Source organism: Triticum aestivum, chromosome 6A (genome assembly GCF_018294505.1).
Source record: "Triticum aestivum cultivar Chinese Spring chromosome 6A, IWGSC CS RefSeq v2.1, whole genome shotgun sequence".
Classification (NCBI taxonomy): domain Eukaryota; kingdom Viridiplantae; phylum Streptophyta; class Magnoliopsida; order Poales; family Poaceae; genus Triticum; species Triticum aestivum.
Genome location: NC_057809.1, coordinates 133,493,937 through 133,566,025, shown reverse-complemented (window position 1 = coordinate 133,566,025; position 72,089 = coordinate 133,493,937).

The window sequence follows — 72,089 nt, the reverse complement described above, 5'->3', positions numbered from 1 at the left end:
ACTTTGAGAGGAATTCCTTGCGAGGATAAATCCCTAACCACCCAGAGCCAAAGAGTGTTAGGCATCACTTAAGTCTTCTTGTCTGTGTGATCTGAAGACTTATTACACTTGAGGACTGTGAATCCTCCAGCCGGTTAGGCGTCGCGTTCTGAGCATCCAAGAGACATTGTGGATCGCCGGTGAACGAAGTCTGTGAAGGTTTGGGAGTCTACCTTGAAGACTTACCAGAGTGATTGGGCAAGGTCTGTGTGACCTTAGCTCAAGGGGGATACGATGAGGACTGGGTGTCCTGAGCTGCGTGTTCAGGACTGGGTGTCCGGGACTGTGTGTCCTCAGGTTTAAATACCTAGCCGCCCTAACCAGACATACAGTTGTCACAGCAACTGGAACTGGTCCAACAAATCATTGTCTTCAATGAGTCACTGGTTTCATCCTTCCCTTCCCTTTACTTACTGTTGGTCCTTGTGAAGTCATTGTATGATTGCACTATCTTCTATCTTCACTGAGTGACTGCGTGTTCTATTTGGCTTCATAATATCTTCCTACCTGATCCTTACTACATTGCTACTATTAGTCATTGTGCTTTCACTTCATTGAATACTTGACTATGGTTTGCCTAGTGTAGTCTACCTTCCGCTGCATGGTAATAGGTTTATTTCTATCGTTTGTCTTTGAAACTTCCATGTTTTGAAGACTTTCATAAAAATCGCCTATTCACCCCCCCTCTAGTCGATATAACGCACTTTCAAATACAAAACTCAATAGAAAACTCATGAGATCCATTAGTATAAGAAAATAAATCACCACTTTTGGTACTGTTGTGAACTCATTTTTTATTTATATTGGTGTTACTAGCAAAAGTGCATGTGCGTTGCAACGGGAGAAACAAATTATCACCCCTAGCACCCCCATCCATGTTGCCTCTTCTTTTCTTTATCATCATTGTGGGTCATGATGTCCACTACACGTCGAACGTTCCACCTAAACTTGGAACCAATAAAGAATTTCATTGCCTGCATGGATAGATAAGTGAACGGTCGCGTTTGAGATCCCGGTCAAATCTACATAATCGAATGCTTGAGCCTTGTGTTTGTGTGATCCGGATTTTACATCGTGGTAGTTTAGTACTAGTCCATGAAGGACACAAACAACCACCAAATTCAACTTTAGTTGGAAACGATCAACACCTTTTTTGCGGATAACACGATCAGCACCAAAAACTATAGATGTTGCGAGTTTGATTCGCAAAAAAACTATTTTTGCCTCATCTCCTAAACGGGGTGGTGGGTTCGATTTGTTGGGCTGGGTCGCATGGACAGGTTGGGATGGCACTGTTTTTTTATTGGTGGAATGTTGCGCTGGTGAACGGGGTAGGGCCCAAGTGTCCTAGGAAAAACGACTGGGAATAGCCTAGCTCAGTATGAAGAAATGCTATGGACATATGAAATGGGAGGACCAATAATATTATACCTCCATTTATGTAAAAAAATAGTATATATGCCCGTGAGTTGCAATGTTAGAAACAATTGACATAAATTTAGTGAGGATTGTATGCGCAAACATAATGTTCAATGTGTTAAAAATTTGGTGCAAGCTTAGTAAGGATTATAAGTGCAAGAAAAAATGTCAGGTTGTCTGTTGCAACAAAACAAAAAAGTCTTGAATTAGTGAGGATCATGTAGGAAAAGAATGGCACTTCATATTTATTCGTAAGATTAGATATGAATGAGGGCCCATGTCCATCAAAAATTCTGTAATTATCGTATATTTACTTCCCCTCTCTTTCCTTTCTCCTTCCTTCTTTATTTCTCATGCAATTAGTTTCTATTTTATTTCTTTTTCTTTCCTTATATCATCCATGTGACGAATACCATTTGTCGGCCTATTAATTACTCCTGCGATTAGTATGGCGTCCACAAAAATTACCGTCTATTGCCTTCCTTTCTCTTTCCTTTCTCCTTCCTTCTTTATGTGTCATGCAATGTCTATATGCCCGTGAGTTACAATGGTAGAAACAATTGACATAAATTTAGTGAGGACTGCATGCGCAAACATAATGTTCAATGTGTTATAAACTTGGTGCAAGCTTAGTAAGGATAATAAGTGCAAGGAAAAAATGACAGGTTGTCTGTTGCAACGAAAGAAAAAATGGCTTGAATTAGTGAGGATCATGTAGGAAAAGAATGGCACTTCATATTTATTCGTAAGATAAGGTATGAATGAGGGCCCACGTCCTTTAAAAAATCTGTAATTATCGTTCCTTCTTTTTCCTTTCTCCTTCCTTCTTTATTTCTCATGCAATTAGTGTCTATTTTATTTCTTTTTCTTTCCTTGTATCATCCATGTGATGAATCCCATTTGTCGGCTTATTAATTACTCCTACAATTAATTTGGCGTCCACAATAATCTCTTTCCTTTCTCCTTCCTTCTTTATTTCCTTTCTTTCTGGCTTCACATAATTGAAGTCTATTTCCTTCCCCTCTTTCCTTTGTCCTTGCCTTTTTATTTCTCATATGCAATGTCTATTTCCTTCCTCTCTCTCCTATTGCTCTACTCCTCATTTGTTCCGTTAAGGACAAATCTTATTCATGCCATATTCTTTGCTTAATTTCTGAAGCAGCTCCTTGATGCTTGACAACCTAAGGACATATATAAACTAGTAAAAAATTATGTAAAATAGCAAGGTCGGACTATTTATGAAAAACAACCTCAGCCTGCTCCCCTTGTCCGTCCACTAGGCCGCATCAGTCCGCCTGGCCCAGCGCGCCCGTGCTCATTGCCTCAGCCCGTCTACGCCTCATCTTATATTATTAAAAGTCCAGACGACTACATTAGCGCACTCATGGGCCTAGCCGGATTGGTCTGCTATGTCGTCGTACACCCGATAGACCAGGGATCAAATCCCAGCGCCCACCACTTTTTTCCCTTTTTAAATTTAATTCAAACACAAATTCAAACTGAAAGCGTAAAATCATGGGAAGAAGAGTATTGTGACGATGAACCCGATAAAGTCAATCCGTGCTTTATTATTAATTAGGGAAAGATATCAAATTTATTCAAACTTCTGCATGGTTCATACCCCCCAATACTACCCATTAATTCATCAAAATAAGCAAACAACACATAGAAAACAGAATCTGTCAAAAACAAAAAGTCTGTAGCAATCTGTAAATCTCGAATTAGGACAACATAGGCAATTTGCATATTAATCTTCTTCAAAAAGAATAAGTATTTTATCACGCTTCTGTTAAAAACGAAAATTATGGGAAGAAGAGTATTGTGACGATGAACCCGATAAAGTCAATCCGTGCTTTATTATTAATTAGGGAAAGATATCAAATTTATTCAAACTTCTGCATGGTTCATACCCCCCAATACTACCCATTAATTCATCAAAATAAGAAAACAACACATAGAAAACAGAATCTGTCAAAAACAAAAAGTCTGTAGCAATCTGTAAATCTCGAATTAGGACAACATAGGCAATTTGCATATTAATCTTCTTCAAAAAGAATAAGTATTTTATCACGCTTCTGTTAAAAACGAAAATTATTTTACTGGACGCAAAAGTTTTTGTTTTTCAGCAAGATCAAATCAACTATCACCGTAAGCCATACCAAAGGTCTTACTTGGCACAAACACTAATTAAAACATAAAAACATATCTAACGAGAGGCAAGATGAAAAATTTATTGAAAAACAGAACCAAAAAAGCAAGAACAAAAATAAAATTGGGTTGCCTCCCAACAAGCACAATTGTTTAACGCCCTTAGCTAGGCATAATGCAATAGATCTAGGTATTGTCATCTTTGGTATGCAACTCTTAAGTAGCTCTCAAATAGATTCAAATGGAAACTTAATTTTCTTTCTAGAAAAGTGTTCCATTCCCTTCCTTAATGGGAATTGAAATCTAATCTTTCCTTATTTCATATCAATAATTGCACCAATCGTTCTAAGGAAAGGTCTACCAACAATAATAGGATGATGACCCACAAGTATAGGGGATCTATCGTAGTCCTTTAAATAAGTAAGAGTGTCGAACCCAACGAGGAGCAGAAGGAAATGACATGCAGTTTTCAGCAAGGTATTCTCTGCAAGCACTGAAATTATCGGTGACAGATAGTTGTATGATGAGATAATTCATAACGGGGAAAAAGTAAAAAGAGTAAACAAGGTGCAGCAAGGTGGCCCAATCCTTTTTGTACCAAAGGACAATCCTGCACGAACTCTTACATAAAGCAAAGCGCTCCCAAGGACACATGGGAATTACTGTCAAGCTAGTTTTCATCATGCTCATATGATTCGCATTCGTTACTTTGATAATTCGATATGTGGTTGGACCGGTGCTTGTGTAACACCCTCGATGCGGCTATATCTCCCACGTGTCGAAGCACGACTTAGAGGCATAACTGCATTGAAAGCAATGTCGCAAGTGAGGTAATCTTCACACAACCCATGTAATACATAAGGGAAAGAGATACATAGTTGGCTTACAATCGCCACTTCACACAATACATGAATAAAGCATTACATCATCCAAATACAATCAAGGCCCGACTACGGAGCCAAAATAAAAGAAGACTGCCACAAATGCTACACAGATCCCCGATCGTCCTGACTGGGCTCCACTACTGATCAACTAGAACGAAACAACACAAAGGACAATATCTTCATCGAGCTCCTCCTTGAGCTTGGTTGCGTCACCTGCACGGTTCAACGGCACCTGCAAACTGGTTTTGGAAGTATCTGTGAGTCACGGGGACTCAACAATCTCACACCCTCGCGATCAAGACTATTTAAGCTTATGGGTAAGGTAAAGGTATGAGGTGGAGCTACAGCAAGCGACTAGCATATATGGTGGCTAACCTATTCGCAAAAGAGAGCGAGAAGCGAAGGCAAAAGCACGGTCGGACAACTATGATCAAGAAGTGATCCTAGAACAACCTACGTCAAGCATAACTCCAACACCGTGTTCACTTCCCGGACCCCGCCGAGAAGAGACCATCATGGTTACGCACGCGGTTGATGTATTTTAATTAAGGTCAACTTCAGGTTTTCTACAACCGGACATTAACAAATTCCCATGCGTCCATAACCGCAGGCACAGCTTTTGAAAGTTCATAACCCTGCATGGGTGTCCCAACTTAGCCCATCACAAACTCGCATGGTCAACGAAGGATATTCCTTCTAGCGGGAAGACCCGATCAGACTCGGAATCCCGGTTACAAGACATTTCGACAATGGTAAAACAAGACCAGGAAAGCCACCCGAATGTGCCGACAAATCCCGATAGAAGCTGCACATATCTCTTTCTCAGGGCACACCGGATTGTCCAAGGTTCCGGTAGGCCAGCCCAGAGTTGCCCCTGGTGGTCACCCGCAGCTGACAGGTTGGACCAACACTCAGAGGAGCACTGGCCCGGGGTTTAATAAAGATGACCCTTGGGCGGGCCTACCCAAGGGAAAGAAAAAGGCTAGGTGGCAAATGGTAAAACCAATGTTGAGCATTGCTGGAGGAGTTTTATTCAAGGTGAACTGTCAAGGGGTTCCCATTATAACCCAACCGCGTAAGGAACGCAAAATTCGGGAACATAACACCGATATGACGGAAACTAGGGCGGCAAGAGTGGAACAAAACACCAGGCATAAGGCCGAGCCTTCCACCCTTTACCAAGTATATAGATGCATTAATTAGATAAGAGATATTGTGATATCCCAACAAGTAAACATGTTCCAACAAGAACAACATCTCCATGTTCCAACAAGGAACAAACTTCAATCTTCACCTGCAACTAACAACGCTATAAGAGGGGCTGAGCAAAGCGGTAACATAGCCAAACAACGGTTTGCTAGGACAAGATGGGTTAGAGGCTTGGTTCAACAATATGGGAGGCATGATAAGCAAGTGGTAGGTATCACAACATAGGCATAGCAAAAGAGCGAGCAACTAGCAAGCAAAGATAGAAGTGATTTCGAGGGTATGGTCATCTTGCCTGAAATCCCGCAAGGAAGAAGAACGAGTCCATGAAGAAGACAAACGGACGTAGTCAAACGGGTCCTCTCAAACGCGACGTTATTGGAACTAACCCGAGGAAGCAACACCGGAAAGAAACAAACACCATAGTAAATAACCACCATATAATCATGGCATGATGCACAACCAAGTATGATGCATGTCCGGTTTAAAGAAACATGGCATGGCAAAATGCACAAAACAAACCTACAAATTAAGTGGAGCTCAATATGCAACTAGTTGCATATTGATGGAACACCACATGACTTATTTAGTTCTCTCTTGTTTAGGTAGTCAACAATATTAAATGTTGGTTAACATGGCAAGAGGTGAAACATAACAAGACTAAACCACCTAAATAATTTAAATGGGGCCGGATATAATAAACAACAAACCCGGTAAATCCCCATATGCATTTATCAATTTGGTGCAACAACAATTTTAAACATTTAAATGTTATTATCATGATGCGCATGACATGAGCAAGTTTTATGCAATTTCTACGAAAAAGTTGATAAGAACATTATGAAGCATTGGCCACTATGGTGGAAAGAAAGGGGTGCCACTGAGACGAAACAGAAATGATGTCGCGGCAACATTCTGATGATCCGGTAGCTCACGGGGATACCGGTGCAAAAGGAAGTGGTTGTGAGTGTGTCATGCAACAAGATGGGGTGCTCCCGGATACCGGGTTCCCACGGGTAGACGACGGTGTCAAACGAGGGAACAACTAACGTTCATGGGCGGATTACAACAACCCACATGCATCTCATACAACTCTTGCACACGGTCCACGGGTGGTCGTCTCGGGGTTATACCTTCGAAGCGTGCATTATCGGAACGGATCGAGTTCGGCGGTAGGGGTACACGTGTCGAAGGGGAAGTAGTTGTTCATGGGGTCGTCGTGGGAAGTAGCGGTTCACGCGACGGTAGTCGAACTTGACACTCGCGTTACACGGGTGTTCGACGATGGTCGTCGTACATGGTTCGGAGTGGTACTTGCACCTTCGGACTTGACGAATCCGAGGGCTTCGGGGTTCACCGTTGAACTTGACGAAACCCACGGCGACGGAGAGGTACGCGTCGGACGTAGTCGTTCGGGCGGAGAGCGTCGTCGAACTTGGCATTCTTCAGACTTGCTGGCCTCGTCGAAATGAAGGGGTACTTGGTACAATCTGCATAGTCGTGCACTTGTCGTCAAGGGACTTGATGGTCTTGACAAAACGAGGGGATACTCGGCACAACCCTGTTCTTCGGAGGTCGACGGTAGTCAAACTTGACGAATCCGAAGGTGTACTTGGCGAACAACGGTCGTCGTGGTACTCGTCGGTCCACGATGTCGCTCTCGTAGGTCTTGGCGTTTCGTTCGGTACTCGTTCGGGCATCCGTGTGGTCTTGTCGGTGGTGTACTTGGTGAAATTCCACGGAGACGGTCTTGGCAGACAACGAGCAGCGACACGGTGCACCGACGCCGCAACGCAGGCGGGTGCTCGAGCTGGACTTGGCGCCGGTCGTCGTCCTCATGTTCTCGCACAACAAAAACAGGGCCGAAAGGAAAGGCACGGGCAGGAGGACGGTGAAGGATGAAGGGGCCGACATCGGCCTTGGCGCGAAGCAGGGGAGGCCATGGCGTCGGGCAGGGGTTCCCGAGGTGGTGCAGGTGGCCCAAGGCGAGGTGCAGCGGGACAGAGCTCGACGGAGCAAGGTGGTGGAGGTGCTCGACGCGGGCCGACTCGATCCGGTCGGATCCGGCGGCTGGGGGTCGGGGATGAGGCCGGAGATGCGAGGATGAGGCGGGTCGACGGGGCGGCGCTGCTTGCCCTAGCAAAGGAGGTCGAGGCAGGTGCAGCAGAGCAGGGGCTCGCCGGCAGCAGCCATGGTGGACGGTGGCGCTGACGCGCAACCGCGTCGGAGTAGGGGCCCAGCTCAGTCGTGGCGCGGGCGGAGGGAGGAGCTGGCGAACGGGGAGGACGAGGGGATCGGCGCTGGTGGAGGGAGTCGAGCGAGGCGGGCTGCGGGGAGAGATGGGATCGAGGCCCCTGGTGCGATGCGCTGCTCTCCTGGCAGCGCGGGGTGCGAGGAAAAGATCGGGAGGGAGAGGTTACGGCCGGACCTAGGGTGAGGTTAGGTGAGGCCAGGTGGGCTTGCCGCAAATGGGCCGGCCTGGCTGCGGAGATTGGGCGGCCCAGGTGCTAGATAGCCTAGGGATGAGGCAGGGCGCGGCTGGGCCTAGGGATGGACCCTAGAGGCCAGCCTGTTGGGCTCTCTCCTCTCTCTCCCTCAATTTCCTTTAACAGAAAGTAAAGAGAGGAGAAAAATGGAAAAAGAGGGGTTAGAGAAAACATTTGGGCATGCTATTAAATCTCCCGGACTCATAAAAATGAGTTCGTTCTGAGAAAATGCATTTGGCACCGCTTGGAAGGATTGCATTCAAACACTTTTGAGTGTGATTCAAATAAGATTGAATTAACAAAACATTTTTGGAGAGTCCAAAAATGTTCAGAATTTTTGTGGAGATCGGGAAAGCGATGAAAGAGGAAAAAAATATATGGGCAAAGTTTGAGGTCAAGATGTGAGATAACAAAGGCCTGGGGAATTACTTGTAAGTGTGTTTTGGTGATTCCAAATTAATGGAATATTTATAATAGCTCCCTAAATATTAGGAGGATATGTTATAAAGAGAAGTCACTCTTCCCTCGATTTAAATGGATCGAAGATCCACACAATTTATTTAGTTGAGATGCAAAAGATTTATGACATGATGGCATGATGACATGATATGAGATGCATGACACGCAAGCAAAGATAAGGCAACAACAGCGAATAACTGGAGGACACCTGGCACATCAGTCTCAGGGCGCTACAACACTCCACCACTACGAGAGGACCTCGTCCCGAGATCTAGAATGGCACCGGAGGGACAAAACGGAAGAGAAAGAGAAGAGGTAAAACTAAGTTGCTTCTTTGACAAATGAGTGAGACCAAAGAACCTTGAAAAGGTTAAACCATTTCGAGAAAAGAATAAGACGGAGATGAACAAAGTTGAAAACACTCCATTTGAAAAGAGGAACAAGGGAGAACAACTTCGGGCATCACTCCTATTGAAAAGAGATGCAAGACTTGATAAAACGAAAGAGCTTGAGCAAAAGGACACACCACTCCGGTTAAATGGATAAACCAAGAAAAGAACATGATCCTGACAAAATGAAATGATGGGTTGAAGAGAGCAACATCACAATGCCTCCGGAATGAAAGAATAGAAGATAGATAATTGAGATACGAGAATGGAGAAGAAAAAGCCAACTTCTACCGCAAGAGAGCCTGAAAAGGCATCCTTAGGAGAAAGGTCGAACGGAGTTGTTGGAAAACCAACAACGAAAAGGATAAGCTTGATATGGTCTTACGGAATACATCTCAAATTATGAGGTGACAACCTGCCACTCACGGGAAAAAGAATTGGATTGGTAAGAACAAGGAGATGAGAAGCTATCTCACCGGGAGGATAAAAGAAGAAGTTGGATCATTGATAAATACCATAAGAGCGACAATCCTTAAAGGAAAGCTTTATGTGAAAAATAGCCCAAGATAACTCCAATGAAGAGATTGTTGGATTTAAAATATCTCATTCTTAACAACATGTGAATCATGAAACCTGAACTCAAATTATCAAGAATGACATAACACCACCTTAAAAGATAAGAGGGGAAAACAATTGCACTCTGGATTACAAGAAGAAGAATGCTTGAACTCCTCTAAAAAGAATCTTGATGAACACTTCGAGAAGAAATTGAATCCTTGATCAACCATCATGTAAAGCCTCCTTGAAGAACTCCGATAAGAAAAGAATGAACAACCCAAATGAAGGATAAAAGAATAAGGTTGAATCCTTGCAATGATTTAAAAGAACCTCCGTGGTGATGTAATTGCGAGAGCTAGGAACTCCAGGAGAAGAAAAGATAAAACATCTCGAACCAAGAATGTGATATGATGCACCTCCGGAATAAGACATTGAATCACTTGGAAGAAACAAGAATAAGAATTACATTATGCTTATCCTTCATCAATTTAAATTGATGACGAGCAAACGGATTTGGCATATTACTTATTCCCGAAGAAAGGATTAGAATAGATATACCGCAACTTGAGAAGTATTCGATGATCCACCGGTAGGATGACATAACGGATGAATTGATACAAAAATAAAGGAAGCAAAATCTTGAACGAACCACCGTAAGAAAATGAACGAAGTAAAGGGATGAATCACCGGGTAAGAATTGTGAAATGAACGAAGATACTTGAGACAATCTATATACATGAGAACGAAGAGATTACGAGCTGATTAGAGAATCCTAGATTTAAGCACCGGTATGATTTAGAGTATGAGAGCTGAAAGCTGGAATGAATAAACCGAAATGATGGCCTTCAGAGAAACAAACTGTAAAGACTCCTGAATTGCTCCGGATGGGTGAAAGAATTCTCAAAATCGAAAATAATTAAGGGAGGATGGCAACAAGCTCTAATCACGAATCTTGAAGAGAATGGAGTAAGATTTAAAGGAAAAATTGTTCTTCGGTCTTCAAATGTTGAGAATGACGATGAGAGACACCACCATGAATTATTGAGGCACACTGGAATGAAGAATGGAAAAGTTGGGCCAACGATGAAAAGAATTTGAAAGATCTTGGAGAAAGACATTTGACTGATGATAAATCATTCTTACATCAAACTTCGAAAAGAAATTTGAGGATAGCTCTGGGAAAAAAGAGGAGTCAGGTAAAATCCTAGGAAAAGACCTGTGGGTTAGGCCCACTCAAAAGAAACACCGTTGAACGATTTAAGAGAGAAAGCACCGGTAAGATTTAAATGGCTAGAATGAGATAACAACCTTGAAATAGGTTGAACTGATCTTGAAAGACAAGACGAGCCTTCTGAGATATCTTCAGCACTCCCGAACAAATGAATAGCGAGAAGTGAATTATTATGAGGTGCACCGGTATGAGAAGGTATTTGAAACGAGGAAAAAGGGATGTGAGATCAACACTGAAAGCTTGATTTGAATCCACGAGAGAAGAAAACGAGTGAAGAGTGACGAATTTGAAGCTTCGTTAGAATCTTCATGAGAATCACCGGGTAAGAACATGAAGGAAAAGAATGGAGAGACTTGACATGAATAAAAGGATACTTGATTAAGAAATCTGAGTCCTTGAAGAAACAAGGGTGGGCGGGTGGGGAAACAAAGGCAACTTGAAGACGGATGAAGCAAACACCGTAGAGAAAAACTGATAATTGATCTTGCGGATGTTGAAATGAACGAATCCACTTGAAGAGGAACACGCCGGTAGAAAAGGATTGACATGACAATCTCGATTATCAAGAAGGATTAGTATTCACATAGGAACATGAGAACATCGTTTAGAGAAGGTATGGAATCAACATTTGACTTCGAAGCAACTCGAATACCACAACTCAAAACAAAACAAAGGATTAACTTGCAAAATAAGCCGGAACAAACATATGATAGAGATTTCGTCCGAAGTTTTCGTGGTGGGGCCTACACGGGCTCGATCGTACAACACCATCATGTACAAGGCAGTGCACATGACAGACAAAGAGTCCCTGAGGGAGTCCTGGATTAGGGTGTGTTCGGGGTAGCCGGACTATACCTTCAGTCGGACTCCTGGACTATGAAGATACAAGATTGAAGACTTCGTCCCGTGTCCGTATGGGACTTTCCTTGGCGTGGAAGGCAAGCTTGGCGATGCGTATATTCAAGATCTCCTACCATTGTAACCGACTCTGTGTAACCCTAACCCTATCCGGTGTCTATATAAACCAGAGGGTTGTAGTCCGTAGGCAATCAACTCCATACACAACAATCATACCATAGGCTAGCTTCTAGGGTTTAGCCTCCTTGATCTCGTGGTAGATCTACTCTTGTACTACCCATATCATCAATATTAATCAAGCAGGAGTAGGGTATTACCTCCATCGAGAGGGCCCGAACCTGGGTAAAAAACATCGTGTCCCTTGTCTCCTGTTACCATCCGGCCTTGACGCACAGTTCGGGACCCCCTACCCGAGATCCGCCGGTTTTGACTCCAACATTGGTGCTTTCATTGAGAGTTCCTCTATGTCGTCGCCTTTAGGCCCGATGGCTCCTTTGATCATCAACAACGATGCGGTCCAAGGTGAGACTTTGCTCCCCGGACAGATCTTCGTCTTCGGCGGCTTCGCTCTGCGGGCCAATTCGCTGGGCCACCTTGAGCAGATCGAAAGCTATGCCCCTGGCCATCAGGTCAGGTTTGGAAGCCTAAACTACACGGCTGACATCCACGAGGACTTGATCTTCGACGGATTCGAGCCACAGCCAAGCATGTCGCACTGTCTCGATGGGCATGATATAGCTCTGCCGCCGAACAGCGCCTTGGAGGCCGCACACGCATCGGTTCCGACCCCTAACTCGGAGCCTATTGCGCCAATCGAGGATGAACGGTTGGACGTCACCTCAGGGGCTGCGATCTCAGAGGCGATCGAGCCAAACTCCAGCCCCGCACTCCGCATGGCCCGTGACTCCGAGGAGCTGGATTCCTCTCCGAACTCCGAGCCCCCAGCGCCCCTGCCGATCGAATCCGATTGGGCGCCGATAATGGAGTTCACCGCCGCGGACATCTTTCAGCACTCGCCCTTCAGCGACATCCTGAATTCTCTAAAGTCTCTCTCTTTATCAGGAGAGCCCTGGCCGGACTACGGTCAGCAAGGTTGGGATATGGACGATGAAGAAATTCAAAACCCACCCACCACCCACTTCGTAGCCACTGTCGACGACTTAACCGACATGCTTGACTTCGGCTCCGAAGACATCGACGGCTTGGACGACGATGCAGGAGACGAACAAGAACCAGTACTTGTAGGGCGCTGGAAGGCCACCTCGTCATATGACATATATATGGTGGATACTCCAAAAGATGGAGATGGCGATGGAACAGTGGGGGATGATGCCCCCAAGAAACAGCCAAAGCGCCGGCGTCAGCGGCGCCGCTCTAAATCCCGCCAAAGCAAAAACGGTGATTCCGGCACGGGAGATAATACTACCCCGGATAGCGCCGAAGAACACCCACCTCAGCAAGATTCGGCACAGGAAGATGGAGAAGCTAGCCCTCATGAGAGAGCGGCAGACCGAGAGGTTGAGGATGATAACTATACGCCTCCCTCCGAATATGAGGCAAGCCTCGATGACGACGAATTCGTCATACCATCAGACCCCGCCGAACAAGAGCGTTTTAAACGCAGGCTTTTAGCCACGGCAAGCAGCCTCAAGAAAAAAGCAGCAACAGCTTAGAGCTGCCCAAGATTTGCTAGCTGACAGATGGACTGAAGTCCTTGCGGCCGAAGAGTATGAACTCGAACGCCCCTCCAAGAGTTACCCGAAGCGCAGGCAGCTACCCCGATCAGAGGAGGAAGCACCTACATCACCAGCGCATGACATGGCAGACCGGCCACCTCGCGGCCGTGACAGAGAGGCTTCTCGGCCCTCCACCCAAGCCATGCCCCGACGCCGCTCAACTAACGCACGGGAAAATGCGCCCGACCTGCGAGACATACTGGAGGATAAGGCAAGACAAACAAGATCGATCTACGGATCGTGCAGGCGCCCTACGGCATGTGACAATGATCCTCACTCCGGATACAACAAATCCGGCCGGGCCGAACACAGCAGACATAGCTCTTCCGAGCTGCGTCGTGATATAGCCCAGTACAGAGGCGCCGCACACCCGCTATGCTTCACGAATGAAGTAATGGATCATAAAATCCCAGAGGGTTTCAAACCCGTAAACATTGAATCATACGATGGCACAACAGATCTGGCGGTATGGATCGAGGATTATCTCCTTCACATCCACATGGCACGCGGCGATGATCTACACGCCATCAAATACCTCCCGCTCAAACTTAAAGGATCGGCCCGGCATTGGCTTAACAGCTTGCCAGTAGACTCAATCGGTTCTTGGGAAGACCTGGAAGCCGCATTCCTCGACAACTTCCAGGGCACTTACGTGCGACCGCCGGATGCCGACGACTTAAGCCACATAATTCAGCAGCCAGAGGAATCGGCCAGACAATTCTGGACATGGTTCCTAACAAAGAAAAACCAGATAGTCGACTGTCCGGACGCAGAGGCCCTAGCAGCGTTCAAGCATAACATCCGCGACGAGTGGCTTGCCCGGCACCTGGGACAGGAAAAGCCGAAATCCATGGCAGCCCTTACGACACTCATGACCCGCTTTTGCGCGGGAGAAGACAGCTGGCTAGCTCGCAGTAACAACTTATCAAAGAACCCTGGTAATTCAGATACCAAGGACAAAAGTGGCAGGACACGTCGGAATAAGCAAAAATGCCGTGTTAACAGCGACAACAATGAAGACACGGCAGTCAATGCCGGATTCAAAGGCTATAAATCCGGTCAGCGGAAAAAGCCATTCAAAAAGAATACTCAAGGCCCGTCCAGTTTGGACCGAATACTCGATCGCTTGTGCCAGATACATGGCACCCCCGAAAGGCCAACCAATCACACTAACAGGGATTGTTGGGTGTTCAAGCAGGCATGCAAGTTAAGGGCCGAAAACAGAGACAAGGGGCTGCACTGCGACGACGAGGAGCCCAAGCCGCCGAACAACAATGGACAGAAGGGCTTTCCCCCACAAGTGCGGATGGTGAACATGATATACGCAACCCACATTCCCAAGCGGGAGCGGAAGCGTGCGCTACGGGACGTATACGCGATGGAGCCAGTCGCCCCAAAGTTCAACCCATGGTCCTCCTACCCGATCACTTTTGATCGAAGGGACCATCCCACTAGCATCCGTCATGGCGGCTTCGCCGCATTGGTTCTCGACCCAATCATTGACGGATTTCATCTCACAAGAGTCCTCATGGACGGCGGCAGTAGCCTGGACCTGATTTATCAGGATACAGTGCGGAAAATGGGCATAGACCCCTCAAGGATTAAGTCCACAAGAACGACCTTTAAAGGCGTTATACCAGGTGTAGAAGCCAACTGTACAGGCTCAGTAACACTTGACGTGGTCTTCGGATCCCCGGACAATTTCCAAAGCGAAGAGTTAATCTTCGATATAGTCCCGTTTCGCAGTGGCTATCACGCCCTGCTCGAACGAACCGCATTCGCAAAGTTCAATGCGGTGCCGCACTACGCATATCTCAAGCTCAAGATGGCAGGCCCTCGAGGAGTAATTACGGTCAATGGAAACACCGAACGCTCCCTCCGTACGGAGGAGCATACGGCGGCTCTCTCAGCGGAGGTACAAAGTAGCCTTCTCAGGCAATTCTCCAGTCCGGCCATTAAAAAGCCAGACACTGCCAAGCGCGCCCGGAGTAACCCACAGCAGGACCGCCTGGCACACTCTGAGCAAGCGTAGCAATGCGGCCCCAACCCCAGCTTTTGCGACATAGCAAAACCAGTACCTCGCGTACATAACTACGCCCTTGAAATACCATGGGCACAGGGGAAGGGGCACAATAACGGCACGCCCAAAATACGGCTTAAAACATACTAGGGGCTGCCAGATTCTTTTTTTAATTTTTTCTTACTTTCAGGACTCCATACTTCGGACGACCTGTTCGGCAATTCGACTGCTGCACAAACGATGCAAGATCCAGGGAGGCAGACAAGCCATGCCGCATTATGGAACTCCCAGGTGGTCTCTGTTATGAGCGGTATACCTGTTTTGAATACAATTCCGTGGCCTGCCCCTGATCAGGACATGTTAAATAGTCCAATATCTTTTTGCTTATCGCACTACTTGTATCGTTCGGCTTTGATAAATAGCCTCTCTATAAACAATGCATAGCTTTTTGTCTATTTTTTGCATTATCCTCTTTTCATATATATGTTTATTAAATGACATGGTCGCACCCATACACCATGGTACGGCAAACACGCCAGGGGCTTCAGTACCCCTCATTATGGTGTGAGAAGTCCGTACACTTTCACAAGTGCGGCACCCCGAACTTATAGCACTATATGCATCGTCTCCGAATCATGATTTGGGTCAATAGTTGGGTTTGCCCGGCTCCTATGGTTTGGTGCCTTACGTTCCGCTATATCGGCTAAGGTAGCACTAGGAGAACCACTGCGATTGTGCCCCGGTTCATCTGGGTTAAGCACCTCAGTGGAGAAAGCTAAAACTGACTGTCATGATGAGGCGAGAGACCGGTCGCTGTTCAAGAGATTTTTCAAGTCCCTAAAGACTTATGCCGCTTCGAGCGAGGAGCTGGCTTTGTCCGGCCAAGGCGTGGATAGCGCCCCGAACTCGGTCTTCCGAACTAGGGGCTTCGCCGAAATTTAAAATTATAAAGTTCTATGGCTAAGTGAGAGTGTTCAAGCATTATAGTCCGATTGCCTGGTTCGTTGTGCTGAGCGCCTCCCTCGAAGGACCCAACCATGGGAAAAAGAGCGCTCAGGTTTATCCCAAACACCCCAGCACTAGTGGCATGGGGGCAGAAGCCGACGACTGGCCATCTCTCAATTTTTGATAAACGGCCGCAAAGAAAATAATATTTTAAATTCAACAAGCATTGCTTAGCGCATATGAACAAGTTTTCAGCGCACAGGATAAACACGAGCGAGTTCATTCAAAAATTACATCCTTGGTACATTCATCCGCCACAAGGCGGGCACCCGCAAGAACATCCTTATAGTAGTTCTCGGGCTTGCAATGCTCCTTCCTCGGCGGCGGCCCGTCCCTCACAAGCTTTTCACCGTCTAGCTTACCCCAGTGCACCTTTGCACGGGCAAGGGCCCTACGGGCACCTTCGATGCAGACGGAGCGCTTGATGACCTCGAGCCTTGGACAGGCCTCCACCAGCCGCCGCACCAACCCGAAGTAGCTCCCAGGCAGGGCCTCTCCGGGCCACAGCCGAACTATGAAGCCCTTCATGGCCTGTTCGGCCGCCTTGTGGAGCTCGACCAGCTGTTTCAGCTGGTCGCTCAAGGGCACAGGGTGTCCGGCCTCAGCATACTGAGACCAGAACACCTTCTCCGTCGAGCTTCCCTCTTCAGCTCGGTAGAATACGGCGGCGGCGGATAAGCTGCGGGGAAGATCTGCGAATGCCCCTGGAGAGCTCCGGATTCGGGTAAGTAACAAGTAGTTTACTTTTATATTTCTGCTTTGCATAAAGAATGCCTTACCCGCTACAATCTTCTTCATCTCCCCCAACTCCTGGAGGGCCTTTTGGGCTTCGGCCTTGGCAGACTTGGCAGTCTCCAGGGCCGCCGCAAGCTCGGATGCTTGCGTCTTTGACTCAAGCTCCAAACTCTCATGTTTTTTCATGAGAGCCTGAAGCTCTTGCTGCAGCCGACCTGGGCCTCAAGTTTCTCTCGCTCGGTGCGCTCCGCGGCCGCTTTCTTTTCGACCTCGGACAGCGCCTGCTTGAGGGTCGCCACCTCAGTCGTGGCCCCTACAATAAGCAGTACAATCCTGTTATTTTTTGCAATCACGTCTTTTTATAGGCACTTTTTCTGTAAGGTATTTTCTTACCTTCTTTCTCCTCGAGCTGCCGTTTGGCAAAGCCGAGCTCTTGCTCGGTCCGCTCGAGGCCCTGTTTTAGGGCACCCACCTCCGCAGTCAGTGCGGCGGTGGCTAGCAGCGAAGCCTGCATACGCATATTGACTCTTTGTTGTTAGACTCCTGCGAAATTTAATAGATCCTCTATTCGGCTTTTCTTTCCGAACGCCAAACAGAGCATCAGGGGCTACTGTCTATGCGGTTATATTTTTACATATTTTTTACTTACCTCGAAGCCTGTTAGGAGGCTAGCGCAAGCTTCACTCAGTCCGCTCTTGGCGGACTGAACCTTCTGGATCACCGTACTCATAATAGTACGGTGCTCCTCGTCGATGGAGGCGCCGTCAAGCACCTCCAGCAGATTATCCGGCACCTCCGGTTGGACGGAGGCCGCCGGCTCAGAAGGCTTGCTCCTCTTGGAAGGAGTTCACCTACCACGGTCCGGAACTGTTGAAGATTCCGGCGCGGTGTCCGGCACAAAGCCGGACTTGGAGCCCTGGGGGGTCTTGTCCCCTTTACTCTTGGGGTCCGGGAGGTCGCCTTGCGGTTCCTCCAGGACCACCTCCTCCTGCCCCGGAGCTCATTGCGACGCCACTTCGGCATCGTCCGCAGTGCGGGGGGAGACAGCGGGCGGAACTGAGTTCACGTCCAATGAATCCAGGGAGCCGCTCGACGACTCGTTGAGTTCGGCCCGGGGTGGGCTGCATAATTATGTTCGACATTAGGGAAAGCTGTGCAACAAAGGAACATCATGCGTTATTCTGATATCCGAACTTACGATTTCATCGGACGCTTGGCCCTGTTTGGCCACTCCTCTTTGCCCTCTTCGGCGTTGGGGGCGTAGTCCGGCGGAGGGGTCTTCCTTTTTCTAGACCCCTCGGCCTCCCCCGTTGGGGCGGCCTTCCTCTTCTCTCCTCCCTCCGCTGGGGGGAGAGTTTTATTCTTCCTCCTCCTCGTTTTCACGGGAGGAGGGCGTCTCGGACTCATCAGATGACGAGTCCGACACCACCATGTTGCGAGCACTCTTTCGAGTCCCCGTGGTCTTCTTCTTCTTGGCCTTCTTCTCTGGCACCACATAAGGCGCCGGAACCAGCAGCTTCGCTAGTAGAGCTGGGGCTGGGTCTTCGGGCAGCGGAGCCGGACAGTTAATCGGTCCGGATATCACCCGCCAAGCCTGTCAAAGGTAAGGGAGTTTAGATCCCGCATAGAGTCAAACTATGAAAAAACTTAACATCCCGTAAAAGGTGAAAATAGCTTACCTCGCTAGCGTGACGCTGCGAGCTGTATCCGCGGTCCTCGGAAGCGGATGCGGGAGCCTCGGCACCTTTGATTAGCGCCTTCCAGACGTCTTCATACGTCGTGTCGAAGAGCCTGTTAAGGGTTCGGTGCTGTGCCGGGTCGAACTCCCACAGAGTAAAGTCCCGTTGTTGACACGGGAGGATTCGGCGAACGAGCATGACCTGGACTACATTTACAAGCCTGATTGGCTTGTTTACCAGGGACTGGATACATGTCTTCAGTCCGGTCACCTCTTCCTCGTTACCCCATGATAGGCTTGTCTCTTTCCAGGACATGAGCCGCGTGGGGGGTCCGGATCGGAACTCGGGGGCTGTGATCCATTTCGGATCGCGTGGCTCGGTGATGTAAAACCACCCGGCTTGCCACCCCTTTAGGGTCTCTACGAAGGAGCCCTCGAACCACAGGACGTTGGCAATCTTGCCCACCATGGCGCCTTCGCACTCCACCTGGCTGCTGCACACCACCTTGGGCTTGACGTTGAAGGTCTTGAGCCAGAGGCCGAAATGGGGGCGGATGCGGAGGAAAGCCTCGCACACGACGATAAACGCCGAGATGTTGAGGACGAAGTTCGGGGCCAGATCGTGGAAATCCATGCCATAGTAGAACATGAGCCCCCGGACAAATGGGTGGAGTGGGAAACCCAGTCCGCGGAGGAAGTGGGGGAGAAATACTACCCTCTCATGGGGCCTTGGGGTGGGGAGCAGCTGCCCCTCTTCGGGAAGCCGGTGCGCGATGTCCTTGGACAGGTATCCGGCCTTCCTTAGCTTTTTGACTTTGCCCTCCGTGACGGAGGAGACCATCCATTTGCCTCCCGCTCCGGACATTGCTGGAGAAGGTTGAGGTAGGAAGTGCGGGCTTGGGCGCTGGAGCTCGGGTGCACAGGAGATGGATAGGCAAAGGAGGAAGAAGGCGTAGGTAAAAAGGTGGATCCTTGTCCCCTTATATGGGCGGATGCGGTTGTGCGTCCCCACCTGCCTAGTAAAACTCGCTTGCCTCCCAAGCGCCGTGATAAGTGGCGCGGTTGGGTTACCCACGTCCGTATTGATGAGAATCCCGTAAAAGGGGGGTACACGATCTCTGCTTTGACAAGACGTGCCAAGGAAACCGCCTCGCAAAACATGCTGAGGTGGAAAAGTGAAAACGATTCGAGCGAAGGACTTGGCTGTAGTGTGATGACGCACTACGGAATACGTCAACAGATTTGATTTGTGTTAATATTATTCTCTCTATGGCAATATGTGGAAGCTTATTTTGCAGAGCCGGACACTACTCTTGGTGTTTACAATCTTCTATGAAGGACTTGGAGGAGGAACCCGCCTTGCAATGCCGAAGACAATTTGCGCGCCGGACTCGTCGTCATTGAAGCCTGGTTCAGGGGCTACTGAGGGAGTCCTGGATTAGGGGGTGTTCGGGTAGCCGGACTATACCTTCAGCCGGACTCCTGGACTATGAAGATACAAGATTGAAGACTTCGTCCCGTGTCCGTATGGGACTTTCCTTGGCGTGGAAGGCAAGCTTGGCGATGCGTATATTCAAGATCTCCTACCATTGTAACCGACTCTGTGTAACCCTAACCCTATCCTGTGTCTATATAAACCGGAGGGTTGTAGTCCGTAGGCAATCAACTCCATACACAACAATCATACCATAGGCTAGCTTCTAGGGTTTAGCCTCCTTGATCTCGTGGTAGATCTACTCTTGTACTACCCATATCATCAATATTAATCAAGCAGGAGTAGGGTATTACCTCCATCAAGAGGGCCCGAACCTGGGTAAAAAACATCGTGTCCCTTGTCTCCTGTTACCATCCAGCCTTGATGCACAGTTCGGGACCCCCTACCCGAGATCCGCCGGTTTTGACACCGACAGTCCCCGAGTTGGCATAGCCAAGGACTCTTTAAGACACAACGAGACCACTGTAAAACCGACCGTGGATAGGCGGACCACTAGACATCGAACCCCAATTTCATATCATACATCTGTCGGAAAGATATCCTAAGATCTACTTGAATTCCCACTTATAAACTCCCGAAATTTTCCGGTTATGCAATCAGGTGCTAGGGATACAGGGGAAGCATAATATCTCACCCAAATCTAGCAAATCCTACATCAAGTTGTATCCATCCTTCAACACATAACCAAGAAACCTTCGGAAATCGTTTACCTCAACCTTCGAAAAGCATCTGTTATACGAGTTATGGCAATACTCCCGAACTCCTGCCCCAGTACTGGGTGGCGTCGAGGTTATCTCACCAACAACTGCATAAAATAGATTTTCGATGTCGGTGAAACTAATCTCAGGTATTCCAGAACTGCAACGATAAAATTGTGACGACAACACCTCGGAGCTCAACTCCCCGGGACACTGCCACAACCCCTAAATGACAGGAGGCACCAAGAACAATGTTCTCGTCATAAAACCATCAGAACGATTCCAAGATACCCGCGTGATCCAAAAAACGATTTTAGTGAAATTTGAGAAGAGAAGAGTCAAAACTCTACGTCAGGATGCCTCACCAGAGCGACGAGGGGACTGAGGAGTAAAAAGAATTCCTAACTCTCCGATATATATAATCCTAAATGTAGCGACCAGACCTCAAACGGTCTGATCTCTGTGCTCCGGTGTCATCCCTGGATCAGTAATGCTGACACCACATAGTACTTGGAGGATTTATAGCAGAGTAGCAATCACACACTTATTACATTGAGTGTCTCCATAGAGAACTTATTACAATAAATATGGCTTAAGGCCATCTAATAACGATAACAGCGGAAGGCTTGGAAGATAAGTGAGTCCATCAACTCCAACGGCATCACTGAGTATAGAACCACGACCTAAAAACTCCTTAATCGTCGTTTGAAAAGTCTGCAACATTAACGTTGCAGCCCGAAACGGGTCAGCACATGGAATATGCTGGCAATGTAACACATAGAGAGTAATGGAATGAAACAGCTATACTATATGCATATTTGGCTGGTGGAAAGCTCTATGGTTATAGTTTTGCGTAAAGCCAATTTTTCCCTACTTTAAAGGAATAAATTTATTTAACTATCATGGTAGTTGTTAAACATTGAGAATGGTTGACAGCATTCTCAATCCCAATTAAGTATCAACATTAAAACCCAACAATATTAATTTAGAGTAACATGTTGAGATTAACATGAAAATCCAAGTACTAGATACTCAAGATGTCCATAACCGGGGACACAGCTAATCATGATTAGTTTATTACACTCTGCAGAGGTTTGCGCACTTTTCCCCACAAGACTCGATCTCCTCTGTTGGATATCTCGCACTGCACGGTGTTTGAGAAACGGATGACCGAGACATAGTCTTTCAGAAGCGCTAGCACCTTACGATCGGGTAGACCGTACCACCTACATCCCCTACATCTGCTAGTCTACCACTGTAAGAGTTTGCACGACTTAGTCAACTATGCTAGAGCCCATAATAGCTTGTGGCTGCACACGGAAGTTTCTAGCATGAATAATCTCATGATCCCTTTGAGCCTGGGTGGCGGTCCATAAAAAACAGGCAAGTCCTGGAATACCCAGGTGCCTCAATCCACCCAGATGTGTGTTTAAGTTGCCACCTTAGATAAACCATTAATTAACAATCTCACATGTGTCATGGATATTACTCACCCAATCCACGTCTACTAGCATAGCATGGCATACTAAGCAAACGCAGAAGTAACTCCCAAAGGTTTGATAATAACAGGTAATAGGTACTACCTCATCTACTTCCCATCCCACAATTCAATTAGGTCCTAATCATGCAATGTGTGAGGATTGATCTAATGCAATAAAACTGGGTAGTAGGAAAGGTATGATCAAAGTGTTACTTGCCTTGCTGATGATCCGCGAAACCTAACGATTCGAAGTAATAGGCGGCGCACTCCGGGTATTCTATCGCAGACAAACAAACAAGCATACAATAAGTACTCATCTAATGCACGGGTAAAACTCAAATAAGAGATCTAACCAGAAGGTTCAACTTAAGAACTCCGGTTGGCAAAAAGAATCAAATTGAACGAAGCAACGAAAGTCAAACGGCAAAAGAAAACAACTTCGTTCTAGTAATCTGGATCTAGGGTAAATTTTACTGTAGCAAAATCTTGTTTAAGTAGGTTAAACAGATAGAGGGTTTCGAGACGAAACTCTAGGCGCTTGAATCGCCTGATTCCGATAAACGAGCGAAAAGTTATACTAAAACGAAAATCGGATCAGGAATCGCGATCAGAAAAATCGCGGATTTAATCCGAGAAAAAGAAAAACGATGAACGCTCGCTAGAACAAACGGATGGACGAACGCTCGCTATTTAAATAAACCGGAAAAACCGATATATTTAAAAAAACCAAATCTAAAAAAGCCGACAAAAACCGATCTTTTTTTAAAATGATGGCACGGAAGTCGAGGCGGCGGCGAACCTCGGCGGCGAAAACCAGCGGGCGGCGGCGGCTGCGCCGGCGGCGGCGGCGGGTGGCGGCTGGGGTGGGGTCGGGTGGCTGGGCTAGGGTTTCCCCCGGGTGGGCTGCCCCTACTTATATACCCTAGTCGGGCCGGAGTCCTAGTCGAACACGGCTCGTTAGGTCGGTTCGTTTTTTTATATATAATTCCGCTCGGAAGAAAAATAAAAAGAAATACAAAACGGACTCCGAAATTTCCGAAATAAATTTCCATGGGCTTCTAAAATCAAGCCACAGAAGGTGAACATTTATTTGGGACCTAAGTGCAATTTTGAAAAACGCACATTTTTCCTAAATTCAAATAAAACACCGAAAAACTCCGAAATAAAATCTTATTTGATTTTATTATCAAATCCTCATTATTTCTTTACTTTGGGAAAGTCATTTTATTCCCTCTCTCATATTTTTGTAATAGAAATAATTGATGATAAAATAAATAAAATCAAATGATCCTATTCTCAAAATTTGAGAAAACTCAAATATGAAAATAACGAAATCCCCAACTCTCTCCGTGGGTCATTGAGTTGCGTAGAATTTCTAGGATCAACCAAAATGCAAAATAAAATATGATATGCATTGATGATCTAATATATAACATTCCAAATTGAAAATTTGGGATGTTACAAACCTACCCCCCTTAAGATGAATCTCGCCCTCAAGATTCGGGTTGGCTAGAAAATAGGTGAGGATGGTCTTTGAGCAAGTCTTCCTCTCGCTCCCAGGTGGCTTCATCCTCTGTGTGGTGGCTCCACTGAACTTTGCAAAACTTGATAACCTTGTTGCGGGTAACTCGGCTGGCAAATTCGAGGATCTTAACTGGTTCCTCCTCGTAGGTCAAATCGTTATCCAACTGAATTGTTTCCAATGGCACTGTGTCTCTCAAAGGTATGTCAGCCATCTCCGCATGACACTTCTTCAACTGAGAAACGTGGAACACATCATGAACTCCTGACAATCCTTCGGGCAATTCCAACTTGTAGGCCACTTCTCCCATACGTTCCAAAACTCGATATGGTCCTACAAATCGTGCCGCTAACTTCCCTTTAACTCCAAAACGCTTTGTTCCTCGAAGTGGAGATACTCGAAGATAAGCTCTATCTCCAACTTCGTAAATTGTCTCCTTACGTTTAGAATCTGCATAACTCTTCTGTCTGGACTGGGCTACCTTGAGCCTATCGCGAATCAACTTCACCTTCTGTTCAGACTCTTTAATCAAGTCAGGTCCAAACAACTGGCGGTCTCCAACTTCGTCCCACGATAACGGTGTCCTGCACCTCCTTCCGTACAAGGCTTCGAAAGGGGCCATCTTTAAACTGGTTTGGTAACTGTTGTTGTAAGAGAACTCTGCATATGGCAAATTATCGTCCCAACTAGATCCGTAATCTAGCGCACAAGATCTCAGCATATCCTCCAAAATCTGATTGACTCTCTCGGTCTGTCCATCTGTCTATGGATGAAAAGCTATACTGAATTCTAGCCTGGTACCCAAAGTTTCATGCAACTGCTTCCAGAACTTTGAGGTAAACTGGGTTCCTCTATCTGATACGATACTCCTTGGAACTCCATGCAAACATACGATCCTGGTCATGTATATCTTTGCCAACTTAGCACTAGTGTAAGTGGTCTTTACTAGGATGAAATGAGCTACTTTCGTCAATCGATCAACTACAACCCAAATCGAGTCGTAGCTTGAACGAGTCCTGGGCAATCCCGTGATAAAATCCATACCTAACTTATCCCACTTCCATTTGGGTATCGGCAATGGTTGTAACAATCCCGCTGGCTTCTGATGCTCTGCCTTTACTCTCTGACATACATCACAAACTGCTACATACTCCGCAATATCCTTCTTCATTCCGGTCCACCAGAAAATATCCTTCAAATCCAAATACATCTTGGTATTTCCTAGGTGAATTGAATACGGTGAATCGTGTGCCTCTTGCAAAATCAACTTCCTGATCTCCGGGTCATTGGGCACGTAAAAGCGGTCTTCAAACCGTAGGGTGTCGTGCTCATCCTCACGAAATCCTTTAGCTTTTCCTTTGCTCAGTTTCTCCTTTATAGCGGCAATCTCTTTGTCAGCTTTCTGAGCTTCTCTGATTCTATCCATCAAAGTTGACTGAATCTCCAATGCTGCTATGTAGCCTCTCGGAACTATTTCCAAACATAGTTCACGAAGATTTTCTGCTAACTCATTGGGTATTTCTCCCGTCATTAACGTATTGACATGGCTCTTACGGCTTAATGCGTCAGCTACTACATTAGCCTTTCCGGGGTGATAATGCAATTTCATATCATAATCCTTGATAAGCTCCAACCATATCCTTTGTCTAAGATTCAACTCCTTCTGGGTGAAAATGTACTTCAAACTCTTATGATCCGTGTACACCTCACAATGATTTCCAATGAGTAAATGTCTCCATGTTTTCAATGCATGCACTACAGCTGCTAATTCCAAGTCATGTGTGGCATAATTCAACTCATGAGGCTTCAGTTGTCTTGAGGCATATGAAACAACTCTCCCTTCCTTCATAAGCACTGCTCCAAGTCCTCGACGTGAAGCATCGCAATACACCTCATAATCTTTGGTCTGGTCTGGCAAAATCAATACTGGTGAGGTAACTAAGTGTTTCTTCAACTCCTGGAAACTAGCCTCACATTCCTCTGTCCATATGAACTTAGTATCCTTCTTTAACAACTCAGTCATAGGCTTTGGAATCTTTGAGAAATTTTTGATAAATCTCCAGTAGTATCCTGCGAGTCCAAGAAAACTCCGGATCTCTCCAACTGTTGTTGGGGCTTCCCACTTGGTCACGGTATCAACTTTAGTGGGATCAACTGCTATACCTTCTCCAGATATTAACGTGTCTGAGGAATCCTACTTCCTTCACCCAAAACTCACATTTGCTGAACTTGGCATATAATTGATGTTCTCTAAGCTTTCCAAGTACCAAACGCAAATGCTCCTTATGTTCCTCTTCATTCTTCGAGTAAACCAAGATATCATCAATGAATACTACGACGAACTTATCCAAAAACTCCATAAAAACTTTGTTCATCATGTTCATAAAATAGGCAGGTGCGTTAGTCAGACCCAATGACATAACGATATACTCATACAGCCCATACCTGGTGGTAAAAGCTGTCTTCGGAATATCCTGTTCTCGAATCTTCAACTGGTGGTATCCTGATCGCAGATCGATCTTGGAAAATACCTTAGCTCCTTGCAATCGATCAAACAGATCGTTGATCATTGGTAGTGGGTACTTGTTCTTGATCGTTACTTCATTCAATCCTCGATAATCAACAACCATCCTTAACGATCCATCCTTCTTCTCCACTAGTAGTACTGGCGATCCCCAAGGCGAAGAACTTGGGCGAATATATCCCTTATCCAGTAACTCCTTAATCTGCTTCTTAATTTCCACCAAATCCTTTGCTGGCATCCTATATGGTCTCTTTGATATTGGACCTGTGCCTGGAAATAGCTCAATCAAAAACTCAATATCTCTATCCGGTGGCATGCCTGGCAACTCCTCTGGAAATACTTCAGGGAAATCCCTTACCACTGGTACTTCCTCCTGCACAACTCTTGTTAAGCAATTTACTTGAGTCCTCTTTGGCACATGCCGGGATACATACTTGATCCTTCTCCCTTCTGGGGTGGTAAGCAAAATCAACTTACTAGCACATTCAATATTCCCTTCATACTTTGATAACCAATCCATGCCTAATATCACATCCAATCCTTGGGATTCCAATACTATTAGGTCTGAGGGAAAAACATAGTTACCAATCCTTAATGGTAACCGATCACACCATAGACTAGCCACATACTCTGCTCCAAGCGAGGTTACTAATATGGGTGACCTAAGGTCTTGGGTTGATAGGTTATACTTATCCACAAATCCCCTTGAGATGTATGAATGCGATGCACCAGTATCAAAAAGAACGAGTGCAGTAAATGACTTAACCAAAAACTTACCTATTACTGCATCGGGCTGAGCTTCAACCTCCTCCACGCTAACGTGGTTCACCTGTCCCCTGTTGAAAGGGTTCGGCTACTTCCCAGAACTTCCATTGCCATTTTGGCCTTCAGGACATTCATTGGCATAATGTCCGGTCTTCTGACACTTAAAGCAAGTGACTTGGCTTAGGTCCTTCTTGGCTGGGGTTGATGGGTTGGTGCGGTTCTAGCCCTTGCTTCCTCCATTGCCATTACCATTCTTGGTGCCATTGTGATTGTGCGAGCTACCTCCTCCATGGGTATGCTGAAAATGTCCTCCCGATCTAGGGGTAAAACGTGGCTTCTGCTGAGCTCCTGAATTATACTTCCCTTGTCCATACTTCCTCTTGCGATTCTCAATTTGCTGCTGCTTCCCATCAATCATAAGAGCACGATCTACCAACTCCTGGTAATTTTTGAAGGTTGCTACCATCAACTGCATGCTCAACTCATCATTCAGTCCTTCCAGAAATTTCTCCTGCTTAGCTGCATCCATAGCGACGTCATCTGGTGCATAACGTGCTAACTTACTAGATTCCTCCACATACTGGCCAACTGTCCATCCTCCTTGGCGCAAGTTGCGAAACTCACGCTTCTTCATGGCCATAGCTCCTACTGAAACATGGGCAGTACGAAAAGCCTGCTGAAACTGGTCCCATGTGGCAGTGTCAACTGGGAAAGTGGCTTTGAAATTCTCCCACCATGATGTTGTGGGTCCTTCTAGCTAATGTGCGGCAAACTTCACCTTCTCCGCATCTGTGCATCCTGCTGTGGTCAACTCCCTAGCTGTCTTGCGGAGCCAAACATCTGCTACTATCGGCTCGGTGCTACTAGAAAACACCGGCGGGTTCAGCCTAAGAAAACGGGCTAAGTGGTCAACAGGTGGTGGTGGTGGTGGGTTGTTGTTGTTGTTCCCCTGATTCTGATTCTGGACTAGCAACTGCATCAATGTGTTCTGCTGCTGGATCAACTGGGTGAGCTCCGGTGGAAAGGCAAATCCAGGGTCACGTCTCGGAGGCATCTGAGGGTTTAGAAAAGATGAGATATAAGAATAGAGGGGGTCTAAAGAGAAAACACTACCCATATGCACATGAGGCAAAAAGCAAACAATTCACTTCAATCAATCAAACAAGGGCATACAATCGATCTAACTATCGCAAAAGTGCTCGGACTACTATATTTACATGGTGGACTACTACTACTAATGGGGTGGTCTACTAGAAATATTCTTCGGTTGCAGACTCCATGATATCTGCTGCAGCTTCATCAACATAGTCATCATCGCTACTATCTGGTTCCGAGTCAGTGCCGTCGATGATGATGTAGTTTTTCGGGCTAATTTCCTTGGGTTCTTCGTCTTCATCTACTGGCGTAGGGCCTCCCATAAATATTCCAATCTTCTTGATCAGGTCGTCATTCTTCTCCACCAATACTTCAATTTCCTCTTCATAATCTTCACGTGTAGCCTTTAGTTCTTCCTCCAGTTCCTTGATTCTTGTCTTAGCCTTCTTCAGATCTATCATGTCGACGCACATCTGGTTCTCCTGTCATCGAATGTGCTGATTTAACTCCTGGATAAAAGTTGCAATTGATCTATCCTTCCTGGTGCTGATCATCTCCCAGTGCTCATCTCGGCGCCCACAAATCTGGTAGATAGTATCCTTGAGATCCTTGCGGTAGACTTCTCCAATGCGTCCCATGGCAATGTGAGCTGCCATGCTCTTTCCTAGACTCCAAGTTGGTGCATCAAAAGAAAACTCTATGGGCTCAGTGACTGGCATGAACTTCCTTCCTGGATCTTGAACTTGAATCATCCAGCGCTCTTCTTCAGGTAAAGTGGCGTTGTAGGTTCCCGTGAAGCTTGGTACTCCTATGTTCAGGTATCTAGTGACTTCCTTCAAGTGTCGTCCAAAGGGTGCATCTTCATCCGGTTGTGTGAACTTGTTCCTTGCATCCGCCATCCTAAAGAGTAGAAAAGATGAGAAGTCAGAAGAGAAGAGAATGGATAGTGATCTAGGTCTTTAGCTTAGTGGTCGTGTCCTACAGTCAGTGTGTGCTCTGATACCATCTCTGTAGCGACTAGACCTTAAACGGTCTGATCTCTGTACTCCGGTGTCATCCCTGGATCAGTAATGCTAACACCACACAGTACTCGGAGGATTTATAGCAGAGTAGAAATCACACACTTATTACATCGAGTGTCTCCATAGAGAACTCATTACAATAAATATGGCTTAAGGCCATCTAATAACGATAACGGCGGAAGGCTTGGAAGATAAGTGAGTCCATCAACTCCAACGGCATCACTGAGTATAGAACCATGACCTAAAAACCCCTTAATCGTCGTCTGAAAAGTCTGCAACATTAACGTTGCAGCCCGAAACGGGTCAGGACATGGAATATGCTGGCAATGTAACACATAGAGAGTAATGGAATGAAACAGCTATACTATATGCATATTTGGCTGGTGGAAAGCTCTATGGTTACAGTTTTGTGTAAAGCCAATTTTTCCCTACTTCAAAGGAATAAATTTATTTAACTATCATGGTAGTTGTTAAACATTGAGAATGGTTGACAGCATTCTCAATCCCAATTAAGCATCAACATTAAAACCCAACAATATTAATTTAGAGTAACATGTTGAGATTCACATGAAAATCCAAGTACTAGATACTCAAGATGTCCATAACCGGGGACACGGCTAATCATGATTAGTTTATTACACTCTGCAGAGGTTTGCGCACTTTTCCCCACAAGACTCGATCTCCTCCGTTGGATATCTCGCACTGCACGGTGTTTGAGAAACGGATGACCGAGACATAGTCTTTCAGAAGCGCTAGCACCTTACGATCGGGTAGACCGTACCACCTACATCCCCTACATCTGCTAGCCTACCACTGTAAGAGTTCGCACGACTTAGTCAACTATGCTAGATCCCATAATAGCTTGTGGCTGCACATGGAAGTTTCTAGCATGAATAATCTCATGATCCCTTTGAGCCTGGGTGGCGGTCCATAAAAAAACAGGCAAGTCCTGGAATACCCAGGTGCCTCAATCCACCCAGATGTGTGTTTAAGTTGCCACCTTAGATAAACCATTAATTAACAATCTCACATCTGTCATGGATATCACTCACCCAATCCACGTCTACTAGCATAGCATGGCATACTAAGCAAACGCAGAAGTAACTCTCAAAGGTTTGATAATAACAGGTAATAGGTACTACCTCATCTACTTCCCATCCCACAATTTAATTAGATCCTAATCATGCAATGTGTGAGGATTGATCTAATGCAATAAAACTGTGTAGTAGGAAAGGTATGATCAAAGTGTTACTTGCCTTGCTGATGATCCGCGAAACCTAACGATTCAAAGTAACAGGCGGCGCACTCCGGGTATTCTATCACAGACAAACAAACAAGCATACAATAAGTACTCATCTAATGCATAGGTAAAACTCAAATAAGAGATCTAACCAGAAGGTTCAATTTAAGAACTCCGGTTGGCAAAAAGAATCAAATCAAACGAAGCAACGAAAGTCAAACGGCGAAAGAAAACAACTTCGTTCTAGTAATCTGGATCTAGGGCAAATTTTACAGTAGCAAAATCTTGTTTAAGTTGGTTAAACGGATAGAGGGTTTTGAGACGAAACTCTAGGCGCTTGAATCGCCTGATTCCGATAAACGAGCGAAAAGTTATACTAAAACAAAAATCGGATCAGGAATCGCGATGAGAAAAAAATCGCGGATTTAATCCGAGAAAAAGAAAAACGACGAACGCTCGCTATTTAAATAAACCGGAAAAGGTGATCTATTTAAAAAAACTGAATCTAAAAAAACCGACAAAAACTGATCTTTTTTTAAACGATGGCACGGAAGTCGAGGCGGCGGCGAACCTCGACGGCGGAAACCTGCGGGCGGCGGCGGCGGGCGGCGGCGGGTGGCAGCTGGGGCGGGGTCGGGCGGCTGGGCTAGGGTTTCCCCCCGTGTGGGCTGCCCCTGCTTATATACCCTAGTCGGGCCAGAGTCCTAGTCGGACACGGCCCGTTAGGTCGGTTCGTTTTTTTTATATAATTCCGCTAGGAAGAAAAATAAAATGAAATACTAAACGGACTCCAAAAATTCCGAAATAAATTTTCACGGGCTTCTAAAATCAAGCCGCACAAGGTGAACATTTATTTGGGACCTAAGTGCAAATTTGAAAAACGCACAATTTTCCTAAATTCAAATAAAACACCGAAAAACTCCGAAATAAAATCTTATTTGATTTTATTATTAAATCCTCATTATTTCTTTATTTTGGGAAAGTCATTTTATTCCATTTTTGTAATAGAAATAATTGATGATAAAATAAATAAAATCAAATGATCCTATTCTCCAAATTTGAGAAAACTCAAATATGAAAATAACGAATTCCCCAACTCTCTCCGTGGGTCATTGAGTTGCGTAGAATTTCTAGGATCAACCAAAATGCAAAAAAAAATATGATATGCATTGATGATCTAATATATAACATTCCAAATTGAAAATTTGGGATGTTACACTAAATGACTCAAATCATTTTTCTAGACTCAACAACGCCAGCGATTCGATCAAGAAGGGGGCTCCTAAGGTCGGGGAAGGCTTTGATTACCAACTTGTAACGCCCTCGATGCGGCTATACATCCCACGTGTTGAAGCATGACTTAGAGGCATAACCGCATTGAAAGCAATGTCGCAAGTGAGGTAATCTTCACACAACCCATGTAATACATAAGGGAAAGAGATACATAGTTGGCTTACAATTGCCACTTCACACAATACATGAATAAAGCATTACATCATCCAAATACAATCAAGGCCCGACTACGGAGCCAAAATAAAAGAAGACTGCCACAAATGCTACACAGATCCCCGATCGTCCTGACTGGGCTCCACTACTGATCAACTAGAACGAAACAACACAAAGGACAAGATCTTCATCGAGCTCCTCCTTGAGCTTGGTTGCGTCACCTGCACGGTTCAACGGCACCTGCAAACTGGTTTTGGAAGTATCTGTGAGTCACGGGGACTCAACAATCTCACACCCTCGCGATCAAGACTATTTAAGCTTATGGGTAAGGTAAAGGTATGAGGTGGAGCTACAGCAAGCGACTAGCATATATGGTGGCTAACCTATTCGCAAAAGAGAGCGAGAAGCGAAGGCAAAAGCACGGCCGGACAACTATGATCAAGAAGTGATCCTAGAACAACCTACGTCAAGCATAACTCCAACACCGTGTTCACTTCCCGGACCCCGCCGAGAAGAGACCATCATGGTTACGCACGCGGTTGATGTATTTTAGTTAAGGTCAACTTTAGGTTTTCTACAACCGGACATTAACAAATTCCCATGCGTCCATAACCGCAGGCACAGCTTTTGAAAGTTCATAACCCTGCATGGGTGTCCCAACTTAGCCCATCACAAGCTCTCATGGTCAACGAAGGATATTCCTTCTAGCGGGAAGACCCGATCAGACTCGGAATCCCGGTTACAAGACATTTCGACAATGGTAAAACAAGACCAGCAAAGCCACCCGAATGTATCGACAAATCCCGATAGAAGCTGCACATATCTCTTTCTCAGGGCACACCGGATTGTCCAAGGTTCCGATAGGCCAGCCCAGAGTTGCCCCTGGTGGTCACCCGCAGCTGACAGGTTGGACCAACACTCAGAGGAGCACTGGCCCGGGGTTTAATAAAGATGACCCTTGGGCAGGCCTACCCAAGGCAAAGAAAAAGGCTAGGTGGCAAATGGTAAAATCAATGTTGGGCATTGCTGGAGGAGTTTTATTCAGGGTGAACTGTCAAGGGGTTCCCATTATAACCCAACCGCGTAAGGAACGCAAAATCCGGGAACATAACACCGATATGACGGAAACTAGGGCGGCAAGAGTGGAACAAAATACCAGGCATAAGGCCGAGCCTTCCACCCTTTACCAAGTATATAGATGCATTAATTAGATAAGAGATATTGTGATATCCCAACAAGTAAACATGTTCCAACAAGGAACAACATCTCCATGTTCCAACAAGGAACAAACTTCAATCTTCACCTACAACTAACAACGCTATAAGAGGGGCTGAGCAAAGCGGTAACATAGCCAAACAACGGTTTGCTAGGACAAGATGGGTTAGAGGCTTGGTTCAACAATATGGGAGGCATGGTAAGCAAGTGGTAGGTATCACAACATAGGCATAGCAAAAGAGCGAGCAACTAGCAAGCAAAGATAGAAGTGATTTCGAGGGTATGGTCATCTTGCCTGAAATCCCGCAAGGAAGAAGAACGAGTCCATGAAGAAGACAAACGGACGTAGTCAAACGGGTCCTCTCAAATGCGACGTTATTGGAACTAACCCGAGGAAGCAACACCGGAAAGAAACAAACACCATAGTAAATAACCACCACATAATCATGGCATGATGCACAACCAAGTATGATGCATGTCCGATTTAAAGAAACATGGCATGGCAAAATGCACAAAACAAACCTACATATTAAGTGGAGCTCAATATGCAACTAGTTGCATATTGATGAAACACCACATGACTTATTTAGTTCTCTCTTGTTTAGGTACTCAACAATATTAAATGTTGGTTAACATGGCAAGAGGTGAAACATAACAAGACTAAACCACCTAAACAATTTAAATGGGGCCGGATATAATAAACAACAAACCCGGTAAATCCCCATATGCATTTATCAATTTGGTGCAACAACAATTTTAAACATTTAAATGTTATTATCATGATGCGCATGACATGAGCAAGTTTTATGCAATTTTTATGAAAAAGTTGATAAGAACATTATGAAGCATTGGCCACTGTGGTGGAAAGAAAGGGGTGCCACTGAGACGAAACGGAAATGATGTCGCGGCAACATTCCGATGATCCGGTAGCTCACGGGGATACCGGTGCAAAAGGAAGTGGTTGTGAGTGTGTCATGCAACAAGATGGGGTGCTCCCGGATACCGGGTTCCCACGGGTAGACGACGGTGTCAAACGAGGGAACAACTAACGTTCACGGGCGGATTACAACAACCCACATGCATCTCATACAACTCTTGCACACGGTCCATGGGTGGTCGTCTCGGGGTTATACCTTCGAAGCGTGCATTATCGGAACGGATCGAGTTCGGCGGTAGGGGTACACGTGTCGAAGGGGAAGTAGTTGTTCACGGGGTCGTCGTGGGAAGTAGCGGTTCACGCGACGGTAGTCGAACTTGACGTTCGCGTTACACGGGTCTACGGCGATGGTCGTCGTACATGGTTCGGAGTGGTACTTGCACCTTTGGACTTGACGAATCCGAGGGCTTCGGGGTTCACCGTTGAACTTGACGAAACCCACGGCGACGGAGAGGTACGCGTCAGCCGTAGTCGTTCGGCGGAGAGCGTCGTCGAACTTGGCATTCTTCGGACTTGCTAGTCTCGTCGAAACGAAGGGGTACTTGGTACAATCTGCGTAGTCGTGCACTTGTCGTCGAAGGACTTGATGGTCTTGACAAAACGAAGGGATACTCGGCACAACCCTGTTGTTCGGAGGTCGACGGTAGTCAAATTTGACGGTTTTTGTTCATGGGTCTTCGGCGTCGGGAGTCGTTTTAGGCACCGGGTGACGAAGTACTTGGCGTTCTTAGGATTCCGAAGAAGGCGGTATAGGTACTTGGCGCTCCGGGTCTTGCGAGGTAGTCGAACTTGACGAATCCAAATGTGTACTTGGCAAACAACGGTCGTCGTGGTACTCGTCGGTCCACGAAGTCGCTCTCATAGGTCTTGGCGTTTCGTTCGGTACTCGTTTGGGCATCCGTGTGGCCTTGACGGTGGTGTACTTGGTGAAATTCCACGGAGACGGTCTTGGCAGGCAACGAGCAGTGCACCGACGCCGCAACGCAGGCGGGTGCTCGAGCTGGACTTGGCGCCGGTCGTCGTCCTCACGTTCTCGCACAACAAAAACAGGGCCGAAAGGAAAGGCACGGGCAAGAGGACGGTGAAGGATGAAGGCGCCGACATCGGCCTTGGCGTGAAGCAGGGGAGGCCATGGCGTCGGGCAGGGGTTCCCGAGGTGGTGCAGGTGGCCCAAGGCGAGGTGCAGCGGGACAGAGCTCGACGGAGCAAGGTGGTGGAGGTGCTCGACGCGGGCCGACTCGATCCGGCCGGATCCGGCGGCTGGGGGTCGGGGATGAGGCCGAAGACGCGAGGATGAGGCGGGTCGACGGGGCGGCGCTGCTTGCCCTAGCAGAGGAGGTCGAGGCAGGTGCAACAGAGCAGGGGCTCGCCGGCAGCAGCCATGGAGGACGGCGGTGCTGAGGCGCAACCGCGTCGGAGGAGGGGCCCAGCTCGGTCGTGGCGCGGGCGGAGGGAGGAGCTGGCGAACGGGGAGGACGAGGGGATCGGCGCTGGTGGAGGGAGTCGAGCGAGGCGGGCTGCGGGGAGAGATGGGATCGAGGCCCCTGGTGCGATGCGCTGCTCTCCTGGCGGCGCGGGGTGCGAGGAAAAGATTGGGAGGGAGAGGTTACGACCGGGCCTAGGGTTAGGTTAGGTGAGGCCAGGTGGGCTTGCCGCAAATGGGCCGGCCTGGCTACAGAGATTGGGCGGCCCAGGTGCTAGATAGCCTAGGGATGAGGCAGGGCGCGGCTGGGCCTAGGGATGGACCAGCCTGTTGGGCTCTCTCCTCTCTCTCTCCCTCAATTTCCTTTAACAGAAAGTAAAGAGAGGAGAAAAATGGAAAAGGAGGGGTTAGAGAAAACATTTGGGCATGCGGTTAAATCTCCCGGACTCATAAAAATGAGTTCGTTATGAGAAAATGCATTTGGCACCGCTTGGAAGGATTGCATTCAAACACTTTTGAATGTGATTCAAATAAGATTGAATTAACAAAACATTTTTGGAGAGCCAAAAATGTTCGGAATTTTTGTGGAGATCGGAAAAGCGATGAAAGAGAAAAAAAATATGGGCAAAGTTTGAGGTCAAGATGTGAGATAACAAAGGCCTGGGGAATTACTTGTAAGTGTTTTGGTGATTCCAAATTAATGGAATATTTATAATAGCTCCCTAAATATTAGGAGGATATGTTATAAAGAGAAGTCACTCTTCCCTCGATTTAAATGGATCAAAGATCCACACAATTATTTAGTTGAGATGCAAAAGATTTACGACATGATGGCATGATGACATGATATGAGATGCATGACACGCAAGCAAAGACAAGGCAACAATAGTGAATAACTGGAGGACACCTGGCACATCGGTCTCGGGGCGCTACAGCTTGGGTGATGTCCTTCCTTCGACAAGGCTCCCACTTATGATTAACCCCTCTCGCAAGCATCTGCAACTACGAAAGAAGAATTAAGATAAATCTAATGATAGCATGAAACATATGGATTCAAATCAGCCCCTTACGAAGCAATGCATAAACTAGGGTTTAAGCTTCTGTCACTCTAGAAACCCATCATCTACTTATTACTTCCCAATGCCTTCCCCTAGGCCCAAATCATGGTGAAGTGTCATGTAGTCGACGTTCACATAACACCACTAGAGGAGAGACACCATACATCTCATCAAAATATCAAACGAATACCAAATTCACATGATTACTTATAACAAGACTTCTCCCATGTCCTCAGGAACAAACGTAACTACTCACAAAGCATATTCATGTTCATAATCAGAGGAGTATTAATTATCATTAAGGATCTAAACATATGATCTCCCACCGAATAAACCAACTAGCATCAACTACAAGGAGTAATCAACACTACTAGCAACCCACATGTACCAATCTGAGGTTTTGAGACAAACATCAGATACAAGAGATGAACTAGGGTTTGAGAGGAGATGGTGCTGGTGAAGATGTTGATGGATATTGACACCCTCTCGGTGAGAGGATCGTTGGTGAAGACGATGGCTTCGATTTCCCCCTCCCGGAGGGAAGTTTCCCCGGCAGAACAGCTCCACCGGAGCCCTAGATTGGTTCTGCCTAAGTTCCGCCTCAAGACGGCGGCGCATCGTCCCTAAAGCTTCCTTCTGATTTTTCCAAGTCAAAACACATCATATAGCAGAAGATGGGTATCGGGGGCCTGCCCGGTGGCCCACGTGGCAGGGGGCGCGCCCAGGGGGTAGGGCGCGCCCTCCACAATTATGGATGGCAGGTGGCCCCCTCTGGTGCTTTCTTCGCCCAATATTTTTTATATATTCCAAAATAATTCTCCGTGAAGTTACAGGGCTTTTGGAGTCGTGCAAAATAGGTCTCTAATATTTGCTCCTTTTCCAGTCCAGAATTCTAGCTGCCGACATTCCCTCTTCATGTAAACCTTATAAAATAAGAGAGAAAAGGCATAAGTATTGTGGAATAATGTGTAATAACAAGCCATAATGCAATAAATATCAATATAAAAGCATGATGCAAAATTGATGTATCAACTCCCCCAAGCTTAGACCTCGCTTGGCCTCAAGCGAAAGCTGAAATCGAAAAATATGTGCACATGTTTAGAGATAGAGGTGTGGATAAAATAAAATACGGACATGAGGGCATCATGATCATCTTTTAGAAGAGCAATATATAATGTCATATAATTTCTTATGCTAAAGTAACAATTCGTTCACAAGGTAAAGTATGAATCAGAAACTTTATTGAAAATGAACAAACTTTGATCTTAGTCACTGAAATAATTGCAATTTATTATAACATCAGAAAGAGTCAATTCAAGTGCTTTTCAGCAAATCCACATACTCAACTATCATTTAGTCTTTCACAATTGCTAACACTCACGCGATACTTATGGGTTCAAAGCTTCTATCGGACATAGAGAAAGATAGGGGCTTATAGTTTCGCCTCCCAACCTTTTACCTCAAGGGCAATGTCAACAATAATACTTTATGATAACCTACATCCGAGTGGATATATATATATATCTAGATCTCTCCAACCCATAGTGCTTGCCAAAGGAAAAAGTGTAAAAAGGAAAGGTGAAGTTCGCCAAGACTCTTGTATAAGGATAGAAGATAAAAGTAAAAGATAGGCCCTTCGCAGAGGGAAGCAGAGGTTGTCATGCGCTTTTATGGTTGGATGCACAAAATCTTAATGCAAAAGAACGTCACTTTATATTACCACTTGTGATAAAGAACTTTATTATGCAGTCCGTCGCTTTTATTTCTTCCATATCACAAGTTCGTATAAAGCTTATTTTCTTCACACTAATAGATCATACATATTTAGAGAGCAATTTTTATTGCTTGCACCGATGATAACTTACTTGAAGGATCTTACTCAATCCATAGGTAGGTATGATGGACTCTGATGACAAAACTGGTTTAAGGGATGTTTGGAAGCACAAGTAGTATCTCTACTTGGTGCATAGAATTTGGCTAGCATGAGAGGGAAAAGCAAGCTCAACATGTTGGGGGATCCATGACAATATAACTTCTATTCAGATAAAAGCAAACATAACTCATTATGTTGTCTTCCTTGTCCAACATCAACTTTTTAGCATGTCATATTTTAATGGGTGCTCACAATTACAAAAGATGTCGAAGATAGTATATTTATATGTGAAGCCTCTCTTTCTTTGTTACTTCCTATTAATTGCAACAATGACCAAAACTATGTTTGTTAACTCTCAACAACTTTTATTCATCATACTCTTTATATGTGAAGTCATTACTCTCCATAAGATCATTATACGATCTTTTTATTTGTTTTTATTCTTTCTTTAATTCCCTCGAGATGATAGCAAGATAGCAAAGCCCTCAAATCAAAACTACTCTTTATTATATATAACTCAAGGACTCGATTACATAGATAGAGATCAAAACAAAACTCAAAGATAGATCATACTAAAAACTTTATTCTTCTAGATCAAGATATAACCAAAATGATCAAACTAAGAAAAATGATGAAGGTAAAGGTGTGATGGTGATACGATACCAGGGCACCTCCCCCAAGCTTGGGAGTTGCCAAGGGGAGTGCCCATACCCATGTATTTATGTCTCTTTCTTCGGAGGTGGTGATGACGGAGTTGTTGATGTAGTAGGCTTGTCATCCATCTTCCAAGGCATAGGCTCACCATCATAGAAAGATGAACAAGTCTCCGGGATCCTCAAATCTGCAGCCAAACTCATCCTCTTAAATATGTATTCATACTCACAGTTTTGGTTTTGCAGGTCATAGATCTGGGCTTGGAGATGCTCGATTTTCACATGAAGCTTGAAGATGGCCTCCCCGATGTTCTTTGCATCCAGGTTGTGATTGTTGGTGAACTCCGCGATCATCGTGTGATTGGCGTTGAGTCCACGTTCCACCATCCCTTGGCACTTGAAAACTTGCTGCTCCATTGCTTCGAGTCTTGTCTCCATGCTTCTGGTCTTCTTCGGCCCCTCAACATCGCGGATGTGCAGCACCCCCTCACGCATCTCAATGGCTTGAGGGTGTTGCAGCACCTCCGCAAGTAGGGGTTGATGACCTTCTTGAAAAACTTGTCCTTTGGGGTGCTCGGAGACGTCATGGTGATCTAGATCTGTCAAAAAAACAACTCGAAACAAAAACAGAGGATTTTGTCGTGGTACGGTGGTCAAAACCTTCGGGATATTATATAATGAATTTTTACCGACCAAAAGGAGTATTGTGCAAGAAAACAGAGTCCGGAGGGCACACGAGGTGGCCACAAGGCAGGGGCATGCCCAGGGGGTAGGACGTGCCCTCCACCCTTGTGGTCTCCTCATGTCTCCTTCAGGTTACTTTTAATTTTCCTAATCTTTTAAATATTCCAAAACGGAAAAAATGCTATTGGAAATGTTTGGGAGTCGGTTTACTTACCGTTCCAGATGCTTATTCCTTTTAGGAGTCTGAAACGTTATGGAAAGTGTCCCTTATGTACTCCTCCGGTGTTACAGTGTCAATTATATTGGTCTTGACATTTATGGGATTACCTGAGATATAATGTTTGATTCTTTGACCGTTTACCACCTTCGGATTTGTGCCTTCAGCGTTGTTGATCTTGATGGCACCAGAACGATAGACCTCTTCGATACTGTAAGGACCTTCCCATTTAGAGAGAAGCTTTCCTACAAAAAAAATCTTAAATGAGACTTGTATAGCAAAACATGATCACCTACATTAAACTCACTCTTTTGTATCCTCTTGTCTTGCCATCTTTTAACCTTTTGTTTAAACAACTTGGCATTCTCGTAGGCTTGGGTCCTCCATTCATCAAGTGAGCTAATGTCAAATAGACTCTTCCCACCGGCAAGTTTGAAATCATAATTGAGCTCTTTAATAGCCCAATAAGCTTTATTTCTAGTTCGAGAGGTAAGTGACATGCCTTTCCATAAATCATTTTATATGGAGACATACCCATAGGGTTCTTATAAGCAGTTCTATAAGCCCATAATGCATCATCAAGTTTCTTAGACCAATTCTTTCTAGATCTATTAACAATCTTTTGAAAAATCAATTTAATCTCTCTATTGCTCAATTCTACTTGACCACTAGACTGAGGGTGATATGGAGATGCAATTATATGGTTAACATCATACTTACACTACAAAAAAAGACACATCCATGACATTTTGGGCCGAACGAAATTTATTTTTGTCATGCTTATGACACTTCTATGATGATAATTGTGACAAATCCCGGCATCATCATAGATGTGGTGAGATCCTACTTCTATGAAAAAAAATCATGACAGAAAATGGGATTTTCATCCTGGGCAGGCCGAAGACGCACCTGCATGACATTCTTTGGGTCCATGACGGAAAAAATCATGGTAGAAGCGAGGGCAAGGAAAATTTTAGGGAGTCCCTATTACGGTGGGTGGTCGGGGCCGAGCGATGCACGGAGGTTTGCGCGTTAATCTCCTACACGTATGCGCGTGTGTGCGAGGCGTTGGGCTCTAACTGAACCCAAGCGATTGTGAAAGTGCAACTATCCCTAGGTGGTTTTGGTAATTCATAACAACATATAGCTCACTGAGCTAATGCTATTCCAAGATGATTATTTTAGGAAAGCTCAATGATTGGCATGGCATGAATGTGAAAGTGGAACCCTCAAAATGCTAAGGACAAAGGATTGGCTCAAGCTCAAAAGCTCAAGACTCTTCATTTTATACTTTAGTGATCCAAGATCACATTGAGTCCATAGGAAAAGCCAATACTATCAAGGAGGGATGATGTGTTGCTTAATGAGCCTCTTGCTTCATGTGCTTAGTGATATGCTCCAAAACCCTCAACTACTTTCCCATATCCACATATGACCTAAACCCTAAGCCAAACTCGGTCCTACCGATTCTTCCTATCCGGCGCCACCGAGTTTCACTTGTCATTAGCCACTGCCAAACCCTAGCAATTCGGTTCTACCGATAAGGATCTCGGTCTCACCGAGATGGGATTGCAAACTCTCTGTTTCCCTTTCGTAACTTTTCGGTCTCACCGAAAGAGCAAATCGGTCCCACCGAGATTGCAATGTAAACTCAGTGTTTCCCCTTTGTAACTTTTCGGTCTCACCGAGTTCCACTCGGTCTCACCGAAAGAGCAAATCGGTCCCACCGAGTTTGCCTGACCAACTCTCTGGTTAGCTAATTACCAAATTCGGTCTCACCGAGTTTGTGTAATCGGTCTCACCGAGATTACGTTATGCCCAAACCCTAACCATATCGGTCCTACCGAGTTGCATGTCAGTCCCACCGAAAATCTCTAACGGTCACTAGGTTTACATTTTCGGTCCGACCGAGTTTGTTGATTCGGTCCCACCGAGATCGGAAAACTGTGTGTAACGGTTGGATTTTGTGTGGAGGCTATATTTACCCCTCCACCTCCTCTTCATTCGGAGAGAGAGCCATCAGAACACACACACCATTCCAACTCATATGTTCTGAGAGAGAACCACCTACTCATGTGTTGAGACCAAGATATTCCATTCCTACCATATGAATCTTGATCTCTAGCCTTCCCAAGTTGCTTTCCACTCAAATCTTCTTTCCACTAAATCCAAATCCTATGAGAGATAGTTGAGTGTTGGGGAGACTATCATTTGAAGCACAAGAGCAAGGAGTTCATTACCTACACACCATTTGTTACTTCTTGGAGAGTGGTGTCTCCTAGATTGGCTAGGTGTCACTTGGGAGCCTCCGAGAAGATTGTGGAGTTGAACCAAGGAGTTTGTAAGGGCAAGGAGATCGCCTACTTCGTGAAGATCTACCGCTAGTGAGGCAAGTCCTGTGTGGGCGATGGCCATGGTGGGATAGACAAGGTTGCTTCTTCGTGGACCCTTTGTGGGTGGTTTCTTCTTCGTGGACCCTTTGTGGGTGGAGCCCTGTGTGGACTCGCGCAACCGTTACCCTTGGGTGGAGCCCTGTGTGGACTCGCGCAACCGTTACCCTTCGTGGGTTGAAGTCTCCATCAACGTGGATGTAGGATAGCACCACCTATCCGAACCACGGGAAAAACATCCGTGTCTCCAATTGCGTTTGAATTCTCCAAACCCTTCCCTTTACATTCTTGCAAGTTGCATGCTTTACTTTCCGCTGCCTATATACTCTTTGCATGCTTGCTTGAATCATGTGATGATTGCTTGACTTGTCCTAAATTAGCTAAAATCTGCCAAGAACTAAAATTGGGAAAAGGTTAAGTTTTTATTTGGTCAAGTAGTCTAATCACCCCCCTCTAGACATACTTTCGATCCTACAGATTGCACTACCTACGTTAATGAACCCTAGCAATCGATCCCTAGCTGTTAACTGAAACCGAGCAATTCCTTCGCTACTGCTGCTAACTGAAGCCGATCGAACCTGCTGCCTCTTATTGAACAGTGAGCGTTGTTGGGGGTTCGATGAACAGTTCCCGATGGGGGTTGGATGAACAGGACCACGTGGTAGTAGAGGTCGTTTCCACTAGATGAACAGGACCCCGATCGACCCGATTGGGGTGGATGAATAGGACCCCGTGGAGGGCTGGATGAACAGTAGCCAGTGGAGGGCTGGTTGAATAGTAGCCGGTGGAGGGCTAAATTAACAGTAACCCGTGGAGGGCTGGTTGAACAGGACCCCTTGAAGAGGGCTGGTTGAACAGGACCCCTTGGAGAGGGCTGGTTGAACAGTAGCCGGTGGAGGTTGGATGAATAGGACCCCGTGGTGAACAGTAGCTGGTGTAGGCTGGAAGAAGTCAACGGTGGATGAACTGTAGTAGGTGGAGGCTGGAGGAAGTCGATGGTGGATGAATAGTAGCTCGTGGAGGTTGGAGCGAGGCAGTAGACGGTGGATGAACAGTAGCCCGTGGAGTCCCGTTTTGCGGTACGCCACACCCCTCTCGATGAACAGGACCCCCCTTTTGACCGTAGGCGCTCCAACACAAGTCTGTTTCCTCCATTTTGCGGTACGCCACACCCCTTCTGATGAACAGCACCCTGTTTCGACCATAGGAGCTGGAACAGAAGTCCGTTTCCTCCATTTGGCGGTATGCTAGACCCTTCCCGATTAACAGGACCCCATTTCGACCGTACGCGGCCGAACACAATGCCGTTTTCCTCCGTTTTGCGGTACGCCAAACCCCGTTCCGGCTGTTCTATCCAAGCCAGTTGGCTCCCATTTAACACAACCCATTCCGACCTAGTCTATTGCCTCTGGATGAACAGGATGCATTCCGACCCAGTCGCTTATCTCTCGGTGAACACGACGATGTTTCCTCCGTTCCGAGCCAGCCGGTTAACTAAAGATGAACAGGAAAACATCGCTGTCGTCTGTTGCCTCTCCATGTACACCAGCCCTGGCTGTCTGTATGCGCGAGTACGCATTTCGAGAACCCATTGTTATGTACGTACGTGGACGTATTTTTTTGGCATGTGGCTGTATGTATGTGTACACGGTTTAGACGGGACATCCTGGACTGCTACGTGGGGGGCTCTACTATGACATGTGCCGCTACTTACTCGGCCATGGTTCATCATTACAAAGAGATCGATCGACCAGTATGTACGTACACGTTCTCGGCAAGACAGACAATGCTATGTACGCTTCGAACGGGTGGGTCCCAGCTGTCAGGGAGGATAAGGACGCACTTCCTTGCGTGTGAAGATATAGCTGCTGGGTCCCAACTGTCAGGGGGAATCATTTTTTTTGCCCGTAATAAGGACGAACTTACTTGCATGCGAAGATGTAGCTGGTGGGTCCCAACTGTCAGGGGAGAAAACATTGTTTTTCACGGTAAAAAGGATGCAGTTGCATGCATGCGTCAATGAGGGTGGTGTGTCCCCTCTCATGTACAGTCATCTTCCGATGTCTCTCATTTGTTGACCATGTTGAGCACACCGTGTCGAGTGCACCAAGGCCGGTGGACGACGGCGAGGCCTCGGACTAGAATGACCCGGAAATGGGGAAGATGCGGCAGTGGAGTCACAGATGCTGAGGAGTGGGAAACTTGACTGGTTCGGGTGCAGGGCAGCACTGCCGCCCACGTGAGATAGGAGCCAGAACAGAGGTTGAAGAAGCAGCACATTTGTTGGATTAACATCCCATGGTCTAGCTCCTAGAATCATTTGTCGATTAAGTTGACAAAACCCTGCATACACGTTAGCTTAGTAGGCCCGCAAGTCAGCCACCAAATCTTCCAGGTCCCAGCTGTCATCGGGAGGAATAGTTTTTTTCACATAACAAGGAGGCACTTCCTTCCATGTGAAGATACAGCCGGTGGATCCCAGCTGTCAGGGGGAGGAAACATTTTTTTAGCTTAATAAGGAGGAACTTTCCTTGCGTGCGACCATGGACCTCGTGGGTCCCAGCCATCAGGCTCTCCACGTACAGTTCACTTCTGAACAATTGTTTACCATGCCACGCCAAGCGTAGCGAGGCGGTGGACGACGGCGAGGCCCCGTACGGGAACGAACTGAAGATGGGAAGACGTAGCAGTGGAGTCGCAGATAGAGAGGAGTACATGGGTTATAACTGGTTCTGGTGCGGCGTAGGGCTGCAGTAGGTCGAGAATAACAGTAGTTGTGGAGGAATGGAGGGATAGCCTGGCCGGCGGTGGGGTAGCGTTTCGCAGCGATGCGTGCTAAGCAGAGCCGCTAGCTGCCGGAAGACAGAGTAGGTGGTCCCGGCGACTCTGGAGAAAGAAGACGAGAGATTGAAGGTGCATGCTGGCCGTTGGATATAAATCCAATGGCTTTGGATGTCAGAACCATTTGTTGACTAAATTGACAACGCCTTGCGTAGGCTTCGACCTATTGGCCCAGCATGTCAGCCTGCAAAAATGTGGCATATATTTAACCCATATTTTCTAGAATTTACAATCCATTTACACGACTGAGTGAACAAGTAATTTCACGTCAATGCTGCCCATTTAATATTTTCTAAGAAATCCCAACCCATTTGCACTTTCTTGAAGTACACGAATTAGTTGGGCTTGTTCTATATATAATGTTAGGTTAGAAGGAGCAATTAATATCAAAAAATAAACCAGAGCGACACATTTTACATATATATAAAATTAACAAATTAGCGAGTTATTGCTCTAAAGAAAAATGAGCGCGTTATTATTACATTGGTCCTTCAAATCTTCGCAAGCTTTGGTATGCAATCACCTCGATTTTCCTTGCTTGTGAGTCAAAAACAACCAGGATTTTCCTTGCCAACTTCTGTTAAACATTTACTTTTATAAGTTAATAAGACGTGGGATGTTTTTATAATGTATATATAAGTCTCTATTAAATATATGATAATAGTAATAATATAAATATATATAATGTGGTTAGAAGGGAAAACATAAATTGGACACAACATTATTATTCTTATATATAGATAAATAGAAAAGTGATCTACATTTTATTAAAAAATACATTGGGCTGCTGATCTTTAAGAAAAAGTAAAACATATGCTGCGAGGACCATATACCGGTACGTACATGATGGACCTCAAAAATAAGTTGAAACCACTGTCTCGGTATGTCGTGGGCTACACATGTTAAGAAACAAAACCTAAGCCTAGCTGATACTTGTTCGCCCTCTGAAAAAAATGATACCAGCTAGATCCCCGATACCTCTTTCCCGAACAACAACAAAAAAAAGATCCCCGATACCCCTGGAAAAAAAGCTCCCCGAAGACAGTCATTGTTGGAAATTTATTTCATTTATTGACTAGGTTGACAAACCCGTGGGCCCCAACGTCAGTATACAATTAGGAGGAAACTTTTTTTCCAATGAGGCACTTGCTTGCGTACGGCTTGGACCTGGTGGGTCCCCACTGTCAGTCTCTCAGCGTACAATCCTCTCTGGATTCCTCTCGTTTGTTGAGCATGTTGACAACGGCATACGGTGGCGCCACGGCGAGCGCACACAGACGGGAAAGATCCGGATCCGGGGAAGACGCCTTCATTCTTTCGAACATACCGCACTAGCCCGGTGGCTGCAGCCCTCTCACCCAAAAGCTGTACTTCCTGGGTTCGATTCCAACCGGTGTAGTTGAAAAATATCTAACACTTGCCAAAAGTTTGTCCCTACTTTACCCAGATTTTCGCACACTCAACATTGTTTCCCCATTTTGAAAATAGCATAACTTTTTGACTTTGCACCATATGAAGATGTGCTATACATGAATGTTGATCAACATGATGTTAACTTGTTGTTAGTTCCATTTTTTACGATGAATAAAATCTCCAACATTCTGTTATCCATGTATGAAAAGTGCCTATTGATTTAAATGCTTTGCCTCTGAAACATGCAGTTTCCTATCTGAAAATCACTTGGACAAGCTGCCATCACCGGTGTTGGATTCGATGCCGCACTTCTTCAATCCCCTGGCAGTGCGAGGGGGAAATAAACTTCTGCCTCATGCTGCCGGTTGGGGAATGGAACAAACTGGATTAAAGAGGTGGCCGGTGGCGCGACTGAAGAAGCACATCAGACGCGATATTTTTCCAGTGGATGGCTCTCGATGGCATTTTTTACTTGCCTCTGCACCATACAACTTGTATTTTTAGCCTCCCAGTCTGTGGTGGACCAGCAACCCATTTGCTGGGCGGGCCAACCTACAGAAAGCAGCACTCGATTTTTAATCAAGCCCCCAAAACAACGCAGTACTATGTTTGTTTTCAGGACGAAAACATTACAGCAGGGGTTGATCGGGGGAGGGGGTAGACGGAGCAAAAAGATCCTAACAAACAGGTGCAATTCTTCTCGAGAAGAAGGTGTGCCATTGACACCCACGCATCACAAATCCCACAGTAGACATACTAACAAGTTCACACACAAGTACAATAGAAAAGGTAAACATTCATATCAAAGTTAGGTTCACAGGACACGTTCACATTCATAGCCAACATTCATAATCAATAACTCAAAAGATTCATATATACACAAGTTCAACATGTCTATTCATCCAAATGATTGATAGATCACAAGACAATATTCATAGATAATACACAAAAATATTCATATATACACATGTTCAGTATGTTTATGCATCCAAATGATTGAGATCACAACCAATATTATCCATGGGAAAATTTTAATTACCTAGGGTACAGACTGGTAAATGGTGTTCAGTCGGAGGTACTTCTTGCTAAAATTAATGCTTATACAAGTAAACTTTCGAGTACATAAGAGGCAGCACAGGCAATCTGAACTTTGCTTGCAGGTTTATCCTCGAGATAGTGGCCTCGATGCCGAGGGAGGTTTGAGCAACTTGGCGACTACTTTCATCCAACAAGTTTACTGGCTCATCTTGGTCCTGTAGCTCGCCAACATTCTACATTGTAGACAAGAAAGGAGGCGGTCGATAAAATGAACCACCCAAATTTTTTGTGCAGTTCAACTGAAATGGAGCATCCCTGGCGTGTAGACTGATTAAGTTCTAGATGAATATACACGTCAAACAACTTGTCTGGAATCTTTAGATTCCATGCCATACAGTTCGCTACCATTTGTGTCGATAACCAAGAGGCACAAGTTGGGACCAAAGACTGGACTATGTTTTTCTGGGCTATGTGCTAAGCAATATTTTTGGCGTTCACTCTCCTAATACTTGGATTTTGACAACTGGTTGATGCCGGTTGATACTCGAATGAATATAGGCGCTTCTTCTTATCAACATCATGCTTGTGTGAGTGAACTTTGGAGTACATAGCAGCAGCATAAGTATCTATCCATCTGATCTTTTTGTCAAGTTCTACTGAAATCGCCCAATGTAATGATTTGCCTGTGAGTTCAGACTCCAAGTTACTCCTTTATGAAATCGGCAAACAGTAGCACAATACCAAATTACCAATACATATGACAAGCACAATAATCAGGATAAAGACCAGTACCAACCTGTGTGAGGTAGAATATCAATTACTATTTCCTTTGACTGGAAGCCGAGATAAGCAACTTACAGGAAAGGAAGGAAGCAGTCGAGGCAATGGAGCACCCAAAGTTTTTGTGCAGTTCCACTGAAATCGAGCATCCCTGTTGGCACATATACTAAGAGAGCAAGATTACTGTAATAGTGTGACTAGTTGATGAAACATACACTAACAAATAGAAGCACCCTCATTATCTTAATAGGTAAAGTTAGCAACATAGTAGTCTTCTTAAAGAGAGGTATTAGTTTATTTAATCAGTGCCAATTAGCTCAACACTCAAAGCATTGCCATGTATCATAGGTTGCAAAACTTTAACGTGCAAAGATAAAGGAGTTTCTCATGACAGTAGCAACACAGTAGCATGATACAAATAGAGATGACAGCAAACTAATATGGATGAAGGCCTTAGGCCGGTACCAGCCTTAGCAAACAAGCTTTTCAAGTAGTCCCAGAAGAGATGATAAAGCACTCACTGGAATCACTCAATAGTATATATTTTTGTGTACTTCCAATGTATGGTTGAAATCACTCTTGTTTACCAGTGGTGAGATTATATCGAAAGATTATCAAGAATTTCCAGCAGAGTTAAAGCACTGGTTGGGATACAGTTCATTGTATTCTCTTGTGCAGTTCCACTAAAATGTATGATTGGCACAACATGATCCTTGTTTGCACAAGTAGGAACAAGGTGAAACCTTCATTAGCTTAGTGAGAAAGGATAGAAAGACATTAGCATATTACTTTAACAGTAGCATCAAATTCATGATGGACAATACACAAAACATTGCCTCATTGAACCAATGACAATAAATTGACATGCAAAACAATAGCATGATTATGTCATGACACTACCAAGATTCCCTCCCAACTCCACCACATGATTCACCTCCACAGAAACACATACACACGTACATGATTCAGCATAGGGTGCTACTAAAGATTTGTTTAAGTCCGACAGGAAAATTAGGCAGCAATAAATTAGTGCTAGTTAAGTACTCCTAATTAATTATGTGACCTTGCAGGAGGGACACCAGAAGTGGAAGGGCTCCCTAGAGGATCGTCTCACATGCAAGGGAGACGTTGACGGAGCCCTTGAATGGCCTCGACTGAGGCCTCGGCTTCAGCAAGATCACCTTGGCACTATTGATCGTGTAGAGCTGGGTCACACATGCATCTAGAATCCAGTTAATTAGTATGATGTGTCTTCAACCCAAGTACTACTCTGTTGCATTTCTCTATCTATCTCTACTCTACTCTTATAAAAGCAGAGTTGGTGATGATGGTGTGCCTGCCATCCTGCAATATAGGTCATCCGATTTATATCTGACTGATAGGAAGGAAACTATGGCAATTTTGCAAAAAGATACCCACAACCCTCTCCACATTTGCAAATAAGGCCTTCCCTCATTCATCCTTTTCTCTCATAAGATAAACTACTCATACAAATGCATCTTGATGTTACGTGCAACGCACAGGCATCCTGCTAGTCTTCCAAGTAATTTAAGACTAGTAGCAACACATCAATACAATACCGCTAGCAAGATGTCAGGATAACATAGGATTGTACCATCGTGTGATCTTCTTCATTTCCTCCTTCTTATTCTTCTTCATCTTCGTCTTCACGCTTTGTTTCTCTTTCTCCTCACCAGTTGGCGAAACCAAGTACATGATTGGCCTTCTATTTCAGAATTGGTTTTGTTAGTGAGGGAGTACACATGTACTAGTAAACAATAGCATTATTTTCTCATGACAGTCGCAAAATAGAGATGAACACATGCATTAAATATCATCCTTACCTAAAGGAAGGTTATGGGTGCCAATAAGGATGATGAAGATTGGAACACGAATCTCCCTTTCTGCAGTTCCACCAAAATGAACCAACGGTTCCAGTCTGACATTCTAGTTAAACAACACAAAAGTCACTTTCTTTTAAGAAGTGTTTTGTACAGTGCACCAAAAGGTCGCAATAGCAATGAGGTGAAATGGATATCCCTGTTTGCACAAAAAGATGCAGAGGAAACAGTCAGATCCTCAAACAATTATTGGCAAAAACAATTGGCTAAACTTGTCATGGCTTATAAAAGTGGCATGGCTTCATTTTACCAGGGGCATTAGATTAAGAACAGCTAAATATTTTCTATAAGGGCATGGGACAGTGGGTGCACCAGCAGTCCAGCACCATGTACCTAAACCGGGGCATAAAGTGGTGATTCAGAGTTTGTTCCCCCGAGAAACAAACATCCAAGAAACATATCTGGGTTGGTCCCATTTTTGTTCACTCTAGCCACCTACTCCTACGTGTGGATAGCAAATCTAGTCCTGGTCATACCATTGTGTATAGCGTTTCCCCTATATTTCCCTTTTCGACCAAGAGACTGGTAGGATGACCAGTCTATACTACTTTCACCCCCTTTCCTTCCTGTTTTTACCAAGTCTGATGTACATACTAAATTTACCCCTTTATTTCTTGTTTGAACCAAGTACAAGATTTGACTCCATGAAGTAGCTTTACCTCTAAGAATAGAAAAAAAATAGGTGACATTAGACCATCTGATCGAGAGGGGCTGAGAGGTATAAAATGATGCACATGCAGCGATGTAGCGAGTTGGGGAAGTAGAGCTAGGCTAGTTTCAAAGGAAGATATACCTTCAGGTCGTCGGGATGTGGATAGGTGGGTGGCAGGAGGCCGGATATGCCCACACTAGGGTAGCGATGAAGGGATTGGAGGACCTCCGCGCGGGTGCTCGGCTAGAGATAACGTTGCGGCCAGTAGTGGGTCTCCTCCCTCGCTGTCGACGACAGCCTAAATGCTACCCCTCCTCCCCTTCGTCGGTGGAGGGGGATACGTCCGGATTTGTAACCAGCGGTGAGGATAGAAAGACAGTGTTACCACCACTATCTTGCTTAGATCTGGAGAGGATAAGAGTGTGTGAATAGAGAAACCCTAGCAACCAAGCACGGAGGCTCCTGCCTATATATATACATATAGTGGGGTAGTTTTATTTTTTCACTCCATCAAAAAAGTCATTTAAAATTGTGTACATGCCAGGTCACTGTTTTTTAGTTGTTGATTGTTTTTTGAGATAGCTACTCGCTTATTCCAAGTGGTGTTAGGGCATCTCCAACGTTGGGCGCTTCGGAGGGCGCCAGGATCAATTTCCTACTAATTTCCCTGTCAATTAGCAGTTAGGCCTTGGGCTACTAGCGCCAGACACTACATTGGCGCAAAGATAGGCATCGACCACTTAGTCCTTTTCTCTCCTGCAACATGCGTGTGGGCTGCTCAATTAGCACTCAATTAGCGCCGGCTGTTAGCATCTCGCGTTGAGAGGTAAAGCGCCTAGGAATTTCCTAATTGAATAATATTTACTTTTTACTCCATAAGCATCTACTTACGTGTCTTGCATTGAAGATTCCCTTACGGTGTGCCAGGTCGCACTTTCTATTGTTGAAGTCTGGTACTAGACCCTCCATTAAGTGAACAACCACCGCCTCATAAAATTTTTGAACAAGCCCATAGCTAAAATTATCGAAAACGTGGGCTGCCCCAACATGCATTATTATTTATATTTTCTATGTGGGAGTATCCTCAAAACAAAATGTGAGAGTACAATCTTTATTGGGCCCCTTTGTAATTTGTGCTAAATTTTGACCAAAGATTTAACTGACAAAATGTTAGTGCATGTTAACAAAAATTCTATCCTTTGATTCGTATTTGAACATAGTTTTCAATGATGTAATTTTTTGTGGCATGCATGAACATTTGGTTAGTTAAATTTATAGTCAAAATTTGGCACAGATTATCATAGGGACCAATAAACTAGGACGGAGCTCCTCTTCTGTCATCCAAACTACTACACTGTATATGACTAGCCTCTCTATCTACATGTGGGACATCAAAGCATCCGGGCCCGTGTGCCATCCACCAAATCACAGCGAGGTGCTACAGTCGAGACTCACTGGTCACCCCGGTGTGGCCGTCATGACCCGTCATATCACAAAACCCACACCTTTACCAACAGTGGTAAAGTGGCCTCGAAGTTGGACTAGACGAAGCAACCATCATTTCACTGGAATGCTCATTGAAGCCCTTTTTGCCCTTGAAGAAAACCTCACTCCAGGCTACTCAATTCTTCCATTTTTCTTCTGTACCGACGAAGGAAAGGTGTGCAAATCAGTGATGCTACTATATTTTCATTCCAAGAATCTTCTTTTTGCGAAGCACCGACCGATTCTCACAGCCTATTCTTTCCCCATTTTCATTGCAATTATGGTTTCCTTTCGATTGTTTTTTGTTTGTCAGTTTATTGATGGATCCTGGAGCACTAGGCAAAGAGTTGCCGGCGGACAACCCACTCGAGACAGAGATCTCTAGGAAGCGAGCACCGACCAATGAGTTGGCCATGTTGGTGGGCCAACCCATGGAGACGAAGAACTCCAAGAGACAAGCACTGGACAAAGAGTTGACAAAGTTGGTGGACGAACTCCTCAAAGAAAGCTGGAAGAACAACAAGGGACCCACCGTGCCTACCCCAGAAACTCTAATGGCCACCTATGAGAGGCTCAAGGTCGAGTTTGAGGAGATAGTCACCATTGAGAAGGAATATTTCCCTGGAAAGGCGATGGCCCCCGGAGGGATGGGATCCCCCGATGAGCTGCACAAGGTAAAAAATGGCTTACCATAGTTGTGGTTTTTGATTATTTGCAATGTGCTTGCTAATATGTTAGGGTTGTGCAGGTGCCGGTGGGCGTCCTTGATGATTCCGATGTCGTGGTCCGTCCTGTGGACAACGCCCCAGAGATCGTTTCCGATGTCGCGGTCCGTCCTATGGACATCGCCCTAGAGATCGATTCCGATGCTACTGTTCGTCCTATGGACATCGCCCCAGAGATCGATTCTGATGTTGTGGTCTGTCCTGTGGACATCACCCTAGAGATCGATTCCCATGCCATTGTTTGTGATGTGGTCATTGCCCGAGAGATCGATGACAAGAAATAGTTGGTCGCGATAATCCTTCAAGGTAGTTTGCATTGTGTTTAATTACTAGAACGATGTGTGTTATCAAACCATCTTAGGGCTAGTGCACTATCTTGTGTGGGGAGGTACTTGCTACTTTTCTTTGATAGTGAATCACGCGAACCCTCTCCGAGTTATGGAAACAGATGTATCCTCACCAGCTTTTGATGTAATATATGGCATGCTTAGATGTAAGTTTGAAATGTTTATCATATCAGTAGGGCTTGTTTGATGATTCTTGGTGTTAGTAGGCTAGCTACTGTGTGAGCTATAGTACTTGCAAAACACTCACCGAACAGAAATGTTGGGGCTAATGAGCTCATGGTACACTTATAGGTCTGATATGTTGTCGATCAGCCAGTAGCCCAAGCTCCTAAAATTGTAGGCTTAGCGATCGATCAGACAATAGTCCACAATTATACATTAATTCACATCAAACTCGAAGAGTTGGTTCACGGATACATTTAGGCCTCATTTGGTTCATAGGGTAGGAAAATTGTAGCAATAGGAAAGTCATAGGAAATGAGATGACATGTATCTTAAATCCTATGAGTAGGAATAGGAAAGGAGATGCCCTTTGATTCACATCATAGGATTTTTTCCATTGAGTCTAGGCTAATGTTTATTTTCCTATGAAATGTGGAGGATAGGAAAAATTCCTCCATAGGAATGTGATTCCACTCCTATAAACCAAAGGGCTCTACAGAAATTTTCCTATAGAAATCCTATCCTATGAAATTCCTACAAGATTCCCCTAAACCAAAGGAGGCCTCACATTAATAGCCAACAAAATTGGCACGCACTTGTAACATGCGTGAATGTGTAATTTTTGTTGGAAGCGTGAATGTGTAGTGACGTCGTACTTTCGGAGTGGCTACAGAGAGTGTGTACATGTGCTAGAGGGGTTGTGGGATGGGGAGAGATCTAGAGAGAGGAAGACCCTCTTTCTACTCCTAGTCGTTAGATTGACAAAGTATATTTTTTGAGAACACAAAATCATAGCAGTACAGAGATGTACTCCCTCCGTTCCAAAATAGATGACTCAACTTTGTACTAAGTTTGAAACGGAGGGAGTACAAATCCTAGGCTGGCTAGTTTGGCCTAGTGGGTTTTAGTGATATGACGTGCTATAGCGTCAGCCAGTCTTCGCGTATGGTAGTAGTATTGCGGGTATAGTAAGTTTTCTTGAAGAAGCGGAATTCAGGAAAGTCATGGTGGTTCCTTCGTCCAACCAACTTACAGTGGGAAAGGTTGGGCCTGCGCTTTGACCGGGGTGGACCAAGATAATTTTGTGCATGGCAGGTGGACCAGGATGGTCGACTCCCACATGTCGGCAAATGAAAGTATTCTTTCCGATATCGAGGACGAGCAACGAGTATTCATTGTTTATTTTTTATGAAAGCTATTGTCTCCACTGTTACGATGGAGGAGTGTGAAACACGGCAGCCCAGTTAACTTGGCATGTGCACAACTCCCTCCTTCCTTATGTACCATAGTGTTAACTATAAGGTTACAAGTTTTTCTCACTTTCTCTCTATCTATTTCCTCTCAAATATTTTTTACCTTCCTTTTTAGACACAATTGTTTTTATACCTCTTTTTTTAGAATTAGTTTTTTATACCTAGGAGCACGTGTAGAGAAGGGCTCTTGCAGAGCCTACTCCTTAACTTTCTCAATGCCTCTCTCTCCTCCACATAAGCAGGCTTATAGCCCAGTATTGTACTAGTTCTACTTGCTATGAATGTGGGCAGCTGGCGTTTGAGGGGGGAGCGTGCGCGGGAGGGGTTTTCTGGTGGGCCAGGGTGGTCTTGAAAGTGGTCCAGATTCCCGCATGGCCCACCTCGCATTATCACCTTCTCCCTCCCTCGTCTCTCTCTTCTCAGCGACGCCCACCGAGCGATTAGATTTCGGCTATCGATGGTTTATTCAATTGCAGTCCCACATGTCAGTGAAAATGCAAGACAACGCGTGTCCCCTCTAGTGAGCAGCGTGCGAGCCGGACTGTCGGGGTGCGAAGCGAATGAGACAGGTGTGCTTTAAGTGTGCCGCCTTTTCCTTTTGAACTTGCAAAGCATAACATTTTCGTGCGGTCGATCGATAGAAATCCAGAACAAAATGACGAGGGCGGGGCTATCCCGTGCGTTAGGCTGGCTAGTTTCAGTTATATGACGTTCTACAGTGCCATCCACTTGCTCCATTTTTATGTAAGCAAGAGTCTACACTCTTATGTGGGAGGAGTGCGAAACATGGCGGATCTGATTTTGATCGAGGGATAACTGTTCCCTGCGAAATAATGGAGCACTGTTAGCGATTATAGCATGATAGTTAGGGCATATCCAGCACTGACCCACAAATTTACACCGGCATCTGTTCGAGGACACTGATGCCAGATGCCATCCAATGCTTCCCGCATACCTTTCGACAACTATATGAACTAACTGGATGAAATTCGTGCAAACAAAGAAAATATAAATTAACCGGATGAAATTCATTACATTTCGAAAAAATATCCTATCAACTGGACGAAATTCATTACATATTTCGCACAAACCATACTAAAACCTACTGTAAACCTAATCTAAACGATCGCCAGCGCCCGACCACCATGTCCGGCCATGAGCCCCGAGAACTGACGCTCCGGTTATTGCCTTTGCCTCCTCCTCATCCGCATCGGCTTTGTCCAGCTCCGCCTCAATAACCTCCTCCTCCGGAGCACAAGGTTCTGAAGATATCCGCATCCACGTCGCCATCAAGCGGCTAATCGGCCGCTGATGTTTACCCCACCAAGCTTGGCATCGACTGAGTTTTGGAGCGGTGGCCTTCCTGGGACCAGAGCGGCGGCGACCTACCATGTACTACTCTTCCTCACTACCTGCTGTGCCCGCGCATGTGCGTCAGCTTCGTGGTCATGGCGGCGGAGGGCGGCCGGGGGGGAACCGGCAATGTCCTTCGTCTGCTCCTGCGACAATACGTCCAAGAGAGCTTTGGAGCGTGCCCGGAGCGGAGCCACCGATGTCCTTCGTCTGCTCCTACGATAGTACATCCAAGAGAGATTTGGAGCGCTAGGAGGCCATGGTTGGAGTGGTGCCGACAGAAGGAAGGGACCAGAGGAGAACGACTGTGGGTCTTGGGCTATGGCTGGGAGTTGGGGCTGAAGTTAATATAGCGGGCGAATGGTAATGAGTCGCGGTAGATGGATGGATGGTTGGCGCCGGAGTAGGTTCATCGGCAGCCGCGTGTCATTAATGTGGGCGGCGGACGGATGGATGGCTGTGGTGTCGTTAAGGCGGAGCATTCACTTGCATCGGGATGTCGTGTGGGTGGCACTTTCTCGACCGTCGTGCAGCTGCAATGCCGGCGCAAGTGAGAGGTCACGTCGGGCATGAATGTCGATGCTACTTCAGTGACTTAACTTCATGTGCAGTTGGGTCACTGACATGTTGGCCCAACAGGCATCTGGACCACATGTAAGTGACCCAACTACACATGTAGTTAAGTCACTGAAGCTAAGTCCCAATGCGGCATTCATGTTCTCGAGAGACGGTGACAGTTTCAGGCGGGAAGCGCGCGCTAGCAATGGAAGGGGTTTCGGTAGGCTCGAGCGGTCAGACGCTGGCGTGGTGGTAAAATGTGAACTCATGGATGACGAGCCTTTGAAGCATATGCGGCACGTATAGACAACCAGGCGTCCATGCAACCGCTCTTGTCACCAGCTAGCCTTCGACGACCACCATTAGACACCACTCAACCATGCATAACTTATGAATAATGGACGAATCGATCAAACACACACTCGTGTGCAGTGGCACTATGATCGGTTGCTCACGATACATATATAGGTACCATAGTACCCTCTCTAGCTAGGTTGTGTTATAGATTGTCATTGTGACGGATGATATACATCAGCAAGGCGCCAAGTCACGTCGTCGCATCGTGTGCTGAGCCATGGCTAATGTCAAGCAGCTCGGCGCCCAAGCACGAGTATGACGTTGGTGTTGAGCCAGGTGAATACATGCTCGGTGTTCGCGGAGGCCGCCAACGAACGTCTAAATAGTAATGTCAGGCACCGCCAGGGCGCGTAGGTGACGGGCTTGCTGTTTGCGTTGTACCATGAGCAGGACTTTGATTGAGAGGGCGACGCGCATGCATTAGCATTGTTTGACAACATGAGCGTGAGTGTCATCACGCGTACATGCTGCTTGCGTCTATGGACAGTGTGCGATAATGTGTGCATCACGTATAATATAAAAAATCAGTTTGTGCATTTAACACAAAGTATTTCATTTTCATTTGGCTGACGAGTGTGCGTTGCAGCGACGAGTCCGTGGTTTGATTCCTCACATATGCATAATTTTGGTTTTTATTTGTTTCTCCACTGACAAGTAGGCCTGCATAGATAGATAGATACAGAACACGAGCTGATGAGGCACATGCTGACTGTTTGACTGGTCAACCAGACAAATACGGAGCTACACGCTGAGCCAGTGACCGTATAATCACCATATCTCGTATACAATGATCAAAGTGAGCTATCGAGACAAGTTTGATGACCGTCAATGCATTATACTCGGTAATAAATGACCATGATTGAAGGAGAATCCAAATTTCCTTCGTCTTGTGTACATGAGCTCTTGACAAATAAATGCACTATATGGTTGTCTGGCCCTCCACCCCAGAGCTCTCACCAAGCATCGTTCATGCTACCGCGCCTCACACTAACCGGTAAGGAAGCGATGGCATTGCACCGCGCCGAGTTCCTCGCCACCCACGACCGCGCACAAAATGGTAGGGAAGCGATGGCATCCTGCCGTGCCGAGTTCATCACTACTCGCGACCTCACACCTACGTGGGAAGACTTTGAAGCTGCCAAGGCCGAATGGATGGTGGAGTAAGAGGCGGCCAAAGTCACATAGAGGGAGCGGAAAAGGCAGAAAGCACTCAACAAAAGAGAGGCCCGCCACTGCAAGAAAGAAGAGGACGCACGCGCTACTGCGGAAAGCTCGGCAAAGATCCAAGCACGGTGGGGTGTCGCCGACAAAGCCGGGAAGGAGAACGACGGGGTCTGGCCAGCATGTGAGAAGTAGTAGTACTAGTAGCTAGTGTGTCTGTATGTGTCGCCCATACGTTTGTTTAATTAATTACGAGCATGTGCCAGTACTCGTTACTGCTGTACTTTTTAGAGCAAATTACCAGTACATTAGCCTAGACTCAATGGAAAAATTCCTATCCTATGCATCAAATGGCATATCTTTCTCTATAGGAATTGAGATGCATGTCATCTCACTTCCTATGATTTTCATATGCCTATAAAATTCCTACCCTCTGAACCAAAGGAGGCCTCTGTTTGAGTACAGTACTACTGTAGCTAGAAGTACTGCTGGTCAGTAGTTTTCTTCAAGAAGTGGAATTCAACGAAGTCATGATGGTTCCTTCATCCGAGCAACTTCATAGTGGGAAAGGTTGGGCCTGTGATTTGACAGCTCATTAGTCATTATTATTGTGGTGCGACGACTAGGGTGACTCTCCCTTGGAGTTCTACGTGCATGGCAAGGGGACCAGGACGGTCGATGTCCCACATGTCGGTGAACGAATGTCACATCCCTAGCTTCTGGTGCTGCCTAGTGTTTGCATCTTGCTAGCATCATGTTTAAATTTCTGAAAGTTGAATTGAGGATAGTTGAAACCCTCACAAATCACTCCAGAAATAATCAACAATAAAATCTCTTCAAAGAAGTCCAAGGAAATGTTCCTGTTACTCTATGAAAATATTGCTAAGAGGTAAAATTCAAACCAATATTTTTGGAATCACAGAAATATTATTTGGGGCCTTTGAATTAAATCAATGAAATATTTGAGTTGGATTTATCTTTGTTATATAAGAAATAAAGTTCAAATATTTTTGTAAGTTTGCATGTGACCTTGGACTACCTCCCTGAGCTCACATAAAAATTTACAGAAAGTTTTAAAATGGTTTGGTTTGTAAATCAAATCAAAACAAAGAAAGAAAATAGAAAACAGAAACAAATAAAAGAGAGAGGGACTTATCTGGGCCTTACCTGGCTGACCCAGATCCTGTGCAGCCCAGCTGTGGCCCAGCACTGTAGCTGGCCCAGCCCAGCCGCCGCATCGTCTTCAACCTCCTACCAGTAGGTAGGAGGGCGTGTGCTCGCCGCGCGCGCGCCACCTCCACCCTGCCTGGCTGCCCCTCGTTGCCCTGGACGCCTTCCGCGATGCCACGCACACCCCTGACCCCTCTCATTTTCCCTGGACTCTTTCCCCCTCCTCTGCTCTCTGATCCGCGCCGCCCGAGCGGAGCCCGTCACCGCCGTTCGCCATAGCCGCAACCACCGCCTCCCTCTCGCCTCCCCGACGTGCCCCAGAGATCCGCCTCATCGCCTTCGTCCTCCTCACCGAGTCACGCAATGTCGGGTGCCCTGGAACGCCGCCATCGCCATCGTCATCATCCTATGCCCCGACGATTGCCGCCCGTCGATTCGCCGTCGCAGAAGCTTCCCCGATCCGCTGAGCTTCTCCCCTGATCCCTTGTGAGCTTCTACACCTTCCCCTATGCTCACCCCCTCTGTTTCTCTCTGCTAGCCTTGATCCTCGCCGTGCCCGAGCTCGCCGTCACCCTGCCATGTTGCTGCCGTGGCCACAGCTGTCGTCGTACCTTGTTGAGCCTGCCTTTGTACTCACCGTGCTCCTAGGAGCCGAACGCACGCACCAGCTCCTCCCCTAGCGCACGACAACCCCAAACCCGCAACCCACCGTGTCGCCGCCGCTGCCAAACCTCATCGCCGGTCACTTTCCGGCCACCCCGCGACCTCCTTTCCGGTCCTTTGGATGCGAACGAGCAAGAGCTACTCCCCGGAGCCCTCAGCTCGCCAAACCACCACCCGTAGCTCAAATCCGAGCCGAGCCATCGTCGTTTGGGTCACCGCCAGCAAGGCTCCGGTGACTGCTGATGTGGCCGTCATTAGGGGCTAATCGCGCAACAAATTAACCTCCATTGAAACAGACAGCCGGGCCCCACTGCCTAATTAACCCTGGTTTATTTTTGTTTAGGTTAAACTAACCCCACAGGGCCCACAGGTCAGTTTGACCTGGCCACGTCACGTGTTGACCGACCCCACATGTCAGCGTTGACTTGCTGACGTGGTTGTTGACTTGACCCCACCTGTCATTGACACTAAACAACACTATGTCACTGACCAGTGGACCCCACTGGTCAGGTTTGACCTAGGCCGCTGCTGTTGCCCTGCTGAGGTTAGCATGACATAGTGCTAATGCTGTAGTTGTTTTCTGGGATTTTAAATAAATAACAAATGATTTATTTAATTCGGAAAATATCCAAAACTTCTAAAAATCATAGAAAATCAACCGTAACTCCAAATCAAATAATTTATTTATGAAAAATGATCAAAAAATCTAATCTTTCCATCTGTACTAGTTTCATACATGTTAGAACATTTTAACCTTGCTGTTTAGGTGAAACAAGTTAATGCACTAATATGACTTCATAAAATGGGTTTGCATTTGAATCTTTGGTTCAAATGGACTCATTTCAATATGTTCTAGCTTGCATTAGCCCAAAACACATTCATATTTCCATGTCATAGCATGCATCATATTGTTGCATATCGTCATGTGTTGATTGTGTTCTTTCTCAGTTGCCGGTGTTTGTCCCCCCTCAGTAGACGTTGATCGAGCGATGAATTCATTGACACCGATGAAGAGTTATACTATCTCCAGAAGTGCCAGGCAAGCAAAACCCCCTTGTTCATTCCGATATAATCCCACTCTCTCGCTCCTACTCTCTTTTACTGTAATAGGACAACAACGATTCAACTGTATCATGCTGCGGTAGCTGAACCCCTTTCCTCTGCATGACCTGTCATTGCCACAGTAAATAGATGAAACCCACTAGCATGAGTAGGACTTGTTTGAGCCCTGATGTGCCTACTCATTCATGCTTGTTTGTCATGCCTGCTATTGCATAGAGTTGTGTCGGGTCTGATTCATCGGGAATGAATTGGAATGGTGATGAACATGTCCTACTGTGTGAGCTAAGTGTGTGAACACAATTTGGTAAAGGTAGTGGTGAGATGCCATGTAGGAGTACATGGTGGGTTGTCTCATTGAAACCATCCTCAGGAACCGAGTTCTGTGTTTGTGATCCATGAAACAACTACTACCACACATTGGGCCCTAAAATATGACCCCGTCGACTTATTGACCCCTCTCGTCCTTTGTCCAGGAGTTGCAACTAGTTTCTGGTGTTTATAGGTTATGTGTTAGCGGCCGTGCGTAGCGCTGACCCTAGGGGTGGGCTATGATGCGGTAGATACACCATGGCCGGGTATGCCGGGCGCCCGTTTCGCGTCTCGGGACCCTGTACACATCATTTGGGGCTGTTGAGGACACCCGGCCGGATTTCCTTGCGGAGGGAACCCGAATAGGCGATAAACCTGGACTAGAGACTTGTGCGGTTAGTCAGGTCGTGGTCTACACCCACGTCGTCTTTCGCTTGAAGTCTGCCGAGCACATGTCGTGTGCACACGCTAAGTGCTGGAAACATGTGTGATGAAGTACACCCCTGCAGGGTATAAAACTATTCGAATAGCCGCGTCCGCGGTAAAGGACTTCTGGGTTGCCTATAACAGTTCATAGACAAGTGGAAGTGGATACTCTAAAATGCGCAAGATAAGCGTGAGTGCTATGGATGGCGTTCTCGTAGGTAGACGGGAGCAGATCCATAGTGGTGTATTGATTGGTGAATATGTGGACTCGTGTGCGCATCTCAAAAGAGTTGCTTGCAGTCGTAGTTCAGGTTAGCCACTGAGTCAAAGCTGGCTTGCTGCAGTTAAACCCCACCATCCCTTTGTTGATGCCGATGCATATGTAGCTAGTTCTGATGTAAGTCTTGCCGAGTACTTTTGTACTCACGTTTGCTTAATTTATGTTTTGTAGAGAGACTTCACTCTCGCTAGTAGTTCTGCGTGGACTTCGACATTTAGCTTGATACCTCAGCTACGATCTTGTGCCCTCAACAGGATCTGGTAGATAGTCAGGCTTCTTAGCCTTTTTCATTTGTAGATGTCTGTACTCAGACATGTTAAGCTTCCGCATGTGCTTTGATTTGTATGCTATCATTGTTGGGTCATGAGACCCATGTTTGTAATATCTCGCTCCTCGGAGCCTAATGAATAAATACTTGAGTCGTAGAGTTATGTTGTGATGCCATGTTGTATTTACACATATCGAGCATATTGTGTGTATGATTGAAATGCTTGGTATGTGTGGGATACGACAATCTAGTTGTTTATCCTTGGCAGCCTCTCTTATGGGGAAATGTAGTCTAGTGCTTCCATGAGCCATAGTAGTCCGCTACAGCCCGGTTCACCAGAGTCCTGCTAGCCCAGCACTACTGCTCAGGACACTTGACTGGCCGGCATGTGTTTCACTTCGTTCCTGTGTCTGTCCCTTTGGGGAAATGTCACGCGGTGACATCCGGAGTCCTGCCTAGCCTGCTACAGCCCGGGTTCCCAGAGTCCTGTTAGCCCGGTGCTACAGCCCGGATTCACATGCTGTTGACCGACATGCTCGATGTGATTCATGTATGCCTGTCCCCATAGGTTGGTGCCGCTTTGGGTTCACGACTAGACATGTCGGCCCGGGTTCTCTTTCATATGGATGCCAGCAACACTATCATATACGTGAGCTAAAAGGTGCAAATGGTCCCGGGCCATGGTAAGGCGACACCCGTGGGAATACCGTGCGTGAGGCCACAAAGTGATATGAAGTGTTACTGGCTAGATCGATGTGACTTGGAATCGGGGTCCTGACAGCTTTGGTATCAGAGCCTGACTTCCTGTAGGATTACCAAGCCAGACTGGTCGAAGTCGAGTCTAGAAATTCTTTAGTTATATAACGGAATTGATTGTGGAAGGGAATGTAAGGCTCTTTTTACTCCTTATACCCTATGTCCTTCTGATATGAGTCATCCTCTTCTCTTCTACCGGGATTAAGAACTAGGCCTTCTCATCTATCCATCAGGATGACGTGTTACTAATCCATAGACCTATAAGATTGTTGGATTTAAGCCCCAGTTCAGTTTCTACTACTTCTGTATATTGATAGTTGGTCTCGGAACCTTGATATCGTGATGTTGAGTGGTTATGCCACCATTTTTGCAGGATGTCTCAAATCTTTTGAGCATTTACAGCCGAGGGAGTCCTGGATTAGGGGGTCTCCGGACAGTCAGACTATCTCCATTGGCCGGACTGTTAGACTATGAAGATACAAGATTGAAGACTTCGTCTCGTGTCCGGATGGGACTCTACTTGCTATGGAAGGCAAGCTAGGCAGTACGGATATGGATATCTCCTCCTTTGTAACCGACCTTGTGTAACCCTAACCCTCTCCGGTGTCTATATAAACCGAAGGGTTTTAGTCCGTAGGACAACAACCATAACATACAATCATACCATAGGCTAGCTTCTAGGGTTTAGCCTCTCTGATCTCATGGTAGATCTAATCTTGTACTATCCATATCATAAATATTAATCAAGCAGGACGTAGGGTTTTACCCCCATCAAGAGGGCCCGAACCTGGGTAAAACATCGTGTCCCCTGCCTCCTATTACCATCCGGCCTAGACGCACAGTTCGGGACCCCCTACCTGAGATCCGCCGGTTTTGACACCGACGTTGGTGCTTTCATTGAGAGTTCCTCTGTGTCATCGCCGTTAGGCTTGATGGCTCCTACTATCATCGATAGCGATGCAATCCAGGGTGAGACTTTTCTCCCCGGACAGATCTTCGTATTTGGCGGCTTTGCACTGCGGGCTAATTCGCTTGGCCATCTGGAGCAGATTGAAAGCTACGCCCCTGGCCATCAGGTCAGATTTGGAAGTTTGAACCACGCGGTCGACATCCGCGGAGACTCGATCTTCGACGGATTCGAGCCACAGCCGGGCGCGCCGCACTGTCGCGATGGGTATGACCTAGCTCTGCCGCCGAACAGTGCCCCAGAGGCCGCGCCCGCATCAGCTCCGACCATTAGCTTGGAGCCAATTGCGCCAATCGAGGACGGGTGGTTAGACACCGCCTCAGGGGCTGCAGTCTCAACGGCGATCGAGCCAAACACCAGCACAATCCTCTGCGCAGCCCATGACTCCAAGGTGTCGGACTCTTTTCCGGACTCCGAACCATCCGCGCCCCTGCCAATCAAATCCGATTGGGCGCCGATCATGGAATTCACCGCCGCGGATATCTTTCAGCACTCGCCCTTCGGCGACATTCTGAATTCACTAAGGTCTCTCTCTTTGTCAGGAGAGCCCTGGCCGGATTATGGCCAACGGGATTGGGATGCGGATGACGAAGAAATTCAATGCCCACCCACCACACACTTAATAGCCACTGTCGATGACTCAACCTACATGCTCGACTTCGACTCCGAAAACATTGACGGTATGGACGACGATGCGAGAGGCGAAGAGGAACCACCGCCCACAGGGCGCTGGACGTCCACTTCATCATATGAAGTATTCATGGTGGACACACCAAAAGAAGACGACGACGAGGAATGGAAGGACGCACCGAAGGCTTGTTCCCTCAAGAAGCAGTCAAAGAGGCGGCGTAAGCGCTGCCCCAAATCCCGCCTCGGCAGAAATAACGATCATACAGATCCAGCGTTGGAGCAGGGCGAACCACTGCCGGACCACGACAATACAAAGAATCAAACCGAACAAACCAATTCTGTCAAAGATAATAGTCCGGACGACATAACGCCGGACAGGCACCCGGAGCAGCAGAATGCCCGTCAAAGGCTTGTTGCCACCGCGAGGAGTCTGAAAAAGCAGGAGCAAAGGCTCAAGGCTGCGCAGGACACACTCCAAATCAGATGGAGTAAAGTACTCAACACAGCCGATGACAATCGCCCCATCAAGAGCTACCCAAAGCGGAAGATGCTACCTGAATTCGATGAGGAGGCCTCAGACCCCCCACAACCAAAAATCAAAACAGCCACCTGGCCGGATAGATGACCTCACGGCCAACATAGAGCGGGAAACAATGCCACTCACAAGACAATACGCGATCCACGCGAGGGCTCGCACCAAAAGGACGGTGCAACCAGATCCATCTATGGACCATGCAAGCGCGCCCCAGCATACGATGTAACATAGATACAGGGGTGCCGCACACCCCCTATGTTTCACCGATGAGGTGCTGGACCATGAATTTCCAGAGGGATTCAAACCCGTAAACATAGAGGCATACGACGGAACAACAGACCCCGGGGTCTGGATCGAGGACTATATCCTCCACATCCATATGGCGTGAGGAGATGATCTCCACGCCATCAAGTACTTACCCCTGAAGCTCAAAGGGCCAGCTCGTCACTGGCTTCAAGGCCTCTCCGAAAACTCCATTGGAAGCTGGGAAGAGCTCGAAGACGCTTTTCGGGCAAATTTTCAAGGGACTTATGTCCGACCTCCGGACGCGGACGATTTGAGTCATATAACTCAACAGCCCGGAGAGTCAGCCCGAAAACTTTGGAACAGGTTTCTTACTAAAAAGAACCAAATTGTTGACTGTTCGGACGCCGAAACCTTGGCAGCTTTTAAGCATAGCGTCCGTGACGAATGGCTTGCCAAACACCTCGGCAAAGAAAAGCCGATAACAATGGCAGCATTAACAAGCCTCATGACCCGCTTTTGCGCGGGAGAGGACAGCTGGCTAGCCAGATGCAGCACCAGCGACCCCAGTACATCTGAAGTTAGAGATGGAAACAGGAAATTACGGCGCAACAGCAATAACAAACGCCGTAATAAAGAAGACAGCACGAAGAGCATAACAATAAACGCCGGATTCAAAAGCTCTCGGCCAGGTCAAGAAAAGCCGCCCTCTAAAGGCGCCAGAGACGAACTGTCCAGCCTAAACAAAATTCTGGACCAAATATGTCAGATCCATAGCACCCCTGGTAAACCCGCTAATCATACCCACAGAGACTGTTGGGTCTTCAAGCAGTCCGGCAAGCTCAATGCCGTACACAAGGGGGAGGATACACCAAGCGAAGACAAGGATGAGCCTCTCAAGCAAGATACTGGGGAACAAAAGAAATTTCCACCAGAAGTCAAAATAGTAAACGTGTTACACGTGATCAAGGGAAGAAACAAAACGGCACTCCCAGAAAAATGTGCCCAAGGGCCTATCACCGCGGAGTCCTGCCACTGGTCGTCTCAACCGATCACTTTCGACCATCGTGATTACTCAGCAAGTATCCGGCGTGCAGCATGGGCTGCCCTGGTATTAGACCCAATAATTGACGGACACCACTTCACACGAGTCCTGATGGACGGTGGCAGCAGTCTAAACCTGATATACCAGGACACAATCCGCGAAATGGGGATAGACCCAACAAAAATTTGCCATAGCAATACTACCTTTAAAGGAGTAACGCCAGGCCCAGGGGCTCATTGCACGGGCTCCCTGCAACTAAAGGTTATCTTTGGCTTCCCCGATAACTTCCGTAGCGAACATTTAACCTTCAACATCGCTCCGTTCCAAAGTGGCTATCAAGCACTACTCGGACGCGAAGATTTCGCTCGCTTTAATGCAATACCACACTACGCTTCCCTCACACTCAAGATGCCCGGCCCACGTGGCATCATTACAGTAAACGTAAGTATTAAGCGATATTTGCGCGCGAAGAGAGTGCGGTTGCCTTGGCAGCCGCACACTAAAAACGGCCTCACGAACTAAAGCATTTAACAGGTCGTCAAGACCTCGGACACAGTTAGACGAGTCCGGCGCAGCTATATGTAATTCCTACTGGATCAATGGTCACACCCCTATTACAAATACAAGGGGCTCACCGCGCACAGACAAGCAGCAATTTTTACTCATCTTGAATTATACATGGTTTCTTTAAAAACTATCTTTTTGCACGACAACTTTTTCACCTAAGTTCCTCTGTTTTACAGATGATCATCGTGCTACACCTGTCCAGGATACGGCACAATGGAGATACAGGCACAGACGTGCAGCAGGGACCCGCTCCAAGGATTCTTTTTAGATTAAGACCCTGCATAAACCTTCTTTACTGTCTCTTATTGATACATATCCACCGAATTCTCAGCACAGTTGAGAAGGATGCTGACGTCTTGGCATGTGGCCATATCAGAATAATGCACGTACCTCGACACAATGGGCTTCTTATAAAGGGCACTATTTAGGCCCGGTTTATACCATAAAGACCGAATACCTTAGGGAGTGTTCGGCGTCGTGAGTTTGGCCTTATATGCATCAGCTCTGAATCATTGTCTTTGGTCAAATGTTGGGTTTGCCCGGCTCCTGTGTTTTGGTGCCTTACGTTCCGCTTTATCGGCTAAGGTAGCACCAGGAGAACTACTGCGATTGTGCCCTGGTTCATCCGGACGAGCACTTCAGTAGAGAAAGCCGAAAACTGAATGTCATGATATAGCGTGAGACTGGTCAACCACTCGATGACCTATCGGAATGTTAGAATTCCTCCGCCTTAACGAAGGGCCGTTTTCCGGCCAGGCATGTACGCACCCCGCGATCGGGAGAGTGCGGAGCCACCAGGGGCTATCTAGTAGCCCCACTGTCAAACTCCTATGGCTAAGTGTAAGTGTTAAAGCATTATAGTCTGGTTGCCTCGTTCGCTATGCTATCACCTCCTTAATAGGACCAAGACGTTGGGTTAAGTGTGAACACGCATTTTTGCGAGCACCTCCACATTATATGCGTGGGGGTTGAAGCCGACGGCTGCAATCTTTCAGGTTATACACATGTATACATAAACGGCCGCACATGAGGCATCATACTACTTTCAGGCAAAAGTATAAACATAGCCTTATAAAAACTTCATAAAAGAATTGTGTTTACAATGAGAATACATATCACTCAAACATAATATTTTTCGAGCACTGGGCCTCTATCAAACGAGCACCCTCGAGAACCTCCTCGAAATAATGCTCGGCAGCCACTCGGCCTATGGCCGAACCCTGCGCCGCAACAGTGGTAGCGTCCATCTCCGCCCAGTATGCTTTAACACGGGCAAGGGCCATCCGCGAGCCTTCTATGCACACTGACTTGTTCATCGCATTAATGCGCGACACCGCACCAAGGAACTGCTGCACTAAGCTGAAATAGCTGTTCGGCTTTGGCTTTTCCGGCCATAGCTGATCCACAACAGACCTCATGGCGAGTCCGGACAACCTATTCAGTTCGGCCCATTCGGCTAGCTGGCCAGTCAATGAAAGCAGACGCTCTGGAACATGGAATTACAACCAGAACAGCTTGTCCACTTCACGATCTATCTGATCCCTGGAAGTACTTGGCCGCATCGGCAGCGCTCACCGCCAAATCCATATACGCATCTGCCGAACTCCACAGCCGATCCAGAGGGGCATACTGTGGATCTCCGAACTTCCTCCATAACATGAAGGGTTTCCCAGCCGCAATATCCCCGGCTTCCCGCAGCTCCTCCTTCTTCGCTCTCATAGTAGAACGGGTGTCTTTGTCCGCCGTCATGGCCTTCTCAAGGTCCGTTGCCTTCGCTCAGTTTTATTTTTCAAGGACCCGGCAACGGTCGGCAGTGTCTTTTAATTCTACGGCCATCTTGGCCATCTTCTCTTGGCTCTCTCAATGTGCGGCCTTCTCTGCTTTCAACTCTTCGGCCGCCTTCCAAGTAGCCGCATTACTAATCCTCACTTGTTCCTTGGCTCGGGCAAGTTCTTCCCGCAAGGTTTCCACGGTGGCAGCTCCATCTACAGTCACAACATATTAAAGATACTGGCATCATGCTGCTCTTACTATGTGGCGTTCACCATATAATAATACTTACCATGTGCCTCGTCAAGCCTCTTGATAACAAGCTCGATGTCGGCGTCTGCCGCATCCAGTTGCCATTTTAATTTGGCAAACTCACTAGTCCGGCTAGCCATCGGAGCTAACACCACCTGCACATAGGGGCAATCTGGTTATTGCCTGGGAATATGATCCTCTGTTCGCCGCCGTTCTCGATGACAACCAGAGTCTCAAGGGCTACTATCTACACAGGGCACACCTAACATGTGCAGTACTATCACATATTATCTCACATACCTCAAAGCCTGTCAGTAGACTCATAAAGGCTTCATGTAATCCGCTTTCGGCGGACGAGATTCTTTCCATCACCGTACCCATCAGCATACGGTGTTCTTCTGAGATGGACGCTCGCCCCACCAACTCTCTCAGAACGTCCGACCACACACCAGATGGTGCCGGACTCTTTTGTCTGCTCTCTTCGGGAGCCGGACACTGGGACTTCGGGGGTCTATGGGATTATCTTCTGGCCTCACCGGATCCGGAGAGGCCCTCCGTGACGACACTTCGGGGTCGCCCGCTTCTTGAGTGGAGGAGTCCGGGGAGGCGTTTCGCTCTCCATCATCTCTGGAAGAAGATCCCCCGAAGATGAGCTCAGCTGAGAGGGGCTAAGGCCCGAACTGCAAGATATATGCGGTGGTTATTTTCTTAGAAAAAAAGATAGCATACCTTTACCATTAAAGTATTTTGGATCACTTACGACTCGTTGGAGGGCTGATCCCCCCGCGGACTATGTGCGGCAAAAGCACCCCCCAAGGCAGGACCCTCTGTGGGAGACTTCTTCTCCCATTTGGAGGCTTCGGCTTTCGGATCCTCGGAAGCAGTCCTTTTCCTCCCCTGGTTGTCCTCCTACGTGGAGACGGTCATTCCCTCGGTTAGAACGGGCAGCGATGGGGGCTCGTGTTCGCCCGTATTATCCCCCCCGGTATCTTCCCTCGAGGGCTCCGGGCAAGGTGTGACCTCGAGCATCTTTTCCAATACTGGATTTTCCAAACCCTCAGGGAGGGGGGCCAAACACCGAATCATCTTCGCCTTTGTAAGCCAGTCCTGGTCAAAAAGCGAATTCTCAGAAATAACTTCGTGACGAATAAAAGACAGTGTGTTCGGCTAGAGGATTTCTTACTTGTTCGGCGGCGTGGTTGCTGCTCAGGCCCACGTCCTCGGTAATATCTGGACACTCTACTTGAGGTCTGAAGAATGACTTGTACATCTCCTCGTGTGTCAGGCCGAGGAAACTTTGAATGGCACGCGGTCCCTCTGGGTTGAACTCCCACAAGCGAAGGGGCCGGTGTCTGCAAGGCTGGACTTGACGAACCAGCATAACTTGTATTACCACAGCCAAATTAAAATCTCCCTCGAAGAGATCTCGGGTGCGGCTTTGCAGTTTAGGCACGTCCTTGGCTAGACCCCAGCTCAGACCTCTGCTAATCCATGACATCAGTTGTGGTGGGGGCCCGAGCGGAAAGCGGGGGCAGCCGCCCACTTGGCACTTCTGGGAGCCGTGACGTAAAACCACTCTTGTTGCCATAATTCAGACACCTCTGGAAAGGAACCTTTCAGCCATGGGGCTCCTGCCATCTTGCCTATTGAAGCACCTCTGCATGCTGCATGTTGCCCCTTGATCATCTTTGGCTTTACTTCAAAGGTCTTGAGCCACAGGCCGAAGTGAGGGGTAACACGGAGGAAGGCCTCACACACGACAATAAATGTCGAGATGTGGAGAAATGAGTCTGGAGCTAGATCGTGGAAATCTAGCCCGTAATAGAACATCAAACCCCTGACGAAAGGATCCAGAGTGAGGCCTAGACCTCGGAGGAAGTGGGAGACGAACACAACATTCTCGTTGGGTTCGGGAGTAGGGACGATCTGCCCTCGAGCAGGCAGCCGATGCAAAACCTCGGCGGTCAGGTATTTGGCCTCCCTCAACTTCTTAATGTCCTCTTCGGTAACGGAGGAGGGCATCCATCGGGCTTGAAGGCTGGATCCGGACATGATTGAAGATCCGGAGCACCTAACCTGGGCTTTGGGTGTTAGAACTTGAGGTGGGAGAAGGGTTCGATTGAGCACGAGAGGGAAAAAGCGAAAACCTCGTCCCTTTATAAAGAGGGTGAATATCAAGCGTCCTCTCCGTAGCCATTTAGGACTTGCCTATAATCTAGGAGTCCTAGACATGGTTGGGTTACCCACGACCGCATTAATGAGAATCCCTTAATTGGGGGAACACGATCTCTGCTTCGACAAGACGTGTCAAGAAACCACCTCGCGTTATTGGGGGAGCTGGTTAAAATAAACGGTTCGAATAATCACCGGGCCATGACATAACGTCGTGCTGCCAAAACAAGCCAGCAAATTAGATCTGCGGAAATATTATTCTCTCTGCGGTGGAATGTGGAACTTATTTTGCAGGGTCGGACACTATCCTCGTATTCAAATTCTTCTGTGGTGTATTCGGAGAAGGAACCCGCCTTGCAA